Raw genomic sequence first — 72089 nt, 5'->3', positions numbered from 1 at the left:
TTTGTTTAATAGTATGACATACATATTTTCCTGTATTATTAAAATTTATGTTATATATGAACATTAAAATTTATAGTTATTTTGTATTATAGGATTAATATTGATAATTAATATTTCTGTGTGATTTTGTATAATATATGCAATAATATTTTACAGTTTATGCACTTAACATTTATTGAGAGCCTATTATGTGCTCGACTCTTGGCATACATATGTGAACCCACCAGATGGTACAAATTATGAATGATAGTACATATTCTTTCATAATATTTTTGTTTCCATTACTAATATATCTTTACATGTGAACTAATATTTTGATCCTGTCATTGTGAGTAGCTGCATTGTAATCCAATTGTATCATTATTTGGATTGTTGTCAATTTTTCCCTAAGAGTTTTGTGATGAATGTCTTTATAGTCAGTTATTTTCCACATTCTTATTTACCCATGACAATTTTCTAGAGTGTAACATTTTTATTAAAAGGCATACATATTTTTAAGACTTTTGGTATTTCCTGCCAAAATGTTATTCAGGAAGGTTGTACCAATTTTCATTCCTAACAACAATGTATATTCCCAGGCAAAAAATGATATATTATTGGTGTTTTAATTTTAATATCTTTAATTACTAGTATGTGATTTTTTTCCTAAATATTTATTGACCACTTATATTTCTTCTTTTGTAAATTATTTTATTTGTATTTATATGAATTGTTAGAATGTTAAAATTGTTAATCATTTTTCTATTGTATATATATTTCCAGTCTGCTGTTTGATATAATTTTTTATTGTGTTTTTGAAATTCAGAACTTGTATGTTTTAATGTAGTCAAATTTATCATTTTTTTTTCATTTTTATTGCTGCCTTTGGTTTTATGCCAGAAAGCCCCCTTCTTCCCATCACTTCAGGATTATAGACATTTAAAATTTACATGATTTCATTTTAAAATTTAACTTCCTAATCTAAGTGAAAATTATTTATTTTGGTGAATAACAATGTAAAGACAAACTTTTTATTCCTCCTAAGTAGCTGACCAGCGATCTTCTAAAACTTAAAAGTTTTTAAAAGGGTGTTTTAAAATTGCCAATCAGATAATCTTTTCTCCCCATTTCCTCTTCTTACTTTTTTACTTTGGGTCATGTGTTAGCGATTTTGGTCTTTATATTTTAAATTTTATGAACATTTCTTTGAGGCCTTACTATATGGGTATGGTCAACTTTTGTGATGTTTCATTCGTTTTTGGAAGGAATGTATTCTCTGTTGGTACAAAATTCTCATGTAAAATAATTAAATCACACTTTTAAAAATGTAGTATTCAAACATCCCCTTTTAAAAATTTATTTTTATTCCACTTAATCTGTCAGTTTCTGAGAGAGGTATGTTAAAGCCTCCTTCTATGATTGAGAATTTATCAAATTACCCTTTCTTCTTTGATAATTTTATTATGTTGTTAGGTACATAATGGTTCACAACAATTCATATTCTTGATAATTAGTGATGATATTCTTTAACGATTTTGAATTTTGAGTTTTGAGTTTGAATTCTGTATTGTCAGATATGCCTGCACCTACTTTGTTTTTGGATTTTTCTGGTTTATCCCTGTTGTTTCAGAATTATTTTTAATTTTAATAAAAAACTGCAAATAGTTTTAATAGTCAAATACTATTAAAAAGATTATACTAAAAACCTTTAGTACCTATTTTTTTCCTTGCTACCACTCCCCAAAGATACCCACTTTTAATTTTTTGAGTTGTTTTTTTCTGGTATTTACCCCCAAGTTTCTAAATAATGTGCTTACATTTTTGTTGACTTGTTATTATCCAAAAAAAAAGAACTTCTCTGTATTCTCCCAGTACAGTTATATCATAATTTTTGGTTAAATAAATATTCAGTATTTACTTTACATGTAGCTAACCAATACAGCTAAATTGTTGAGTACTTAGTATGTACCAGGCATATCTTTAAACACTTACATTCATTAATTAATTTCATGATCACAATAATTCTAATAAGTGCTATTATGACTCATTTATCCATTTTATAAACGGGAGAGTTACCGCTCCGAGCTAAGGCTCCTTATGACTATGTAAGTATTTTCACTATTGAGCCAAAGCAAGAACTAGGATTATGTCCTCTTTCTTATTCCATGTTTTGATTTTCTTGCCATTTGTAATTGCCTTATTTTAAAATATGCTTTATTTGCTTCATCACTAATTCTTCCCTCAAAGCGGATATAGGACCCCACTGAATATTATTTTCTTCATGGTCAAAACATAGTAATTATTCAATCAGGCCCCCTTCCTCCTATGCATTCCTTCTGGCATCTTACATCCTCTTGCTCCAATGGAGAAAGATTGTTTCCTAAGCCTGCACTCTTTTGTTAGATTTCTTATATCCTAATTCATGTATTTTTTTCCTTTCTTGCTCCTGCGTTTTGATGGAGTTCTTTCTCCAGTAGTTTTCTGATAAATGGTGCAGAAGAGATACATTTTTTAAGATTGTCCAAAATATATAAGGAACTCATAAAACTCAACAACAACAACAGCAAAACAAACAATACAATTAAAAAATGGGCAGAGGACCTGAATAGACATTTCTCCATAGAGGACATACAGATGGCCAATAGGCACACGAAAAGATGCTCAACATCACTAATCATCAGAGAAATGCAAATGAAAACCACAATGAGATACCACCTCACACCAGTTAGAATGGCTATCATCAACATGACAAATAATAATAAATGTTGGAGAGGCTGTGGAGAAAAAGGAACCCTCATACACTGCTGGTGGGAATGTAGATTGGTGCAGCCACTATGGAAGGCAGTGTGGAGATTCCTCAAAAAATTAAGAATAGAATTACCATACGACCCGGCAATCTCTCTCCTGGGTATCTACCCCAAAAATCTGAAAACATTTATCTGTAAAGATGTATGTGCTCCAATGTCCATTGCAGCTTTATTTACGGTGGCCAAGACATGGAAACAACCAAAGTGTCTTTCAATAGATGATTGGATAAAGAAGTTGTGGTATATATACATAATGGAATACTATTCTGCCATAAGAAAAGATGAAATAGTACCATTTGTGACAACATGGATGGATTTTGAAATTATTATGCTAAGGGAAATAAGTCACACAGAAAAAGTTGAGAACCATATGATTTCATTGATATGTGGTATATAAAACTGAAAGCAACAAAGGAACAAGATAAACAAAGAAAGAAAACTCATAGACATAGACAATAGTTTAGTGGTTACCAGAAGGTAAGGGGGGAGGGAGGTGGTAGATGAGGGTAAACAGGATCAAGTATATGGTGATGGAAGGAGAACTGACTCTGGGTGTTGAATATATAATGTGATATATAGAAGATGTATTACAGAATTGTATACTTGAAACCTATACAACTTTACTAACCCTTGTCACCCCAATAAACTTTAATTAAAAAAAAGATTGTCCATAAATACATATTTATTTTACCTTACACCCATTTTGCTTGGATGTAGAATTCCAAATTGGAAATAATTTTCTAACAGAATTTTGAAAGCATTGATTCATTTCTTTCTAGGTTTTTATATCATTCTTAAGAAGCCTGATACCAGTTGATTTTCTTACCTTTGTATTTAACTGTTTTCCTCTCTGGAAGCTTTTATGACTGTTTTTATTCCAATACAGTATTACTTTCATGATGTTGTATCTTTGTGCTCATCTTTAATCATTTAATAAGCTGGCCAATTTTTTTTTTTACTTACTTTTCTGGAACTTTTTAATATAGAATTTTATATCCTCATGTTCTGATTTCTTACATTATTTCTTCAATAATTTACTCTCCACCCTCTCCTCTACATTTTTTGTCTTGAACTCTTCGGTAGATATTCACCTGTTATCCATCATTTTACTGTTTTGTTCACGGATATTTCATCAACTTTATCTTTCGTTCCTTTTATTGATAAAAAAATTTCTGCTGTCAAATTTTTAATTTGAAGAGCTCTTTTGTGATGTTGTAATGCTTCTTATAAAATATTATTCTGGTTTTGTTTCAGTGATGCAACATCTCTTATCTCTCAGGCTTAATATTGACTTAAGAAAATAATTTCTTTTGCTTCTTACATTGTTCATATTTCATTTAAGTTGCCCTCTTCCACCCCTATTGTTAGATTTTATTCTCTTAGCTTTTCCCAAATATCTGTTGATTTTTGGTTATGCATTCTCCTTAAAGGGTGAGGGTAACTAGAAACTTCCTTCTTGGATATTAATATGATTGGGACTTATAGCATGGTGATTTCACCATAGAGTAAGATTAATTTGATGACATTGGTTTTTCACTGGGGATACAAAAGTTTCAGAATCTTTGGGGTTTTTTTAGGCTAGTCAATACTTCAAGAAAGGAATTCTCCCATCCTCTTTTTTGTAGTTATAAATTTGGCTGCCAAAGTTCTGGGGTTGTGGGTCTTAACCATGTTGGCAAGTAGACCTTCGCTTTGTTTTCCTGTTTTCACTGGAATGACTCTCCCACCCTTGTGAATACATCGGACCACCCAGAAAATCCAGGGTAATCTTCCCATCTCAACCCTTAACTATCACCTCTGTGACCTCCCTTTTTCCATATGATGTAACATAGTTAGAGGTCCTGGGGATTAGGATATGGACACCTGTGGAGGCCATTACTTTGCCTAGCACTTCCTGGCTAGGATGGTTGTACAGTATTCCTTGTTCCTTTTGTGGCATTGAAATTAACTGGAGACTCTCCCATTTCTCTGCCCTGCACCCAACTCAGGAATCTCCCTTGTCAGAATTCCAATTTTAGAAATCAGTTCTCATGGCTCCATTCTAGAGACAAATTTTGGAGTCAGAAAGACCCAAGAAAATGTTGTTTTGTTTTTTTTCTTTGGGTGAGTTATTTTGCCTACATCTCATACCCTTGTCTTTATGCTGCTTTCTGTGCTCCTCTTCTTTACAGGTCCTCTGTTGGATCAGAGAGACTGGATGTGAGGGTCAGCACTTCGTGCTTGATAATATACTTTTAAGCCAACTCCTCGCTGCCGACCTGTTATTCCAACATGCTCCTCCTGATCAGATAGAGAGAGTAGGAGGATGCAAAAACAACTTTGTCCTAACCTTTTTGGGTTACTGAGTGTAGAAGAGGAAGCAATGCAACTCAAGTTTTATGAGAACCTTTTAGTGCTCAGGCCGTACTCTGTCAGGACATCTCCTGCTTGGTCGGAGGGAACCATGGGGTTTGAGACTGTCAACTGCATTCAAAGGGTATATGAGTATTAACATTACTTTTGGAAATATGTGTTCTGAGAGCTGCAAATTCTCAATGCCTGTTAAACCCTTGTCATTACGACATAGAATTAAACCCATTTTCAAAGTAACTGCAGCTAAAAGACTTCTGTGTCTCATTGCTTGGGATTCAAGTGTTACATATACTTTTGCAGTTCCTGCATCACAGGTGATTGTGTTTGTAACTGGTTTTGTGGCAGTGAAAACAAGGTCACATAGCAAAGAAGCCTAACTCTGGTTTGTCTGCCTTTTCTCATTGGTTTTATATTCTCCAGAAATTTCTCTTTGTTTTGATCTGCAGGTGGCACCTCTCCTCTGCTTCTGGCACTGCAGTGGATTAAAAAAATATATTTTTTTTTCCTGTAATTTTAGACTTTGGGGAAGAAAATTTATTGTTTTATCATTTATTAGCCATACCAAATAGGAACATTCAGCCTAGTTTTTTAAAGAAAGTGAGCCCAGTTATAAGAGCTATTAAGAGTAGCAAAGGTACAGAAGTCACTATCATGCCAGTTCAGCACCTCAGGCCTGTCAAAGAAATACACACAAGTTTGTTCCCAGCACTTGGATCACTGAAGAAATGCCACAAGATTTAAACATGTAATTGTTACTGCCATCTACGAGAAGGAAGACAAGAAGAAAAATTATGACAATTGTAGCATGTTTGTTCTTTCAGCAGCAGTAAATTGGCAAAATTTTTCTGGATGACGTATATAGAAAATGCCTCTGGTGCCTCATTTCATATCTCCTCAGCCCACCTCAGGCAGCGGCAGCTGCATGAGACAGTTTCATGCAAGTTCATACTCACCTTGTGCTGACAATGCCGTGCTTCCTGTGTGCGCTGTGTGTCTTTCTGCTCTCTCCTCTCGGGCATTCTCTGATGCCACAGGAGCCTGCTCATTCCCCATGCAAGTGTAACCTATACGTGCATGGCTGTTAATGCCCCCAAGGTCAACCCTCAACCAGTGTGGGACAGAACCCAGTGGATAAATGCTCCAGCCTGCTGTCCTTTGGGTGGACAATTCTGGGGCATTGTGCATACGTCTCAAGTGGTCCCGAATGGATCAAGTCCTTATTGCCTGAAGCTGGGGAGCTTGGTAATGCCATCTTACTTTGGTTTTTCCTTCTTTTTTTTAATTCTCCTGGTTCCTTTACCCATGCTTCCTGGAAGCACCTCTCAAGAAATTACCTGTACCCAAGGCCTTGTCTCAGGCTCTGCTTTTGATGGAACCTAAACTAAGACAATATCATTAAGTGTCTACTCTAGAATTTTAATGAAGCTTTAAATAAGATTGAGGTGCTTCCCAGCTGGCTATGACTCTATGGGGAATGTAGAAAAAGAAGAGAGAACACCACTGGGGTTCTCAATAAGTTTTATTGGCGTTCAGAAACATTATCACAAATAAGAGCATAACTGCTCAGAAATTCTTCTGGTTTATCAGTGTCCCAGGGCCACAATAGCGTGGGTAACGAGTGTGGATGAGGAAAATAGCTGCTATTTGTTGCATGTTTTCTACGGGGCTCGTTTTATGCATTGCATTGAATCCACTGAACAACCCTTAAAGATGGACATTGGAATCCTCACTTTACAAAAATCTGAGTATAAAACAATTAAATAACTTGCCCAAGGCCATAATAACCAGTAAATGGCAGATTCCAGTTTAAGTGATTTTACTTCAAAACATATCTTGTTTATATCGCTTCACTGGTAGTGATTTAAAATGGATAATGGTATATAATACATAGTCACATGTTCAATTTTTAAAAAAAACTTTCTTTTCTTTTTTTTTAAAATTAAAGTTTATTGGGGTGACAATTGTTAGTAAAATTACATAGAGTTCAGGTGTACAATTCTGTATTACATCATCTATAAATCCCATTGTGTGTTCACCACCCTGAGTCATTTTAAGTGAAAATAGCAAGGCAAGGAAAAGAGCAGTGTGTATGGCATATGTAAGAATAAATAATAAATAATACATAGAGCATATCTTTGGAAGAATATACGAGAAAATGATTTACAGTAAATACTTCCTAAACCGGCTTAGAGCAGAGCTGAGAGAGAGATATCATTTTCCCTGTATACCTAAAGTTTTTTTCTAAAACTGTATTTTAAAATTTTTATTCAAGGTAATATGTACACATGATACAAACTCAAGGATCCAAACAGGTATACAGTGAAAATGATATCTCTCTCTCTCTCTGCTCTGCTGGATATTCTTCCAGAGATATGCTCTGTGTATTATTTATTATTTATTCTTACATATGCCATACACACTGCTCTTTTCCTTGCCTTGTTATTTTCACTTAAAATGTCTTAGAGATCCTTTCAATTAATTTACAGAAATCTGATGCATTATTCTTCACTGTTGCAGAGTATTCCATTGTATACATGTATCCTAATCTATATTACCTGTTAAATTTATTATGTAAAAAAATGAATGCTTTTTTGATACTGCTTGAACCAACTATTTAAAAATTCTTCTAAAACAGATTAGTGGTATGAATTATCTACAACTTACAAAACATAGGGAACTCTTTTCTAAAAATTTTAAATGGTTCTTTTATCTGTTAATATACAGGAAACTTTGAACTGAGTAAAATTTACATTCCTTTTAATTAGATATCTCTCTGTTTCTCTGTCTCTCTATCTCTTCTCTGTCTTTCTCTCCCCCACGCTTGATAACCATCTTTTAAATTATGCTCACTCTCAGAAGTCTAAGGATTGAGTTTGGAACTTGTGGTGCCAATTTAATACCATTTCGGTTGGCTTATAAGTCTTTTGAGAAGCAGGCACCAATTTCAGAAACTTTTTTTTTTCCCATTAACATTTATAAAGTAACCATATTGGTTATAGATTTTTTATTTCAAGTGGCGTAAGAAAATTCAAAATGTGTACATTGAAGGACTCCAAATAGTTATTCTTACTTTTCTTAGATTCATAAAGCCATACTGAAATTTGGGTTCGAGAGTATACCTACTTTTATGACTGAGGGAAGATTTCATGAGCTTCCTAATGACACTAGTAAACTGTAATTTGCCAAAGGTCTGATCTTTCATATTATCTTTTATTTTATCCTGTGTATTGGAACTAGAATAACCTACTCAAGCTCAGTTTTTGAAAAACTGCCCATTAATGTACGTATTTTTTCTTTTCCTTTTTTTTCCCCTTTTTTAATTAAACATTTTATTTTGAGATAATTGTAGGTTCCCAAACAATTGTAAGAAACAATACAAAAAGATCCCATGTTCCCTTTACCCAGTTTTCCCCAATGATAATATCTTGCAAAATTAGTACAATAATCACAACTTGGATATTGATGTTGATACAGTCAAGATGCTAAACATTTCCATCACCACAAGGACACCTTATGTTGCCCTTTTTTGGTCACATCTACTTCCCTCCCACTCCTACCCTCTCTTTAACCCCTGGCAACCACTTATCTGTGTTCCATTTCTATAATTTCTGTCATTTCAAGAATGTTACATAAATGTAATCATGTAGCTTCTTAAGGAATTAGAGCTAAATTCATAGATAATATTCCTAAACATTTTCTGTGTCACATAGGTCTGATTTTTAAAAAATCAGATCACCTCTGACATATTCAACATTTTAATGTATAGAAATTCATTCAAACCTACTGAATTAGACTGGATTCCCTGGAAACTGAGGTGGAGACTTGTGTATAGAAGGTCTACTGGGGTTTGGTCTCATTAGACACCCCTGAAAGGAAGTGAGGAAGGCAGGGTTGGGCAGAAGGGGAAGCTGGCCCACCAAGCAGTTGCCACTGTCTCACATCATGTTACAGGGAGCTGTAAAACCAGGTGGTTCTTTAGACTTGTTCCAAGTTGGGAGAAAGGGGCTGGACCTATATGTCTCTATTCAGTTCATTTGATTCTTCATATACATTTTAGAATCAGCTTAGAGATTTCTACAAAGGATCCTGCTGGGATTTTAATTTGAATTGTGTTGAATCTATAAATTTATTTGGTAGGAATCAATGCATTAAGAATATTTATTCTTCCAATTGTTAAATATGTGTATCTGTATTTATTTAGGTCTTTGATTCATCAGTGTTTTGTAGTTTTCAGTATATATACAGATCTTGTATATATTTTGTGAGATTTATACCTAAGTATTTCTTGTTTTTGGTGATACTATAAATGGCATTTAAAAAAAATTCAATTTCCAGTTACGCGTTGCTAGTATATATTGTCCTGTGATCTTGCTAAACTAACCTATTGAGTAATACTTGCTTTAGAATTTTTTTTCTTAAATAAAGAATCATATCAATAGTGTGTTTTTACTTCTTCCTTTCTAATAGGTATGGCTTTTATTTCTTTTTCTTGCTTTTTCTCATTGGCTATGTCCTTCATTCAGTGTTAAAATGGAAATGGTGAGAGCAAACATCCCTGCCTCATTTCTGATCTTGGGGCAAAACATTTAGTCTTGAAGTATGTATGACGTTAGCTATAGGTTTTCTGTAGCTGCTCTTTATTAGAGTGATGAATTTCTCTTCTATTTCTAGTTTGCTGAGGGGTTTTATGGTGAATGGATGTTGAATTTTATAAAAAAAAATTTCTGCATCTATTTAGATGATAACAGTTTCTTCTTTAGTCTTTTGATATGGTGAATTGCATTGTCTGATTCTTTAAATGTTAAACGACCCTTGCGTTCCTGGGATAAATTCTGTTTGTTCATGCCATATTAATTTTATAAATATACTGCTGGATTTTATTTGCTAATATTTTGTGAGGGTTTTTGTATCTATGTTCATGAAAGATAAAGATTTGTTGGAGTGTCTGTCTGGTTTTGGTATCAGGGCTAGCTTATAAAATGAGCCAGGAAGTATTCATTTCTCTTCTATTTTTTAGAAGAGTTTGTATAGACTTGACTTTTTTGATAATTTTTTCTTCCTTAAAAGTTTGAGAGACTTTGACAGTAGAGCCATTGAGCCTGTAATTTTCTTTGTATGAAGTTTTTAACTACAAATTCATCTTCTTTAGTAGTTATTAGAAAATTCAAATTATCTATTTCTTCTTGAGTAAGCTTTGGTAGTTTGTGTCTTTTAAGGAATCTGTCTACTTCATCTATTTTGTCAAATACATGGCCATAAGATTGTTAGTAATACTCAGTAATACTTAGTAATCCTTGTAGGATTGTATGATCTGTAGTGATATCCCTCTTTCATTTGTGATATTGGTAATTTGCATCTTCTCTCATTTTTTCATAATTAATCTGGCTGGAGGGTTTTCAACTTTGTTGATATTTTCAGAGAACCAGCTTTTTGTTTCATTTTTTATTTCTATTTTTAAATTAATTGATTTCTGCTCCTATCTTTATCATTTCATTTTTCCTGCTTGTTTTGGGTTTAATTTGTACTTCTTTTTCTTGTTTCTTAAGATGGAAGCTTAGATCATTGATTTGAGAGCTTCCCCCCCCCAATAAAAGCATTTAATGCTATAAATTTTGCATTGTTTTAGCTTCATCACAAATTTTACTATGTTGTGTTTTTATTTTAATTTAATTAAAAATATTTTCTTAAAATTTTTTTAAATTTAAATATAGTAGGCGAATAGTCTTACATTGATTATATTAGTTTCAGGTGTACAATATACTGATGTGACATTTTTATACCTTACAATGTCATTTTATACCTTACAATGTCATTCTGGTTATCGTCTGTCACTGAGTAAACTTATCACAATATTTATTATTTGTGCTTTTGTTTCCATAGAAAGGCCTGTCTTTCCTTATATTTCAAGCTACTTGGTTTCCCTATGATCTTAGCTCTATGATAGGTTCAAGAAAAGTCATGATTTTATACTCTATATGGGTTTTTATTTTTGTTCTGGTAGGAGTGATGCTATTTTCAGCTTACTACATGTGAGGTGGAAGTGGAATTCCTCCAGCTGCATCTTTCAGAGGCCATTCTTCTGCTCTGAAAGGCCAGTGCTTCTGGATAGTGTAGTATATGATAGGTACAGTGGATCCCACAGTTATACACACACTGCCTTATACAACTTTGCTGTAGACTAGGTCCCTTGATTTGATGGAGTGTTTTGTGAGATCTCATGTTGTTGAATCCAGCACTCTTTAAGTCCTTGAGTAGTAGTGCTGGCTTTGGTAATGAGAGCAGGAAAGTTAACCTCATAGCCTGATCACAGGTTGAATCCAGTGTTGATCCCATGTAAGATGAATCTGTGTTCCTTTGAGAGTGGAAGACTTCTAAGCTGGTCATCTTGCCACTAACGGGATATTTGGTCTCAAGGAATAGTCCCATATTGGGGGCTTAGCATCGATCTCTGTTGCTTCCAGTTTGGACATTACTAAATGTTCCCTTTGGAGTAAAATTTCCTTTTTTTGTTTTGGACAACCCAGGTCCCTTTGGACTATATTATTACATGGGGAAGGAGAGTTAACTTAGCCCCAGGGCAAGACTGTAAGTATATATTGTTGTCAGTCCCACATGAACATGAACTTCTTCTGATCATTCTTTTATAGGAATGGAAAGGAATACATTCCCCAGATCAGTAGCCTCACACCAAGTGCCTGAGGCTGTGCTTCTCTGTGCTAGCAAAGATGCCATTTCCGACAGAGCAGCTGCAAGTGTGGCTACTGCTTGATTAGGTTTGCAGAACTTTGCTCTCACCTACCATGTTTCATTTTGGTTTTTGTAGTAGCCAGATGCTATTCTTTCCAGAATATGATATTATTTTTTACTTACTATCTTGGCTTGGGGGGTGGGAGACTGAGGCTTTTGCATGACTTTCTGCCTTATAATAGCTCTTACCCCACAGGTCAAGGAATCAATGGGAGAGTTATGCCAACTACCAGGTGTATGTTGTTCAATTATCTATGGGGAGACCAGGAAATGATTACCAGCTGGGTCAAAGTCCCTAGTGGATTGAGTGGACCCCACATGAGCTAGAACTTGGCTCCAATCCCATGTATTAACTTGACCCCTTTGTTTCTACTCTAAAAGGGAAGCCATGATGGAGCTTTGCGTCCCTGGATATCAGTGTCATTTCAGACCACGATGTCAACAATCCTAAAAAGGTCTGACCAGTCCTCTTTTTCCAGTTCTTAGTTACCCAAGTAGATAGCCATACACTTATTTAGGGAAGAACTGAGAGAATTACTACTGAATACATTTGATGTAGTTTTGCAGCGTTCATCCTCATAGGGATCCAGCCTCTACTTCAGTCAATAGCTTCTGGAGAACTGGCTCAAGTCTAGGTAGATAATAAATTGTGACTTTACTAGCTGCCCAATCAAATCAGCTATCCTTGATTTTTAAAACTGCATAAACTGCATAAATTCACCTTGTTGCCTGCTCATTTTTTTATTTTTATTTTTTATTTTTTTTGCCCCTGTGAACACTGTGTTCCAATAACCATCTCCATATCTCTCTCGGGGTTGAGGTGCCCAGGTTGCCACTTCAATCTTGCCATTCACCACGATAATTATGCTCACTTTGCTTTTGAGGGTTAAGTGTTATCACTTGACCTCTTTTATTTTCAGAATGCATGTTCTATAACAGTATCTCTTTCCATCAACCCTGGCCCACATTGTATACCACTGAGCTTTTCAATGATGCTGGTATCTCTTTCCTTAGCATGTTGCCTGTCAGCAACTTAGGTAAATGGCATGTACTCTGGGCCTTTACATGAGGATAGTTGGCTATTTGTTTTCTGGATTTAACTAGTATGTCCATTCTAGCATACCTCTTTCTGTGATCTTTTTAATTCCCTTTTTCTAATATTATAGCAATTCTGTAATTTCCAGTTCATTTCTTGTGGGCCTTTGATTTTCCAAACTTCTGGGAGCTCTCCTAGCAGTGTGTTAGCATTGTTTACTAGGGTCCTTGCCACAGTGTTAACCCCCAACCCCTCCTTCACCCCGCCCCACCCCCACCATAGCTAGGGGAATGGGTAAATCAGCCCTGAAGAGGAGACTTGCAGGGAACACCACAGTATCCACTCACCAACTTACTCTGAATCACATTATACTTGCAATCATCTCCCGTATTGTTTTTGCAAAAAGCAATAAAATATGACCTGGTGGCATGGCCTCCAAATAAGTCACTCAAGCTACCTAGTAAACAGAATTTAAAGACTACAAGCTAGGGGTATCAAAGAAACACAAGCTTTAAATGATATGACAAAGCTATGGAGAATGGCAACTACAATCAACAAACTAACCAGTAAACAGGTAGGAGGATTGCCTCCAGCCAAAGAGAAAAGTCAGTTTCTTTATTTAAATAACTGAAACAAAAATACCCAGAAACTGTTTTCATATGTGGAGAGTGTGCTGAGGTCTATTTATTATTATTTATCCTTTTCAATCCAGTAGAGAGATTATAGTCACCATTGCTAAAACTATACTTTATTGTACAATATAGTGATCATAGCAAGGTTTCCTGAGTGTTTATGGTGCTAAGTGCTTTATAAAACATTGGCTCCCTAAATACCCATGTATTCACGCGAAAGGGTAGTCATAAGGAAATGTGACCCTTGTCAAAGCCGGCACCTTCACCGTTACATACTTATTCCAATGAAGTCAATTACCATAATTCAAACAATTTCATTACTCTTTTTTGGGAACTGCTGTCAGAAACTGTGGAACATTACTGTGAAATCCTCCAACATGGCCCGTCATCATTCTCTACAAGAGGATTTAGCTTTTTGGAAACAGTCAAGAGTCATTCAGGGCCAAATTTAGTGAATAATTTGGAAAGGTATTCAAAGTAGGTAACACAATTTTAGTTCTTTAAAATGAAAGATGTTACTTCTTCACTGTTAAGCATCAGTAATCTCAGTTTTCTTAGGTGTTTGTAAACCAACTTGAAAGCATTTCTCAAAAGTAGTTCCAGAATGAGCCCTGAAAGGTAGTTCCAGAATGCACGTAGAGCAATGACAGCATTGTTGGAATGAAGGTGACTTCCTAAGGTGACTACCTGAAAAGCAATACTTATTTGCATTAAATTTATTAAATAAATTTATTTTACTTTGCACATAGGCAAAAAATGGAAGGAAAGTATTATATTGATTGAAAAATAGAAAGGTGTGTTTCCTTAAAAAACAAAAACTCAACTTTTTCCATTTTCTACTCTTCAGTCATAATTGCTTTGCTCAGCCTATTTTATGACACCAGGTTTTGATAGACTTGTTCTCATATACTCTATCTTTGGAATTTTGAATTATGTTATCAGAACTTAGCAAATGGAAACTATATTTAGTGTTGTCTCTCTAGTTCTTCATTTTAAGTACATGTTCTATCAAGATATTGATAAACAGTAGAAAACAATCTTCATATTAAATTATCTTAAATTTATAATATTAAATTACATATTCAAAAATTTTTGTAAGTGGGCCATCACACTTTGATGACTTCTAACATTTCCCATAAATATGTCTTGTCACCTTTATTTTATCTCTAATAGTCCGTGGATAAGTTTGTCACCAAATGTTACCAAATTGTAACATTTGGAGACAAAGTCTCTGCATGTTATAATCAAAAGGATATAGGAAAATGTATAAGTTATAATGTACCTATATGCTAACATGGAAAAATTTGGAGCATTTTGTGAACAGGTAAAAAAAGACAATTAGGGAATAAACCATATCTACATTCTTTCACAACGAATTCTCCTCTCATGGATTGTCTATCACAGGTAGACTGCTGTGCATATAAGATGCTGTATGTTAAGTTGCAAGGAGAATTTACAACAATTTTCATAGGTGTGAAGGTGTGCAGGTAACTTCAAACTTGATTGTGTCAAATGTCATGCTTAATTAAAAGGTGTTCCTTGCAAATTCAGATCTAAATTTAGATATAAGACTTTATCCTCCTTCCCCTATCATTCTTGGAAAATCATACTCTGTAATTTTGGGTCTTGCTGAACAACCTGAACAGAAAAGGTATGCTTCTTTTGTTTGAAGATGAGAAGAATGCCATTTTTCTTAGCAATTTGTGCAGAGAGCCTACTATAGCAAATGTGAGTCCCAGGTTTGATTTGGGCATTTATACGTTGGCTGAAATTCTCATTGAAAATTGTGATTTTTCCCCATTTCAATTTCACTGCTTAAAATTTGTGGGATTGCACTGGTAAAACAGATCTTATAGCCACAGTCCCCCCTGGCTAAGAGATTAACATTTTCTTATTATTCTAGAAATGGGTTATTGCTTTAAACCACAGGCACAGTTAGGTTCATAAAACAGCATAGCAAATTTGTTTAGAAATATTATTTTGCCCATAGTTTCATCAGCATGGTTTATTACATTGTGATTATAATAAACTCAATTATCATTTAACATGCTGAAAAATACATGTTGTCTTAAAAGACTGTCAAAAACAGTACTGATAATTGATAATATATTCCCCTGCACTGTACCATGCTACTGGAATTTAATTGTTAGATACTGAAAAACAGTCATCATATATGAATAGCGGATTTTTGTGGTAAATATCAACATGAAGAATTTCTGCACATTTTCTGGTTAAACATAAAATTTCAATGTGGGAAGAGAAAAATCATAAAAATGAGTTAAACTTCCTGAAAATAATTAAAATATCTTTTTCCAAGCCCCACTCCCCAAAATGTTATCTTTTCAAGCAAGCATTCTCTTGTAAAATCCTTTGTTGCTTCTACTTGAATCATAGAGCAAGATGGCCTCATTCACTAGACTTTGGAAATAAATCAAGAACCATTGTATATGCAACTAAATCGTGTCTGCGATATCGCACACCCAGCAAAGATGCCTTCTTTTTTTCAGTTGCTTTGCTGTCTCACTTACTCCACATACTAACGTGGTTCTGTGATGATTGAGAGAGATGTTGATATTTGGGAATGCTGCGGCTCGGCTTTCTGGTTTCAAAAATTGCACCAAAGACTTGAGGTTTTAGCGGAATTGATAAGAGGAAAGCCAACATAAGAGCCCTTGCTTTGATGCACGTTATAATAGCCAGCAAAACCCACCGTGGGCAGCCTTGAGAGCAGACGACTACTCTGAGTAGTACTCAGTTCTTTGGGGCTGATTATGGCTTATTGAGGCAGAAAACTTGTCCGAGTTCAAACTCTTTGAATTCCTTGTTCACTCAATAGTGTGTCAAAAAAGAGCATTCAATGTTTCATGTCACAAAATCACCGCCGGCCTAAATTGTTCCTATTTCTCTTTTGCATATGGTGTGCAAGAAAATTTTCAACCCTCTTCCGTAGCACCGTAATGCTTTGATATGGGTAACATTGCCATAACAGCCTGCATTGAGGAACTTATATTTTATTCTTCTTTTCAGTGTACATAAAAATCCCAGCTTAGTCCTTTTTTGTCTTTTAGATCCTTTGAACTCTTTCAAGCTATGTTTCAAGACTTTCTGGGCTTTGACGGGGCTGGGCATTCACTGTAAAAGCAGTCAATGCCTCAGTGAGACCACAAGCAAAACTGTGAGTGTCTTAAGCAGGGACCACACAACTCTTGTGAGTATTTGCATATTTTAGCAACTCCGTTGAGTGTGAATCTCCAAGCAAAGAATGCTGTTCATTAATTTCCTTCATTAAATATCTTGGGCCATACACTTTTCTGAACAGAGCATTACCTGCGTTGGATTCTTCGGAGCTGGTTTGTGTCTGTGTGTGTAACTATGCACTGGACTATAAGTGTGTGTTTGTGAGAACGTGCTTGTATGTGAGAGTCCTGGCTCGACTTTATCATGAGAGAATATGTTTACACTGCAGTGTGAGATTCTAGAATAAAGTGCTGATTCAGACACAAAAGTATATACCCTGAAGTAGCCAACTGTGGGCTCAAAGAGAGCAAGGCCAAAGCTGGACTGCTCAGTTCATTTTCCAGTTCAGTAGCTGTAGTAATCCAGCTTCGCCAGCTGCTAACAAGATTGGGTCTGAAGTTTACCTCCACAATGAGATAATCAGATTACCAGCCACAAAGATCAAATAATGACCCAGCTTTCGAGCAAGTTCAGCAGGCCCTTGATAACACTGTGTGGTCCTTGAGGCTTGATTAAAAAATTAAATGGCTAAACTTTGCCTCAATATTTTGCATTGGGATTTTGAGTGACTTGATGATTCTTTTCATGGTGCACTTTCCTATTCTTCTGTTGGTTTGAAATTAAGAGGTAGGAGAAAAGGAGGATGCTCCCGCTGTGCAGTTGTTCTTGAGCTGGGCTTTAAATGAAGCATGCAGAATTTTTAATTTGGTGGCATAGGGAAGGCAAGGCAGACGCAAAATCGTTCTCGAGCAAGGACTTGGGCTGTAACAAAAACAACCTTTGCCTCTGCTCAATGTCTGTCTCCCGGCACTGCGCCTCTGGACCAGAATGGATTTGGTCTTTCTCTCCCAGGCCAAAAATGTTTGAAAGTTTTGGTTTTGGCGACTATATGATAGCTGTGTTCAGTAGTAAAGGGATTATTCTGAGAGGCATACAAATGTGATTGTCTCACAGCAGATGGTGCGCACTGCTTCACCTTTGAGAAAAGTTAATTAAGCCAAGCATATTGTGCCCATAGAGAGGAAAATGTAGATGAATATTGAGCAATCAAACTCAGTGTCTCCTTTTTTCATGCCTTTGCAATGGGACACAGAATCCCATTGAAAAAGAATTATGTACAGAATCAAATTAATTCACACCCAACTTTACTCTCTTCCCACGTTTTAACAGGGGTGCACACCAGGCCCTTCAGAAGTTTTGTCCACAATCAATGGGCCACACTGCGGTGTCCACTAAATTAAATGAACCAGTGCAGAAGAATCTCTTGTGAGATATTAAAAGGGTGAAAGGCTGTTTAATTCAAATCCTTCCGTAGAGTCTTTTCACAGCCCCCTTTCCATAGTACAGTATAAATTATTAACTAACTCCTTTCATCTCGGATCAATTTACAAAACAGAAACAATTACCCCTTGTTAATGAGAGTGAACACTTCTAATAATTATAAAAGTTGCGTTTGATTCTGTTTCCTCACAGGTCCTTGTTTACAATCTAATTTAGAGTTGCATGCAAAGTGAAATAAAACAGGAATTCTCAATTTGAGAAATGGCTGGTCGTAAAACAAATGGGCTTCGCATGTTAATGAGTGTTGTTTGAAGAGTACATTCAAATATGATTCACGGATACCAGCTTCCATTCAATTAATTCTCCTCTTTGATGGTGTTTGCAAATATCCATGTTTTCGAAGGGGCTCCTTTTCGGTACAGGGGTTTGGGAAGGTGTTCACACCACCCTCTCCACATATGGTGGGTAATTGTTGATGTACAGGTTTACCTCAAGGAGAAGAAGGAGATAGGGTTTTACTGTGGCCTCCTGCCATGCTGAGGGGTTTGAGGCCTTAGGCAGGCTTCATGAGCTTAACCTTATCTTTCCCTTTAGAATCAGTGATGAATCGAAAAGGATAAAGGTAGACTCTAGACACCAAAGGAACACTGAGATTCAGATAGAAAGGCAAATTTTCATCTCAATTGGATAAAAAGGGGCCAGCGGAAATGACTCAGATCATTGAAAGAAAAGGCCAAATCTGAGGTAGTCCTAGCAGCTGGGTTTCTGCACCTGTCCAGCCCTCCTTCCCACGACTAGCCAACCCCCAGGCTTAGCTATTATTTTGGTTTCTCAGGGTGTATTCAGAGTATGTAGCAGTGATTGTGGAGCTTGGAGGGCCGAAGGAGGCAGTCATTGGGAAGAGGAGGGGAATGATAGGCCTGCAGTGGCCAGAGTGTTACTAGGTCTGCCTAGGCTGTGGAGAAAAAAAAAAAAAAAAAAAAAAAAGGAAAGGAAAAATCCAAAGCAGGAAGAATTTCAGTAACTGCATCAATCATGGAGCAGTAACTTTATAGAAGAGGCCATCCAAATCATACTTTGTGGTAGGATAAGATAGCTGACTATTGGAAAAAAAACAACAAAATTATTTGAGGACCTAGAAATAATCAACATAGTAGGCAGTAGCGGCTGTCTAATTGCTCTGATAAGAAAACTTTATTTTAGAAGTATTGTTGAAAAAATGAAGTCCTTAGTAACTCATTTTTTGGAGATGGAATTCCCCAAAAGTTCTTGTGAAGAAGCACCAGAATATCATTTTAAGCATGCCATATCTTTTTCTTCTATACTTAAAAAAATGAACAGTTTTTGTTGTGAAGAGTGTACAGAAAATTCCCACATATGCTGTACCCAGTTTCTCCTACCTGACTGATGGAGTTTGTCCTCTTTCTCCACTATAAAGTTACTTTTCCCACCCCCTCCCTTTTCCATACAATACTTTTTGGAAAGAAGTAACTGCCCAGCCCACACTTAAAGTACAGGGAGTTATGCTCCACCACCTTGAGAGTGGAGATCTATATAAATTGTTTAGAAGTTTTATGCATGGAATATTTGAAAATAATTTTTATATATTTTTCATTTCATTTATTCAGTCATTTATTTTTATCAGTGTGGACTCATGAATATTTATTTTATACGTTGGGTTATAAAGCAAAGCTTCTTTTTTGTGTTGCTTAATTTGGTCATTGGGGGTTTTTTCAGTTGGCTCCTGTGTCCCTTTGACAAATCTTCATCATTGTTTTTGAGTACTTCCTTACTTTCCCACACTATAAGATGTTCCAGGCTCATCTTGTGTGTTCCCTGTCCCAGCCCTGGAATTAGCCCAGAATAATTTCTCTAAGAATCTCTGGCTCCTTTTATTGCATAGTGGTATTAGAAACCAAGACCTGCGTGCTACATGTGTTATATCTTTTTAAAATGTTGCAAACTATTAAGAAGAATTGTGGTAAGAAATCCTAAATCCAGTAACATTCATCCATCCACCCATTTATCTACCCATTCATCCATCCAAACTTTCATTGCAAAATTTGTTTTGAAAGTGTACAATGTACTAGGCTCAGTGCTAGATGCTGGGGATACGAAATAAAGAGTAACCTGTGTGTTTTTTGGAAGTTCACAGTTGGCTAATATCAAGAGCTTAGACATCTACACAAATGACATGATAAAATTTTGTTTGTCTCATTTTATTTGACAAATACTTATTATATGTGTGGTTGGTGTTGTGCTAGGTACTTGAGATACAAAGAAAAATAGGCCAATCACTGCTTTTAAGGAACTTTACATATTAGTGAGGTGGGTGTGGGGTGATCAGAGAACACAGGTAAATAGGCAATCAAACAGGCAGTCTGGGTTGTGGGTTCTTTTCCTGATTTATAATTTGAGACTTGAATAATGCACCTTCCCACAAGTAGCTTTCCAAAGGACAATATCTAAGAATAATACCCAACTTCCCAAAGGCCTGTAGTAGCGGAAGTCCAGCCTCCGTCACTCTTAGGTCCACCTTCTCTAATGTGCTCAGAAATCCGTCAGGGTTTTACTCATGTACCAAATGTTTGTCCTATCTCACTATTAGAGCTTGGCTTGTATAGATCATTCCATAACTGCTCCCAGAAACTGCTCCAGGAGTGCCTATGTCCAACTTTGAAGAGATTGGTATTTTTCTCACTGATGCCACCCTCTCGAGCTGCAGTGCATTACCCACCACCTTCTGTGAAGCATTGTGTTAGGTCTAGGTCCCCTGCCCTGGTCCTATTTACTCAAATATGGAACTGTATGGTCACTTAGAGATTTTCTGAGACTGAAGCAACAGCTCAGATGTAAATATGTATATTGCAATAGAAAAAATTAATATCTATGAAAACTCCCATTAATTTATCCTGAGTCTGTACAGTATTGATAGACTTAGAGCCATTTCACTTGGCTGGAACAAATGCATGCCTTTGCCCAAAGCTGTTATAGTAGGAGTGAGCTTTTGTAGTGCTTCCCTGGTCTGTTTTCTAGTTATGGGACCTTGGACAAGTTGTGGAATCTCTGAGACTCTGTTTTATCATATGAAAGGGCTGGGGGTAGGGCGGTGCTAACGCATTTGCTTATTCCCTCTTGGGGCTGTTGTGAGAATCTAATGAGTTAATAGATGGGAAATCATTTTTTCTTTTTCCAAGTGAAAAGTGTGATGGTAACAATAGTACGATTAATAATTATTTTTATAAACAAAATATTCATTGAGTTTATAAGCACATAATTTGGAGCCAGACTGACCTGGGTTTAATGCCTAATTCTGTGACCTTGAGAAAGTTATTGGCCTTTCTAAGCCTCAATTGCCTCATGTACAAAATGGTCGATAGTACCAATCTTAGAAAGAGAGCCAACAAGTGTGACTGAATACTTGTTATTATGGACTGCATCTTTGAGCCCCACCAAATCTGTACATTGAAACCCTAACCTCCAATAGGATGGTGTTAGAAAATGGGGCTTCTAAGAGGAAATCAGGTGATGAGGGCGGAGCTCCCATGATGGGATTAGTTTCCTTATAATAAGAGGATGAGAGGCAACCCTCTCTGCACCACGTGAAGACACACCAAGAGGGCTTTCACTGGAAAAATGATCTTGTTGACACTCTGATCTTGGACTTCTAGCCTCTAGAACAATGAAAAATAAAATTCTGTTGTTTAAACCACCCAGTTCATGGTATTTTGTTACAGCAGCCTAAACTGACTAAGACACTTGGAGTAAGGTTATTTGTAATTATCAACAACACGGATGGCATGATTCACAGCTAAAGAGAAGCATTCAAGATGTCATCTTTGTGAGAATTAAGTGATGTAATTGATTCATCTTCCACAAAGAATGTGCTCATCGTACTAGGTGCCAGAGAATATCAGGAGGGAACAAAGCAGACAACAATTACTACCTTCATGGAGCTAACATTTTAGTGGTGGAAGATAGGCAATAAAAAAAAAATTACCAAGCACAATGTGTGGCCTGTTAGATGGTAGTAAGTGTTATGGGCAAAGATTAAACACAGGGGAGGAATTTCTAATTTTAAATAGGGTGGTCAGAGAAGTCCTCACTGAGAAGGTGGGCTTTGTGTAGCGACGTGAAGGAGGTGAGGGAGAGAGTCAGAAGGTGAACTGGGAGAAGAGCTCTGGGGCAGAGGGAAGAATAAATACAAAGGCTGAGGTGAGAGGTGATAATAGGCATGGTGGATCTTGAGATTCTTAATTAAGAAAGGCTCTGATGGAGAAGTCTTTGTTCAAAACTTGGTTCTGATTTCTTCTTAGAATGCTCGTCCCAAGCAGCCAGCTCCAGGCCGATGTAGGCAGATGACCTATCAAGTTGGCACCATAAATTGGCCACAGAAACTGCCGCGTAGCTTTACCCTAAGCCTGGTCTTGATGGCACAGTCCACCTCGGTTAGCTTGCTTTTAGACCAGAAATATGACAATGGCACACCTCTTTTAAGTTCCGGTTTCTAACAAACATACGTAACTGTCCAAAAATGCTTACGATACTCTAGGATGGGATTCTCAATGTCTTTCTTTCATGGGTTCTGAATGAAGAGAGTGCATGCATGCTCCCAGAGGCCTGGGGCACAGTCTGCAGTCACATTGCAAACTTGAAGTTCTCTGAAAGCTTTGAGCTTAACAACGAATGTAAAATTTACAACATACCTGGTCTATTTTTGTAAAATAGTAAGTCTTCAAAAACTGAACTCTCCAAAATAAGCTATGTTTATCCTAAAGCTTCGTATGTCCCTTAGTATACCCACCTTGTACCCTGTAAGCACCCCATCTGAAGAAGTATAGAAAATTGGGCTGTCCCAAGTAGAATTTGTTTGGTTTTCAGGTTAAATACTCTATTCAAACTGTATTATAGCTGTAAACCTTTCAAGTGCAAATTTGCGTGCAAATTATAACCCATGCCCAATTTCGCTTTAGTGATTTTGTCTCTAACATACAATTTCCTCTTTTTGACACCTTTCTCTTTTGCCTTATGCCTTTTCTTTCTTTTTTTTTTAAATGGAAACATATTTGACTATAATATTGTGTGAGCTTAAGGTGTATGACATGTTGCTGTGGTACATTTATATGTTACAGTATGATTGCCCTTATAGCATAGCTAGCACCTCTATTGTGTCACATGATTCTCATTTCTTTTCTTGTGGTGGGAATAATTAAGATGTAGTCTCTTAGCAAGTTTGATGTTTATAACCAACGTGCTCTCTTTTTCCTGTATCTTCTCACTACTGATGGTGCTCATCCTTTTTTTGAGTTCAAGTCTCTTTGTCCTTTTACCTATAGTGTTCAAAAATAATGTTTGCCGAAGCCAGACTGCCCCCCCCTCCACTGCCCCACTTTTATCAGCTTTATTAAAGATAAACTGTCTGGATTTTGAATCTTGGCTGCACCATTTTTTGGCTCTATGACCTGGGCAGCTTACTTAACCTCTCTATGCCTGTTGCTTTATTTTCAAATGAGGATAATGATAGAATCAAAGTCATAGGGCTGTTGTGAGGATTAAATGAGTTAATGTCTGTGAAATGTTTAGCACCGTGCATGACACAGAGAAAGTGCTCAGTAAGTGTCATCTATCGTCTATTATTATTATTGTCTGCTTTTTTTACGTACTTGATCATTGGAGGGTACTTAACACAAATAGAGGCGTTCATCTTTCTCCTCCTTCACTCCAAGCTCTCTAGCTGCTCTCTTCTGAGTGCTGCCACAGTACCTCCCAAAGCTCTGCCCTTCTCATTGCATTGTGATTATTTGCTTATAAAACCTTGTCTCTCCCGTTAGAGCGGTGGTACTCACACGGCTGTGAAATTTTGTCCATTCTCCTCCAAGGGACATTTGACAATGTCTGGAGATGTTTTCGGTTGGCATAACACTTTGACGGCACAACTGAGGCAGAGTGCTGCTGGCAGCTAGTGGGTCGAGGCCAGGGATGCTGCTTCACTGCTAAACATCCTGCAATGTAGAGGATGGCGCCACAACAAAGAAATATTCTGCCGCAAATGTCAATAGCATCACGGTTGGGAAACCCTGCCCTGAACTGGATTCCAAAGGGCAACTCTCACCCAATTCAGATAGAATGCCTGATCCATAGCAGGCACTCAAACTATTTGTTAAATCAGTTGTTGCATGAATACTATTGATGCAGAAAGCATGATATTTCCAATGGAAGTTCTGCCTGCAAAATACTTATAGGACTGACATTTGCATGTTTAGCAAATGTTTATTCATAAGATTAAAAAAGACAGCACCAATAACTTTGTAAAACAGGTTACGTCTAATGCTGTATGTTTAAGCATATTTAATTTCCATCTTTCTTGTAGCATCTGGATATCAGTGAGGGCCTAATCCATATAGATCCTCTGATGCAGAATCTCTGAGTATGGTGTTGACTTATTTCAGATCACCACCTAAGAAGAGTCTTGAGATGATTTCTGACCTTTTCTGTTTTCTCCTTTTCTCTTTCAGCTTCCCTCCCTGTGACTAGAAATGGCTGGAAGGGACAAGATACCCTTCCCTTTCTAATCTCTCCCTGAATTGCTAAGTGGATCAGCACAGAGGTGTAGCCTCTCCTTTTCCCTCCGCCTCTCCAGTTGCTAACCAGTCTGGAGACAGAGAGGAAATGACTAAAAATTGAACGGAGGCCTCCAGCAGGGCTGTGAGAAGATCTAGCCCATTTTTAGCACCTTTTAATGTGAAAATGTTTCTCAGCAGGACTTTCCCCCTCATTGTTTGTTTAGTTATGTGATCAGGAAGTGGACAGAATTTTGTTGAATTATTTCTGCCAGACACTAAATTATATCTCAAAGAGCAAATCTTTTGATTTTTTTTTTCACCGTTCATCTTCATTTTTGTTGTCACACCAAGGCTGATTGATCCTGTTGAAGCCTTTTTCTCTCTAAATTCCAGTGGAAGTGAAAAAAAAAAAAAGAAAAAAAAAAAAGAGAAATAAAAAGCTGGTTCAGAGAATAAGCAAGAGGATTGAGCAGTTTACTACTACAATAATGAGATTGAAGATTGAATTCAATTAACTTTCCTTAACATTCTGACGTGTTCATATGAATCCAAAAGAGGGATCCCCAGATCCTCTTAAACCATCTCAGCATAAGGGGACCGTGAAAGGTGTTGGCTCAGATTGGCCAAGTATAGGGATGGAAGTATAGGATTGGTTCACTATTTATTTGCAGTTGTCACTGACTGGGAAAAAGAAAAGGATTGGGATCAGAAAAGAAACAGAGAAATTATAGCCCTGCTATTATACAAGCTGTTAAAGTTGACGTTGATTAGAAACTGAAACCCTTATATTAAGGAGAGGAAAAAAATGACAAAATATGTGTTAGCTATGCAAAAGGGATTCTGTTGCTAACTTTTTAAAGTTGTTTCTGAGCGATTTCTGTTATTTACAAGAACTACCTATGTGTCCCGTTTGAACTCTGTTTATATACAATTGTTAGTTACTTCTTTTAATAAATAGACATCAGATGGCTTCGGGCACCGGTGATGTGCTGGGACACATAAATGAAAGACACGTTGCGTTTAAAGTCATCCTCTTACCTATAGAATAATCAAATTATATAATCTGATTGTAACTAAGGTTCTTTGTCTGTAATCATGTTTCTTATAATAACTCCAGTTCTTATTTCCTGTGAGAGTTAGGTGAGGTAATATGTGCATATATATGAAAGCCTGTTCATTGGGAACTATAAAGCATTATACATGTCAATTTTAATTTTATTTGCAGGGGCTCAGTATGGAAACTGGCTTACATCCCTTGTACCCACATCATACTGGCTACAAATCGAGGGCAAGTTGTTGACTACAAGGGCACCTGGGAATATAAAGGAGCACATGGATATTTGGTGAGCCCTAATAAACCCTGTTGTAGAGGGATGGAAGGAGGGGAAGTCCTAACTACTTACACGCTCCAGAGAAAGATGGTACAGGACTTCCCAGAATGAAGTTGTGGTTGTCCTTCCTATGTGATGAGCATTTGTATCACATGATTGCCTGTAATGCAGAAACCCATTCTAAATTTGAAACTTATTTTGCTACTTTACTTGCCATGTCCTATCAGACAATTTACTAATCCTTTCTGAGTTTCAGTTTCTTCATCTGTGGAATGGTCCTGGCAACACCTGTCTTGGAGCTTTTTGTGAGGATTGGAGAAAATATGTGAAATGCCTTTGCTCAGTGCCTGATAGCAGGTAGGTACTCAAAAATAGTACATACTTTGTTTCCCAGAAAATAAGACTGGGTCTTATATTAATTTTTGCTTCAAAAGATGTATTAGGGCTTATTTTCAGGGGATATCTTATTTTTTCATGTAACAATCTACATTTATTTAAATACAGTCATGTCATCTTCTTCTGGAACATTGTTATAACGTACTAAATGCATCCGTCTGGCTGATGATCTTAACTGGGGCTTATTTTTGGGGTAGGTCTTATTTTCACGGAAACATGGTATTAATGTTTCTACTAACTTCCTGGTCTTATTAGTGAGTAAACGGGGACCCATAAAGTGTTTGCTAAAGATACAGCTGGTAAATGGCAGAGCTGAAACTAGAACCCAATTCTGTTATTCCTAGTCTGATGTTCTTTCCCTTATATTATCTCTCCCACATTAATTTGTTACCAGGACTTGAGTCATCTTTTGAGATGTTTCTCTGAATTGTCATTTCATGTCCATATCTGTATGAAGACCCCTGCTTGAATTTATGCAGTATTTTAACTGGTGCCTCTCCTTCAGGTTTTCCTTCTGCTCTCATTCTTGATTCATTTTCCAGATTGATCATTTTTCTATCTTCAAATTTCCACTTTTTATTACATCGACTCTAAATCCCTCTGCCTATTTTTCAAGGTCTTCTATACTCTGTCCTTTGTTAGAAGACCTATGGAGCCTGGGGTATGAGACCTGGGGTATGTGTGTGCTTGGGGCAATGTAAGGAAATACAACATACCTGTTGGAAGTTTGGCACCCCATATTTGTTCCCTCACTTCCTCCCAAATACTTACATGTTGTACACCAACGATTGGCAAACTCTTCTTGTAAAGGGCCAGATGATAAGTATTTTCGTCTATGTGAGTCTTAGGATCTCTACCACAACTTCTCAACTCTACTGTTGTGCAAAAGCAGCCATAGACTATCCATAAACTAATGAACGTGGCTTTGTTCCAGTAACACTTTAGTTACAAAAATAGGCTGCTGGCTATAGACTGACAACTCCTGTTCTACACTGTAGTTTCCCTCTGCCTGTCCGTTACTCTCTTTTCCTGGCACACAACCCCTCTCCCACATAGGCTGGTCTCCTTGCTATCGTATACACATGATATAAACATTCCTTTTTGCTGTATCTTTGCTTCCACAAACACCAGAACCTACAAGGCCCTTCTTTCTAACTATTCTGACACTCTCATCATTACCCCTGCTGTGTGACTGCGTTTCTAGTCTGAACCACACCAACTGTGGCATTTAATTATGTAAATACAGTTTATTGCTCTCTAATTGTCTCATGTATTATTGTCTTCTCCCACTTAAGCACTTTTCCTATATTCCCAAATTGTGCCTAATACAATATAATTAGATACTACAAAATAAATAAAACTTGATTAATTTTTTGACCTATATGCTTAATCAATTTGAACTAAGAACTTGAGAGAGTATATAGCTTCATTCAGAAAGAGTCTGCAGAAAATAGATCACAGAGTCAAAGCAAATGGTGCCTAGTAAAACCTGACACAACAAATGTGTCTAGGATGCTATTTCTATATTTTTATTTTGGGTACATAAATTTTCTATGGATTTATGGATTCATCTAAGGAATTATCTGCTTTGGTGCTAATCTCTTCAAATATCCCCATTCCACCATCTTTGGTAAATAAATTTGCCAATGCTCCAGGCCTCGGAAAAAAAATATTTTTTAGCTGTGGCAGTCTGGCTGAAGTATGAAGGCACTTATACAATGTGAATGCTTCGGACTGTAGTATGATTTTGGCAGCAGCTAATTGGTTCAGATTTCCCAGTTTTTTCACCTTTTCTTTCAGCAAGTTAACATAGATCAACAAATGCTAGATATTTAGGGACTTAGGGATGTGGGAGAGCTTCAAAAAGGAAGCTATGCTCAGGTGCTGAGCACAAAATTTCTGATACACGGCATTCTTTCTTGCTTGGACTTTTACTAGTAAATATTTTGGTTTAATAAATTTATTTTGATGCTTTGTATATGATCCAGTAAAGTGGAATAGTGATGAACATTTTATTGTGTCTTTTAAATGGCTCACAGACATTCTTTGAGCCTTTACTCACAAAGATTTCTGTGTCAGATAAGTTCTTCCATCTCTTTTTAGCTTTTCCAAATTCTTTTATCCTTCTGACTGGGTCAGATTTCCTTCACTGGGAAATTCCCATGACCAGCTTGTCTCCCAGCAACTTCATCCTTCTCTAAACTTACAGGCAAATGAATGCTCGTGTCATTCATTTTTCTATCCTATAATTTTGGCCCTTACCATTTATTTTCTTATATCACTCAGTTACCATATTGTTTTGTTATGAAATTATAAGTGTTCGATCTCTAGTGTCTCCAATTGACTGTAAGCTCTCCAAGGGAAAAACACCTAATTTTATATTTCTTTGAAATTTCTTCACTGTGATTACACTGATTTTGATTGATTGAATGAATGAGTGGCTGAAGAATCTAGGAGCATAAAAATATATTAAATGGCTGTATTTTATGGAGGAATAAGTTTGTACATAGTATATCAAAAGGCTCAGATCAAGTTGTCAGGGTAGGAAAGCACAAAAAGATTTCTAACATCTTCAATATTCTACTCAATTGGCCAATTTAAGTTAGACAATTCTCTTCAGTAGGCTATGCTCCTCTATTATCAGGGAACTATCAACAGGAGACTAAAATTTCCCAAGAGACTGGAATGCTTGGATTACTTAGGTCATGAATGTCATCTATTAGTGTTAAAAGTTCATCCTGTAACAGCACTAGGAAAAGGGCTTTTCCCTACATCTGCTGACATGACATTTTTCAGGTAACAGCATGCAGTTAAATGAGGGCTAGTCACTCTGGAGAAGTGTATGTTTTTGGTTAGTTGGGGAGCTGGTGTTGTGTACCTGCTTGAATTATTTTTCTTGTTTCAGAAATGAGGCAAAGTCCCATGTTCTAAAGGCAAATTTTATAAAAATCTTATTTTTACACTTGTTGCTTATAGAATAAATTCTTAAATCTGTCCTTTAATTTTGGCAGTAAGTTCTTGCAAATAAGAGACTAAATATTTCCAAAAACCTCCCAAATCCTCTTTGGAGTTGGTAAACTCTGGCATTTTAATGGAAATTTTAATTTAAAAAAATAAATAATATTCTAAGAGAGGTGGGTAATTAAAACAAATAGCTAGGATGGAAACTTGACCTGTACTTCATTAAAATGTTGTGTGGATATTCCCATTCTCCCCCACTTTGCTAGACCATTCCAGTGCTGCTAATCTCTGTTTCTGTCTCAGTTGTGTCCTGGCCTCTAAATATGTTTGTTCCATACAGTTTGTGTTGTTTTAATTCATTAATTCAACAAATATTTTTTAAGTGTCTACTTATCATCTTTAGCACTTATAGGTGTAGATGCTCTCCTACCACTAAGCATGCCATCAAAGATCAACTTGAAAATTTTTTGGGACTTTCTACATGAAGAAATATCAAACTTACTCTAGTTCAGTATATGCTTGAAGAATTTGCTTCATTTTGTCAACAACATGCTTGCCTTTTAAAAAAAATGCAAGCGAATTCTTTTTGAACTCCTTGAAGGTAAAGTGTGGGCATCATACATCCTTGCATTTAAAATCCCTCCTATAGGTTAAGCAGTCACTCACTATCCGTGTATTGAACAAATAAGTAGATAACTAACCTACAAGGTGTAAGGGTCTTTTTCTTGACTAAAAAAAAAAGTAGAACATTTAACATGAGATCTACTCTCTTAACAAAAATTTTAAGTGTGCAATACAGTAGTCTCCCTTACAGTTTCATGTTCCATGGTTTCAGTTTCCTGTGGTCAATCGTGGTCCAAAAATATTAAATGAAAAATTCCAGAAATAAATAATTCACAAGTTTTAAGTTGCCTGCTGTTCTGAGTAGCATGATGAAATCTCACACTGTCCTACCCTGGCCGTGAATCACCCCTTCATCTGGTGCGTCCATGCTGTGTATACCCTCTGCCTGTTAGTTGCTTAGTAGTCCACTCGGTTATCAGATTGACTGTCATGGTATCACAGTGCTTGTGTTCAAGTAATCCTTGTTTTATTTAACAATGGCTTCAACGTGGAGGAAGAGTGATGTTGGCAATTTGGATATGCCAAAGAGAAGCCATAAAGCGCTTTCTTTAAGTGAAAAGATGAAAGTTCTTGACTTAATAAGGAAAGAAAAAAAATTGTATGCTGAGGTTGTTGAGATTGATGGTAAGAACAAATCTTCTATCCATGAAATTGTGAAGAAGGAAAAAGAAATTTATGCTAGATTGCTGAGAAAGAGAAACAGAGAGAGAGAGAGAGAGAGAGAGAGAGAGAGACCACATTCACATAATTTTCATTACAATATTATTGCTATAATTGTTCTATTTTATAATTAGTTATTGTCATTAATCTCTCACTGTACCTAATTTGTAAATTAAACTTTATCATAGGTATGTATGCAAAGGAAAAATCATGGTATAAATACGGTTCGGTAGTATCTGCAGTTTCAGGCATACATTGGGGGTCTTGGAATGTATCCTCTGAAGATAAGGGGGGACTACTATACGGTATCATTAACTATAGGCACAATGTTATATAGCAGATCTCTAGAACTTATTCATCTTGTGTAACTGACACTTTATGCCCATTGAACAGCAACTCCCCATTTCCTCTTCCACTCAGTCCCTGGCAACCAGCATTCTACTCTGTTTCTGTAAGTTTCTGTAGATATTTCATATAATTGAAATTATGCAGTATTTGTCCTGTGACTGGCTTATTTCATTTAGCATAATGTCCTTCAGGTTTATTGATTGTTATTGGCAGTCTTCCCTTCTTTTTTAAGGTTAGAATAGTATTCCGTCGTATTTTGATACCACATTTTCTTTATCCATTCGTCCATCAGTGGGCATTTAAGTTACTTCCATATCTTGGTTATTTTGAATAATGCTGCAATGAACATGTAAATGCAGCTATCTCTTTGAAATCCTGATTTCGACTCTTGGATATATACAACTACCCGGAAGTGGGATTGCTGGATCATGTGATATTTCTATTTTTAATTTCTTTGAGGAGCCTCCATACTGTTTGCCACAGCAGCTGTACCATTTTACATTTTCACTAACTGTGTACAAGGGTTCCAATTTTTCCACATCTTTGCCAACACGATTTATTAATTTATTAATTTATTAATTTTTAAATAATAGTCATCCTAATAGGTGTGAGGTCATATCTCCCTGTGGTTTTGTTTTGCATTTCCTTTATGATTAGTGATGTTGGGCATTTTTTCAGTTATCTGTTGACCATTTGTGAGTCTTTTTTTGAGAAATGTCTATTCAAGTCCTTTAGCCATTTTGTAATTGGGTTATTTAGAGAATGTCTTTTCCACATTGTGTAGTTTTGTCAGCCTTGTGAAAAATCACTTGACTGAATATGTGGGTTTATTTTGGGGTTCTCTATTCTGTTCCATTGGTCCATAAGTCTGTTTTTATGCCAGTACATATTGTTTTAATTACTGTAGCTTTGTAATATATTTTGAAATCAAAACGTGTGATGCACAAATAGGAAAAGTAAAAGTAAAATTATCTCTCTAGATGACATAATCTTATAGTAGAAGACCCTGAACACTCCACACACAAAAAGACTATTAAAACTTATAAGCAAATTCAGTCAAGTTTCAAAATACAGAATCAACATGGAAAAATCAGTTGCAATTCTATATACTAACAATGAACTCTCCAAAAAGGAAATTGAGAATAAAAAAGAATAAAGTACTTAGGAATAGGCTAAACTAAGAAGGTGAAGACTTGCATACTGAAAACTGTGAAAGACTGATGATGGAAATTAAAGAAGATACAAATAAATGGAAAGACATCCCATGATTATGGTATGGAAGATGTAATATTTTAAAAGTGTCCATAGTACCAAGGTAATCTATAGAGTTAATACAATTTCTATCAAAATTCCAATGGCATTTTTTTTTTACAGAAATCAAAACAACAATCCTAAAATTAATATGGTACCACCAAAAAATCTCCAAGTAGCCAAAACAATCTTGAGAAAAAAGAACAAAGCTGGAGACATAGAAATATATATGTTTTTAATAGAGAAAGTACTGAAGAATGTAGTAGAGAAATACATTTGAAAAAAATAAGCATTTGGGTAATGTAAAGACATTGTTAGAAACTATAAGTTTATTATATTGAAAATGAACCAAATATTGGAATATCTTTTTGGAAAGCTACATTTGTTTTATGGCTTAAACCAACTGTTTCTAAAAGAGAACTTAGTGTTCCATGGGCTAATAATAAAGATCTTTTGTGAGGAAAAGTGTTCTGTGGTACCTAAGCTTGAGAAATGCTGGGTTAAACAAAGTTAACTAATTTTCTTTGTGAAGGGCTTCTTGGAGCCTTTAATATGCATTGTTAACATCCAAGGAGATATATATGACCGTACAATTCCACTAATATAGAACATTTCTCAAATTCTCAGTACTGGTGTTCTGCAAAACATACTTCAGAAAGTGCTGTTTTAGAGCAGTTATATTCCTATTGTGTTCTGTTAAGACCTAGGACCCTGCAGAGGTACTCGGAGACTGCCCCACAGAAGGGAAATATGGAAGGAGTACAGGCTCTCATCATAGCTTAAACCAGAGAAAATGCAGTTCTATCAGTTTATATATTTGAATTCTACATGAGATTTTTATATGGACTCCTATAAAATGTGTATAAATCAATGCTCTATGGCTAGGGGGAAATTAGTGTATTTAAAAAAAAAAGAAATTTCCAAACATAACTGTAAAGTAGCTGTAACATCCCCTATGCAATAATAGATTTCATAAAAGTGTGCTCTCCCAGCATTATTTAGAATGTGACTTAGGCAAGGTTGTATACAGCTCACATGCATCTCTGTAGACATCACAGAGGTGTGGACTTGATTGGCTAAACTTCTGACTTAGTTTTCTTTTTCAAATCCTTTCCTCTCAACTCTCCATTCTGCCTCTTAGGATTCTTCATGTAGTTTCTTAAATATTAAATTATTATGAAATACTTTGGTCATGCAAACATATAAAAGTTAACAATGAATAGTTTTTGTTGAGAAATACTTGATTTATATAAAAAGCATAAAGATAAAAATGCATAAAGTTTAATATAATGAGCCCATGTCTATCTACCACTACATTGAAACCTTCTGTGTACTTTTCCTAAATCCCAGAGGCTCTCCACCACCCTCTTTCCTAAATTTGGAGTTTATCATTCCTATGCACTTTCTTAAAGATTTATTTCATAAGAATGTATACCTAAAAATCATGGTATTCTTTTGTGTGTTTTAAGCCTCACAAAGTATCATCTATATTGATCTAATGCAGCTGTCCTTTTTCGCTCAACATTGTGTTTGTGAAATTTATCCATGTTGATACAATAACTCCAGTTCATTTTTCTTCGCTGCTATTATTATCCTAACTTGATTATACTGTACCTTATTTTTCAGTCTACTGTTGATGAATAGATTGTTTCCCATTTTTTGCAAAAAAAAAAAAAAAAAAAATGAGGCTGCTGTTAATAATATTTTAAACAGTTTTCTATGTTCAACTTTGCCAGATTGCTTCTCAAGTGGTTGTGTCAATGTATATTCCCACCAACAGTTTATAAGATTTCTTGCAAGGACCTACAACCAAGATTACTCTACCCAGCAAAGACATCATTTAGAATCAAAGGACAGATAAAAATCCTCCCAGGCAAGAACAAACTAAAGGAGTTCATTACCACCAAACTAGTATTACAAGAAATGTTAAACGGAACTCTTTAAGAAGAAGAAAAAGACAAAAAAATATGAATAATAAAATGGCAATAGCTACATATCTATTAACAATTACTTTCAATGTAAATAGATTAAATGCTCCAATCAAAAGACTTAGGCTGTCTGAATGGATAAGAAAACACAACCCTTACATATGCTGCCTATAAGAGACTCACTTTAGATTGAAAGACACACAGACTGAAAGTAAAGGGATGAAAAAAGATATTTCATGAAAATTAAAAAAAAAAAAGGCTAGCTTATCAATACTTAGACCAGACAAATAGACTTTTTAAAAAAGGCTATAACAAGAGACAAATAAGGACCCAGTAATCCCACTTTGGGGTATTTATCCAAAGAAACCCAAATGCTACTTTGAAGGGACAAGTGCATCCATATACTCATTGCAGCATTATTTATAATAGCCAAGATATGGAAGTAACCTGGGTGTCCGTCATTGGATGAATGGATAAAGAAGAGGTGGTATTTACATGAGTATACAAAAGAATATTATTCAGCCATAAAAAAAGAATGAAATCTTGTCATCTGTAACAACATGGATGGACCTAGAGTGTATTGTGCTGAGTGAAGTAAGTCCGACAGAGAAAGACACATGTCATGATTTCACTTATTTGTGGAATCTAGAGAACAAGATAAATAAACGAATAAAACAGAAACAAGCTCGTGGGTACAGAGAGTATTTTAATGGTTGCTGGATTGGGGTGGGGATTTGGTTGCAGGGTTCGCTGAAAAACGTGAAGGCATCAAGAAGTACAAATTGGTAGTTACAAAATAGTCGTGGGGATGTATAGCATAGGAAACACAGACAATAATATTGTAATAACTATGTATGATGTCAAATGGGTACAAGATATATTTGTAAGTTATATAAATGCCTAATCACATTTTTTACACCTGGAACTAATAATGTATGTCAACTCTAGTTGAAAAAAAAATTTAAAAAAGGATTTCTCTTGACGCTATATCCTTACCAATGCTCAGAATGTTAAGGTTTTGGCCAATAGGTCAAGTGGGAAACAGTTTCTTAACATTATTTTAATTTACATTTCACTGTTTACTAGTGATGTTGGATAGTTTTTATATGATTTTTGGCTGTTTGGGTTTCCTATTCTTTGAAATGCCTCTTCATCTCTTCACTCATCTGAAATCCTTCATGTTTTTCATAGCCCTTACATATGCTGCTACAAGAGACTCACTTTAGGTTGAAAGACACACACAGACTGAAAGTAAAGGGATGAAAAAAGATATTTCATGAAAATGAAAAAAAAAAAAAAAAAAAGCTAGGTTATCAATACTTAGACCAGACAAAATAGACTTTTTAAAAAAGGCTATAACAAGAGACAAATAAGGACCCAGTACATAAAAAAAGGAATCTTTAGTTTCATTCTAGAATCTGGTAGGGTTATGTTGTGGTTTACTCTGAGAAATTCATCCTGTCTTAATCACATTCCAACTGGTTGAAGGAATAGAATGTGGTCTTGGACAGTAGCCCTGTGTGACATTTTGAATATCCTGTCACCTCTCAGAAGGCTTTGTTGAGGTGATGGCTAGAGCAAAATTTCACCATGATCTAAGGAACTTGAACAGAGCCCTGGGGACTGGAACATACCCTGTCTGTCAGGAGTGAAGCCCAGGTGAGATGCTTCAATCGCCAGGATAAAAATGGAGATTAAATAAGACTCTACACATCAACCTAGCACTTTTTATCTGAAAACCTCAAGGCATTCAGGAAACATTAATTAATTAAGCTTTACAACAACCCTGTGAAATAGGTAAGGATATTCAGGAACGCATCTCGAGGGAAACAACATGGCAGCTGTTTTAGCAATGTGCAGGAACAGTAAATTGCAGGCGGTAAAGGACTGCAGACATATGCAATTAAAAACTGATGAGAGCACTTGGAGATGGGGTTCTGTTTTGGAATTTGGCCTGGATCCTGGCACTGACAGCTCTAGTGTTACGAGGAGGACTGGTCCAGGCAATGAGTACTGCTGAAAGCCCAGATGGCCTGGACCATTTGAATTTAAGTGATGTTTCCTTAGATACGAGGATATTTGTCTGTCTGTTTAGCTGTCCCTGTCTGTCTATCTAATAACATTAGCTACTGCTGCTCACATCTCAAATCTTCTCTTTTGAGGAGTGAACAGAACTAATGTAGAAAAATCAGTAAAATATGAACTCTTCAGAGTGAAAATTTCTATTTTTGATAATCTAAAGATTTCTCCTGAGTTTTCTTTTTGGAATTAAGACAATCTGGGGGTGGATGGAAGCCAATTAGAAACAGAAATCACATTAAAAAATACCAATATTTAGGGTTTAGGAAGAAAAAATTTAAATGTTTAAGAGTTTAACGTTTAAATAAATTAGTCCAATTTAATAAAGAAAAAAATAACGTTAGGAGAATGATCTAATTGTCTTTTCTTCTCTCTAGGAATTTTTCATTTTAAGATGCTGAGTTAGTCTTTATGAGCATAAAGAACCAAAGTTATGAGGATCAATTAAAAAGAGTTGTGGTAGGTTCTAGAGAAGAATTATAAGCTCTCAGTGTTAACGGAGAATAAAATTAACATTTATTGGGTATTTCTACTTTGTGCCAAGTACTTACATATATTAATCTCATTGAAACTTTATACACACACACACATACACACACACACCAGGGGTGACAAAAAAATGTATACACATGATTTGTATTCATCTTTTGTTATCAGTATATATTGAGTATTACAATTTTAATACAGTTTTTTCTGTTCTTAAAATATGTATACAGTTTTTGGCACCCTGTGTGTGTGTGTGTGTGTGTGTGTGTGTGTGTGTGTGTCTGTGCATATACTATATATATTCACACAACTAATACATTAACTCCACTGAAAGGTATAGCATCTCTTTCCTTTGTATATATTTCCATAAAAAGCTTTTATGCATGTATCTGTATGTGTAGAAATATATATATGGTAAATGTACGTGTGTGTGTATATATATATATATATATATACTTTTAAATATATAATTTTAATTTACACAAATAGAATTGTACTATGCACAGCACAGTCTGTATAACTTTTAAAATGTAAAATATATAGGAGGCTTTTCTCCTTAAGCACATACAGACTAACCTCATTATTTTTATTGATTTCATGGCATTTCATTGTATGAATATATCAGAGTATATTACCTGGTTCCTGTTGATGGACATTTATATTGTTTCCTGTCTTTGTAATTACAAACAGTTACAAAATGTATCTGAATCTTGGCATATATTTTTGAATACTTATGTCCATAGAAAAATTTCCAACAATGGAATGGTTGGGTTAAAGTATGTGGGTATTTAGAAATTTGGTCATAGCCAAATTGCCACTCAAAAATATCATGTAAATTTAGACTTTTCCACCAATAGTGGAAATTCTAACAGGAACTTCATTAAGTTTCTGTTTCCAAACACTACTGCCAACATTGCATATTACAGCTTTTCAATTTTTGCCAGACAGGTGAAATATGGCATCTCATTATTTTGATCTATGTTTCTTTAAATTTACAAAATTGAGCATATTTTTATATGTGTATCTGACCTTTGTATTAGTTTTCCTATGAGTTTTCCATTCATAGTTTTTGACTATTTTTATTGTCTTTTTAAACTAGGAAATTAGCTTTTTGCTTTCATATTGCATATATGTTTTCCAAGTATTTTGACTGTTGACTTCATGCATTTTTTTCTGTACAGAAATTTTATATTTCTTTGTAGTCAATTTATCATTCCTTTTTTTATTGTTCCTGGGTTTTGTCTCTTGTTTACAAAGATATTTCCAATTCCATGTTTATAGATAAATTTGCCTGTGCTTTCACAGTGTTTATTTTTACAATTTTATGATTCATCTGGATTAAGAAAACAAAGAATCAATATAGAGTTAGGTTGCACTTGGGAGCAGACTGAACAAGTAGAGGCTGTGGGAGGAAAGGCTTTGTACTAACAAGAGAATGATGTGACCCCTGGTTCCTGTGAGACGATATGATTGGCCTGTTTGAATAATTTTTCAAGCTGACAGGGAAGTGAAAGCAGTTAGGTTGAGGACCAGGTGGAGTGCAGCTGGTCCAGCTGATAGGGAAACTAGCCAGGTGGGGAGCCTTTCCACTGAGTCAGGGACATATCTGGTGAGCACAGGGAACATTTGTAAGCCCTTATGGCCCTTTTGAGGCTCAAAGATATCAAGGCAGCACATAAAATTTTAGGCCTTACACTACAATCTTCTGGTTTCAATTTGTTAATTCATTAAAACATCTTCATTTTGTCTATTGATTAACTTTATGATAGGAAAATGTTAAAAATGTAAGATTTTTGCAGTACTCTTTGAAAAAATACTGCTTTTATTTGTTAAACCCAAGCGTGTAAACCAAAGGACCAAAGGACTACATTTGGCTGTTTCCCTATGATATCACTAAACTTGCTCCATTCTGAAAGACAAGAAGGAATAAACAAGGAACAATGAAGGACGTATACAAGATTCAGTCCCATGGTGTATCCCAGCCTTCCTCACTATAAAGTTTCTCTTTCTCCCTTTGTGCTTACAAGTATTTGGGGGAAGAGATACTTTGAAACTAAGTCAATACTTCATTTCTCATCAAACTTTCAGTTTATTCACTTATTTACTTATATTTAAATGGACTCATGGCTTCCTATATTTTTCAATGGGGTATAGTCCATTCATATCTTTATTTTAGTGCCTAAATTATCTCCATTTTGGTCAGTGAGAACTGTTTCAAGCTGATTCTATAATTGAGGATATAGTTGGGTTAAAATCTACCATCTTGCTTATTCCTTGTTACATTTTTCCTCTTTTCTGCATTCATATGGATTGATTGTTTTTGAAATAATTTTATTCTGTTCTGTTTACTGCTTTTTGAGCTATAAATCTTCATTGTTTTATTTCAGTGGTTATTTAGGGCGTATAGTGTCCTTTTTTAACTTATCACAGTCTACTTCCAATTAATAGTATACTACTGCATGTATTTTATAAGATCCAGAAAGCAATATATTTCCATTTCAACTCCTGGTATTTGGGCTATTACTGTTATACGTCTTACTACTGTATTTGTTACAAATTTCACAATACATTGTTATTATTTTTGCTTTAAAATTTCATTTATATTTTGTGATTAAAAATATAAGAAAATATTATTTTATATTGACCCACATATTTACCATTTCTGGTGTTCTTCATTTTTTTTGTGTAGATCTAGATTTCGATGGTATCTTTTTCCTTCTGCCTGAATGGCTTTCTTTAATCTTACAGTGTAGTTCTGCTGCTGATGAGTTATTTCAGATTTTATATATCTGAAAAAGTCATTTCATGTTCATTTTTATGTTCATATTCAAATATATTTTCTCTTGGTATAGAATTCTAACTGTAAAGATATTTTTACTCTTAGGACTTCAAAGGTGTGACTCCATTGTCCTTTGGCTTGCATTGTCTTCATTGAGAAGTCTGCTGTAATTCTTATGATTATTTCCATAATATGTGTATTTTTCTGACTACTTTTCAGATTTTCTTTTTGTTGATTTTAAAGTTTGGTTTTCATATATCTTAGTATAATTTTATTTAAGTTTCTTAAAGTCCATTGTGCTTATTTGATCCTTGCACTTACAGTTTTCATCAATTTAGAAAATGTTCAGTCATTATTTCTTCAAATATTTTTCTGTCCCTAACCCCCATTCACTCTAGGTACTCCAATTACACATAAATGAGTTAACTTAGACTTGTCTCTTTTTTTCTATTTGTGTTTTATTTTGGGTAATTTCTATTTTATGTCTTAAAATTCACTAATATTTTTTCCTGCACTATATAATTTAGTCTTATCCCATCTATGTATTTTTTCATTGTAGAGATTATAGTTTTTATTTCTAGATGTTTGATATGGGTTTTTTTAAAAAAAATATCTTTAATATCACTAGTTAATATAATCTTCTAGTCTCCTGAACACATGGAATGCAGTTATAATAACTGTTTTAATGTCCTTGTCATTTCTGATATATGTCATTTTTTTGGCTGGTTTTAGTCGTTTCTGCTCATTCTGGGCCACATAATTTTTCCTCTTTGAATGCTTAGTAATTTTTTATTTGAGGCCAGATCTTGTGATTTTACCTTTTTGTGTGCTGTATATTTTTGGATTCCTACAGTATACAATGTGTCCTGCTTTTAATCTTTGTTAAGTATGACCCGAGCGATGTTTATTCAGGATATGTTTTTGATTCCTGAGTCAAAAACCTTCTGCATATACTACTGATGGTCTGTGAGTTATTTTTGTTTTTCACTTTGGCTTATGGAAATAAAAGCTATATCTTCCCCTGTATTAGCCCCAGATGTTTTTCCCTCTAATCTCTTTGAGTAGTTCTTTCCTCTGCTTTGAGTTGTATTGATCAGTGTCTAGCTTATAATCAAGTGGGACCATTTTCAGAGTTCCAGAGTGCTCTCTCTTCCTCTTCCTCTTCCTCTTCCTCTGAAATTCTGTCCTCTCTGCTATTCTGTTTTGTGAATTCTAGCTTAATCTCCCTGAACTCCCAATTTTTATTCCTCAATTCAGAAATACTGTTGGATTCTGCCTGGTTCCATTTTTATGTGCTTATAGTCTGGAAACTTTCTTTAGACATTTTTTTGTTTGTTTGTTTGTTTAGACAGCTCTTTTGTTGCTTGATGTCCAATGTCTTGAAAATCAATTTCATAAATTTTGTCCAGTTTTTTGGTTGCTTCTGGTGGGACGACAAATTAAGTCCCTATTTCTCTATCTTGATGAGAAGTAAGACTACTCACCTTCTGTTCATTCATTCATTTATTTGTTTACCCTAAAATTACTCCCATATAAAAGGTATCATTTCTTTCATATCTTTTTAATTTTATTGCTTCTTCTTACTGAATTTTTATTGTTTGTATAGTTTTTCAGTTGATCCCATTTGCATTAGATATGATGCTTAAGTAAAAAGTAAAGTTTGTTGTGTGAAGCCACTGAAGTTTTGGACCTGTTAATAAAGCATTATGTAGCTATCCTAGCTGTTATAAGATTCAACAAAGTCTATTACAGTAAAATTCTTTGGGGCTGTGGATGGAGATAAAGTGTCAAAGAGGAAAAAAAGGAACAATGAAATGTATACTGTTATAGAGCTTCTTTATGCATTATTTTGTGTGTGTGTGTGGCAGGATTCTCTCTGCCTGTTGGGGACAGGGGATGCTTTCAGGGTGGGATCCTCCTTGCTGCTGCCAGGATACCTGGTGTCTCAGTGTAGGGTATGGCAGTCTTCAGCCCCCAGGGACTTTCTGGGCCCATCTCTTGTGGCGGATGCCTCTTGCCAGCGCCGCCCGGCAGCCTGGTGTGTCCAGGTGATGGTGGGTCTCAGTCTTGGTGGGAAGGAAGCACTTCCTCCTGCCACTTATTGTTTGTGAGGCTTCTGATGGATGTGATTCCCCTTCCCTTCACTGTGGTGTTGCCAGGAGGACTCACATTTGATCTGGAGGAGGAATGAATCTACCTGAGCCACTCTCTGCTGCTAAGGTGGAAGCTGGAAAACACCAGGCTTAGGTTTTTATTAGGGTGAAATTTGGGGGGGACATAAGATGCCCTGCACCCATTTTGTTCCTCCACTCCTGGTGTGCCCTAAGCAGTTCACCTTTATTTTTCTAGGTTTTAAAGTTCTTTGGTTGCCTCTTGCATTGCTACCAGGGTTTTACATAGTGGGATAGGAAATTATTACTTTTTTGACTGGGGTAAAATTGCACATAATGTAAAAATTTCCATTTTAGCCACTTTAAACTGTCCAGTTCACTGGAATTCATATTATTGTGCAGCCATCACCCTCTCCAGAATGTTTTCATCTTTCCAAACTGAAACTCTGTACCCATTAAATAACTCAGTCTCCTCCCTCTGTCCCCCATCCCTGGTAACCACCATTCTACTTTCTGTCTCTATGGCTTTGACTTTAGGTGCCTCATATAAGTGGAATCATATAGGATGTGTCCTTTTGTGACTGGCTTATTTCACTTAGCATTATGTCCTCGAGGTTCATCCATGTTGTACCATATAGTCTTTTTTAAATTATATGTTTTTGCACATAGAATTCTAGGTTGATATTTTTTCCTGAGGACCTTCCAAATGTAGTCTGTTGTCTCCTGACCTTCAGAGGCAATTCTGTCATGACCAGAGCCACAACCTGCCATTTAATGGCTTCTTAAAACTTAGCCAATTTTCTTGCTTCCCATCATTGAATTGGGATATCTGTGGTACTTTCGATTCCTAAACCTTGCCAGGATTGAGCCAGCTTGCTTCTTTTTGATGTCCTCTATGACAGGTGTTTAGATTTTAGTTTTTCTCTGTTCTGATAAACTAGTTACCACTCACCCATCCTCTTTGCATCTTTTGAAAAGCAATACATTGTCTTAGTGGTCATTTCTTCTCCTGTTCTTTGTGGTGGAACAGATTCCAGTCTGAGATGTTTAACCAGGATCTATCTGTTCAGTACTGTGGTGCTGGCATACCCATAGCATTATTATGCACGTAGGGGTAAAAATCCTGAAAACAATACAGCCAGTTTGATGCAGGAATGTTTCAAAAGGACACCAAGATCAAATAGTGTTTATTTCATGAATGCAGTTGAACAAAATGAAATTTATCAATGTAATCACAAATCATGAGAGTAAAATTAAATGATGAAATGAATAGATGCTGATGAGGCATCTGATAAAATTTAGTAGCCATTCTGCCCTCCACTTAATAAGAAAGGTAATCTTAAATCCAAATCGGATTAGGTAACTTTCCTGCTAAGATCCATCAATGTTTTTCCTATTGTACCTGGGGGGAAAAGTCCAAATTCCCTGATATGGCCTGCATGCAAGGTCATATATGGGCTGTCTCCTACAGGTCTTTTCAACCCACTGTCGACTTTTCCTCTCTTAATAAAAATTCTAAGCAAAATAGGAATAGATGGAAACTACTTAATTATTGTAAAGGTAACAACACTCGGCAGCGGGGGTCAGCAAACTATGGCTTGTGAATGAAATCCAGCTTGCCACCTATTTTTATAAATACTTTCATTAGGACACAGCTTTGCTTACTTATCTAGGTATTGTCTGCTTTCTTTCTGTCATTTTGTGATACCATGGCAGAGTTGAATCATTGTGATGGAGACCATATAGACAGATACAATAGGAAAAACATTGAAAGATCTTAGCAGGAAAGTTACCTCATCAGATTTGGATTTAAAAAGATCACCTTTCCTATTAAGTGGAGGGCAGAATGGGTAAGATTTGGGTTATTCCTACTTTTTGCTAGAAATAACTTAACTGAGTCGACCTAGTTCATGGCTCTAGCATGGTTCTATCTATTTGTTGAATAGATGAAGATACAGGTTTAGTAACTTTTCCAAACTATAACCAGTAAAATGTGGCTGGAATTTTAAACCCATGCCTGCATAATGATCTCGCCAGACACAGGTCTGTTTGTTGCTATGCACAGGTCTGTTTGTTGCTATGTAATTCATTCATTTATTTTTTGATTAATTTGGTAAGCATTTATCAAGCACATGCTAAGTGCCAGGCTTTAGGGATGGGAGTGGTGGGGTTGAAATGGACGACACTGTATCTGACTTTAATCACAGCCTGGCAGGAGACACAATCAATAAACAAGTGGTGATAGTGGAGCATGATAACCTCTGTAATAGAACAAAGTGCTAAAGAGGAGGGAAAGCCCGTTGCCTCCTGAAGAGTAAGGGCGAGGATGCTGTCTGAGCTGGAGTTCCAGGCACATCTTACTTGTATTTCTTCTATTACAACCTAATGCAATGCTGGGTACTTGAGACATCAATGAATTTTGGTTATTGAATTTAGGAATAGGAGTTAACCATAAAATTGGGGGTGGGGGTGTGTGGAAACATGTTCTAAGAAGAAAAAAATAACATAGAAAAAAGGAAAATGGCCCATTTGAGGAAATGCAGAGATCAATTTGGCAGAAGAAGATGGGAAATGGTGGGGAGTGGCTTGAGATGAAACTAGTCAAGGAGCAGGGGCAGACCATGAAGTATATTATATACTCTACATGAAAGGGGAGCCAGGGAAGGACAATGGTAACAATGTAACTGAAATTATTTGGAAGCAGCAGCTAGAGAAAACAGGCTCTGTTTCTGATGTCGAATTTGGGTAAGAGTTTCACCAAAAGATTTGATGCATCATTAGACCAAACTTCTACTGATCTAGCTTCTATAATGCTGTTTTTACAATTAGCCTTTGTTGTTGTTCTTGTTGAGAGAAATCTATTTCAGTGCATGGCAATGTGGTGCTGTCTACATATTTAACCCCTTTTAGAATATCTTAGGTACTGCCTGCTGCTCTCTTCTCTGCAGGCCTAGGAAGAATGAATGGCCCTGGAACTTGCTCAGTGAAACCTTCCCTGTGCCTGATTTCCCCAGGTAGAGGACTGAGGCATGCAGGATAAGCTTTGCAGGCCTTGAAGTATCTTTGCCTCCTACTGTGGAGCTAGGGACAATCTGGAAATAAATAACTTTTTTTATGTTGAGTCAAGTTCAAAACAACAGGCAAGACACCCAATTTACACCTGTGGGGAAAGGAGAAACTTCAATGACAGCTAATTGCACAGCTTTGCCCTTGTAGCAAGCACTGGTGTTTTTGCTTGAGGAAGGAAGGCCCCTGGAGAACCAAGAATCAGGTGGCCTAATTTCCCTGGGAATCCTTGCATTCTGGAGAGGTAAAGGATTTCAGAGGAAATTTTTCTGTTTTCTGAGTATGTGGAGAGCACACAGGGTAAAAGCAATCGCTGACAGCTGCAGCAGTCCCCTCTGAGGCCTCTGTAAGCTGTCCACAGAGAGCAGTCACTGGGTACACCCTGGGTTCCTGAGAGGGGATCCAGAAGTAGAACACAGGGTCCTACTCAGAAAGAACCCATCATCTGGTGGCTTCACAAGCATTTGCCTCTGGAGGTTTGGAGGACGGTTCAAGGTGGTAACTAATGAGTCATGATAGAGCTGGTCAGACTTGCTGAGGAAATGCAGAGAAGAGGAAAGAAAGAGCATCATGGGATGGGAGAACCAGACAAGGCTTTCCAGTGGTGAGAAATTATGAGCAGGACCTTGAAATTAATTTCGGATTACACTTGAAGGAGAGGAGATGCAAGGCCTTTCTAGGCAGGTGGAAAGCAAGAGAAGCTGGGGAGAGATCATCAGAACTCTCCGAAAGACCTGTGTGACCCTGTCTCTGCCATGCTTGCAACATGTCACTGGTTCCCCATCACCGATAGGATAAAGTGCAAGGCTTGACATATGAGTGACCTCTGCTTACCCCTCCAGCCTCCTCATTCTCCCACCCTGTACCTTGGTCCTTATGCTCTAGCAATACCTGTCTAAGTACTTCATGCTATTTCATGCCTCCATTATTATGCCTTTCATGTTTCCTCTGCCTAGAATGCCCTTTCTGCCCTGTCAACCTGGTGGAGTCTTGTTCATCCTTCAAAGCTCCTCTGAGACCTCCCTAGCTGCCCAAGGTCATATAGTGATGGAAGTGGAAGTACGTCCATTTTGCCTGATTCCAGAGTCTCTGCTGTTCATCACTGTTCTGTGCCCAAATCTTAATTTATAAAGGTGACTGAGTGATGATATGGAGAGGTCAATTCCATTGAAAGAAAAGTTTAATATTACTCACAGTTCCCCTAGAAATGAGAGGCAGGGCTTGCCACACAGGCCACAGGAAAAACACCGGGTCGGGAAGCAGAAGCAGGAGCATGCGCCAGGTTTAGACCAGAGCCTTCACTGGGGTTTCTGAGGGAAAGACAAGGTAGGGCAGGTAAGATGTTCAGGATTGGCTAGTTTTCTGTGGGGGTGGTCTCCAGTTGCCTGGTACCCGGCCCTGGGGTGACTGCCTTCTGAGGTATACGTTTAGGCCAGATAGAGGAGCTTTGGTTCTGGATTGTGTAGTTTGCATATCAAAGGCAAGCTCCTGGCTGAGTCCTCTGCTATCTCTAAGAATTAGCTCGCCCTGGGAAGGGCTGTCTCTCCCCAGTTAGAAAGGCTTTTCAAGATATCAAAACATAATAATAGATAGGGAAAGAAAATGAGTAGTATAACCACTGTGCTATGCTATCTGTAAGGAAGAACGCATTATTCACAACAATTTTATGCTGCTCCGAGTTAATCTCAGTAAGGGAGCTGAGCAGTCTGGGAAGAGAAGTACCGTGGGTTCTAGTTCCTTTCCTACTACATCACTGAACAAGACAAATTTACCTGTGGGCTTTATTTTTCTCATCTGTGAAATGACAACCTTGGTCTTATTTATTAACTGATTATTTTTTATTCTATCAATATATTCACTTTTTTCATGGTCTAGAAATATTGGCAAAGTTCAGCTCATAGATATAGAATTGTACCCAAGCACCTAAATTAATGACTTCTCCTTAACTATCAGGGAATAATTTATTGATAGGATATGGTCTAATATCAAGGCAGAGATTTAGAAACAGACATTGAAAACAACAAAGGACACATCTTTGTAGAAAGTTGGAGGAAAGGAGGATAAAATAAGTCAGAACAGTTCTTCTCCTGTTGGCTGTGTGATCTGAGGAAAGATTATCCTTTCTGATTCTCAGTTTCCTTTTCTGGAAATGGGGATACAATATAATGCATTCCATAGGGTTGTTGTGAAGATTAGATGAGGTCACGTGTGTAAAGGTCTTAGCATAGTGCGTGGTATATCATAAATAACCCCCTAAGTATTAGCTGTGGGCTGTGGGATGGTGCCACAGGGACTGCAAGGGGTGTGGGTAGTAAGCTGATAGCTTGGAAGACCTCAGGCTGTCTTCACTAGCAACTATTCCAGACCCAGAACTCAGAGTCAGCTTTTGGGAGGTGGTGATGATACCCAATGACATCTTGGATATAGGTATTGGTATAGCCCAGGAAAATCCTGAATACCAAAAGTACTGTCATGCGGAAGACCCTGTTTGCTGCACCATTTGCGGTGCGGAGCGGCCTGCAGGGCCTCTGGTCCCGCTCCCCACAAAAAAACGCAGGATATGGCTAGGCCGAAAAGGAACACCCATGGAGCCATAGATAGGGGAGTCATACCAATCGGCTAACCGGTTACAGCTGAAGGCCAACCAATCACAGTTGATGGTCATTCACTATCCGAGCCAGCACTTCCCCACGCGAGGCCCGGAGCCTGGAAACTGCTCTCTGGGACTCTGTCCCCACAAGTACTAAAAATAACAATGGTAGTAACAATAGCACCAACAACAATAATAACCATTACCAGATCTTTCTGACTCCAGAGCCTGTGCTCTTGACCAGTTTTGTTTCTCTGAGATGCCTGACAGTCATCCTTTAAGGGAAGGGGGACGTCAGTATCATTATTTCATGGCTGGAGACACTGATGGGTGCTGTAGTACCAGGGTTGTCCCTGCCCATGAGAAGATGAAAACTTGTGTGATGTCATCACATAGGCAAAGACTAGCCCTCATGAGCCAGCTGTTAGGGTCCTTGGAAGTTCCAGTATGCAGTACTCTTGGAGACAGAGGTAGTAACATCTTCTATTAAAATGCAAATGTAATATGGAAGGCATCATGCGTCAATCTTTTATCATCTTTTCAGAAATTATCAATCACATTAGTCTCTTGTATGGGCAGGAAGCCAGGGAAGGTTTGGAGCATAGGATATTTTCTCATCTCTAAAAATAGTTCAATACTAAATTGTCTTAGTATCTCTTCTATGCCCAAATCTGTACCTTTTCATTTTCCTTTCACTGGTTTTATAGTTGAGTGAATGAAATTCATGTTCTACTCCTCATAGTATTATACATTTAATAATGCAAGAAAATAAGTATTTATTTTCTAAATGAAAGATACCTTTGGAAAGTTTGTAAGTATAGGTTAGTTCAAGCTCAATCTTTCACTTTTACTTAAATTTTCTTCATATTTATTATAGTTTCTCTGTTTGAATCTATGTATGTGTCCCATCTTATTTATGGCTTTATTGAAATCGTTTAACTTATATTCTCAAGGAAATGAATTAATAGAGCACCCTTTTTGTGAAAAGCCCTAAAGAAATTATGAAAATCATTAAATAAATATCCTCATCCTCGAAAATCTCACAATATAGTGGAGAGACAGGTTATAAAGTAAGAGAGCAGGAGGCTCTGAATAAGGCTCGTGGCCATGGAGACACAAAGGAAGAGATGGATAAAACAAGGATGGGAGGAAGGGGAAAGGGACCCAGAGTACTCTAAGGTTTTGCGCTTGGATGACTAGAGGAGCCATAGCGTCATCAATAGAAAGGAGAAAGGCAAGCGGAGGAGCAAACTTGGGGAGATGAGGATAGAAGGAGGATAGGATGAGTTGGGATAGAAATGTGTCGGGTTTAGATGGCACAGACTTGGCTGCTGGTTAAGATGTTCAGCTACCTTGTCACCTCTAATAAAGATGAGTTTATGGCTGAGTTCTAGCTCAAACTTAGGCTACTTTATCCTCCTTCTGATATTTATTCAACAGGGCTTTGTGCTAGATAATGAAAATGGATTACAGAGCTACAGAGGCAAGATCTTTTCTCCCCCAGAGTTCCAGTTGAGTGGGTGAGACAGTTTGTCTTCAGCAGTGCCAGGCACTGAATAGCGATGTGAGCAATTATGTACAGAAGAACAGAAGAAAGAGGCATCTGGGGCACAGGCGACAAGCTGGAACCTGCAGCCACCTACTTGTAAAGGGCATTCTGAGTCCAAAGACCAGCATAACCCCTATGACCTCCTTAATTTAGGAAGCTATTAAAAATGGAAAGATACTATTTCCCAGTATCAGGCTTATTTAGAAATGAATGAAACCAGTTTAGCAAGTATATATTTGTATAGTAGTAACTTTTTTATATATGGATAAGGTTAACCTATTTGTATATGGATAAGGCAGTATCACTAATGGATTTAGTTTTGTCTTTTCATGAGGAAAATGACTTTTTTGAGCCTGAATGAAGGGGACTTAACGGCCTGACCCCTAGGAGTGACCATCACTTTTGGTGGTAGAGGAGTCCAGGGAAATTGCCCTCCTTTTTACCTGCCACTTTTCCATCCCACTTTTGTCAGGGATGCCTTCTGTGTTCTCTCTCCCCGGGAGCTTGCTGGCAGTGAGTGGAGACCCTCCCAGTCTGACTACCTATTGCTGCTACTGAGCCTTGTTCTGATCGGCAGAAATAACAATAGCTTTGGAGCCTAAACTTTGGGAGACTTCACAAAGACCGTGGGGCAAGTAGCTACTGATGTGGTTATTGTCTAGGGCTAACTCCGTCCCCAGGGATGTGGTTTCAAAGCCCCTGTGTATGAGGTCAAAAATACCTATAACAATAACAAATCCCAACAAGGGAGGTTACCCAGGCTAATAGCGGAGGTATTAAAAGGATTCATCTTTCTAATGGTGATTTATGTGGTTGTAACAATGGGATTGGGGAAAATGATAATTTATTAGAAAGTATTTTCCTTTTGACAAGTCAAACAGAGTATTATGTAAATTTAGGAGAAATTCCAGGGTTAGAAAATTCCACTTTTAGAATAATGGTTTTTATTCTTTAATTAAAGCGTATACTGTACGTCTATCAGATAGTAAGGATGTCAAGGTCTGGGCTTACTACCTCTTTAAAATAGTGCCATCTAGTGGTGAATATTTCAAATTGTAGCGAGGTGCCCACAGAGTTGTCACAAATCCTCAGGGGGCTTGGCTTCAAGATCCAGCAGAGTTTATAATTTGCTCATTCATTTATTGATCTAGTATTTCACTTAACTTCATTACCACTTACTACACGATGGGCATCTTGATGGGTGCTGTGTGGGAAGAGGCAAGGAAGACACAAGCCCTGACTTCGGGCTTTGCAGTTTAGTAGGGAGAACCATTGTAAACCACTGATTGCGGTCCAGAGATAATAGCTATGAGAGAAGGTCAGTGGGGGTCCAGATGACTCATCTATCACAAGGGGTTTCAGTGACGTTGCTGGGAAGCCCTCCCATGAGCATTGAGGACTTAACTTACAGGAAGTATGGCGGCAAGGAAAGACAGGCTGTTGGAAGTATCATCCACTGGCACCGGGGGCAGATTCCTGACCTGCCAGACCTCTCTTTTGGCTTTTCCTCCAATCTCTGGCTTTACCTCTAAATCAGGGAACTGAGGGCGCTTGCAGTTTGCTGCCAAGTGGAGTTCTTTGTCTTTAAAGGTAATGTCTTTGACTCTTGGTCATCCTAGGGTATAACTTGTTGGACACAGGGTGGTACGTTTAAAGCCCTGGGAATTTTTTGGGAAATGATAAATTTTTACTTGCTGTATCTGCCCTTTTCTCCTGCCCTGAGAAGTTTCTTGTAAGTCTTCCTATTCTTTACATAGCTCTGTCTCTGTGCAAAACAACGTATACATTTTTTTTTTTTTTTTTTTTGCAAAAAACACTCATTGTTCGATCCTGCTGAGGTATCTAATCTTTCTAGCTCCAAGGTTTGTTCTCTTTTCAAAACCAGGCCAATAATATTGACCTTCCTACCTTAATTAGTGTTGGTAAAGTGCTTTAATTATGATTTGGTGTTTTATACCACCTAAACACAAGCAAAAGACCTGTTATACCTTTTATTAGCTTGTTTTAAGTTTCACTGTGTGAAAATTTCCCCTCATATTGTTTTTGGGCAGATTTTAATACTTGAAAAATTTCCATTTCATTTACTTTTTAATACCATACTCCTTGCAAAAGTCTTTACTTCTAATTGGCTCTCATTGGTTTAGTTTTCTCCTTCCTTCCCCTCTATTGTTTTGGTGAACGGCACTTTTCCATCTCTCTCCTTTTCAGGGTGTAGCTCTTCTTTATTGTCATAACTCTTATCTTACTTGATTTTTCTTCCTCCTATTCAAACTCCTTTCAACCTTTCATTTCTCTCATTTTTTCTAGTTCTTCTCATTTGACCTTTATCTCTCTCTCTCTTTTACTTTTCCATGTCCATGCTCATTATGTTTCTTTTGCTGTCTTGATTTTTAGGTTCTATCTCTCAGAAGTTTGTAGTAGTTACTGTTGATTGAGGGTTCCATGTTTAGTTTGTCCCAGTGACCACCAGGGAAACTCCACTTTGCTGATGTGAGGAGGAAAAAGACCTATAAGGAAGAAGCAATAGATGATAGATAGATGGATGGATGGATGGATGGATGGATGGATGGATGGATGGATGGATGGATAGATAATCAGACATGTATTGAGTGCCTGCTAGGTTCCAGGCATTGTGCTAAGGGCTGAATAACGACAGACACAAAGAAGAATGAGATGGTCCCTGCTTTCAAGGAGCTTATAGTCTAATCAGAAACACATGGTCAACAAACTATTATGATACAGTTATGGTAGGGGCTGCGATAGAGATAGATATAAAGTGTTATGAGCATGAAGAGGCCTGAAATAATTAATTGGTCTGAAAGAGGTGGGAAAGAAGTCACAGTGCATGAGGCATTTGGACTGGGCCATGGTTAATGATTTGGAGGCTCATCAAGAAGTAGTTTGAGACACTGAAGGGCATTCCACAGTGAGAGATGGTTTACTGAAGCATGGAATCTTAAATGAACGTGATGGGTCCAGGGAAATTCAGGTGGGAGATGCGGGTATATATTGGCAAGTGATGAAACTGGAGAGATAGGCAAGAGACAGTTTTGTGGAAAGTTTTACAAACCATATAATGAAGTTAGGGAATCATTCTGTAAATATTGGGGAGCCACAGATAGATGGTACTTAAGTATCTGGGTTATGTGCAGGTTAAAGGGATGGATAAAATTGAGTGAAACATCAGACATTTCAGGAGTCAAATGATCACGGCTGGTGATTGATTTGATGTGGGAGGTAAAAGGGAGTGAGCGTTTAGAAGAGATTTGCTTTTAATGGCATATTTGCTCCCTAGGATTTTAAATTCTCATAAGTTATTATTCTTTTTTATCTTGCAGTGTTATTATCCATTGCTAGTAGGATCTTTCTTAAGGAATCTAAAATTTGAAGTTTCTATTCAGCTATCTGGAGAAGTTGTTCTAAATGGCGATAAATTTCTCTTTTCTTATCTTTCCTGGATTGGGCTGACTTGTGTGCCTAGCACTGCTGGTTCTCAGGATAATGACTGGCTCCTCTCAAGGTTTTTCTGAAGGAGGCGGATGGTGGGGACAGCGTGCTATGATGTGTGTATGTGGGGGGGCTGGTGTTGTTGAGGGGAAAGCTAAAGAGCACTCTATCTACTCATTGTACAGACCGGGAGCTCTACAGATGTTTAGTGGGTAGAGGGAGAAATAAATCGAATGGTGGATAATATAAAAAGCATTTATATTATCTTTATATTAAATTGTTATAAGTGGGGGGAAGGGGACTTGGAGGGAAGGCTGAAGGTCAGCAGGCTTCCCCTTCTTGCTTCTATTTTACTTAAATCAATATTGAAATTGTTGTATATTTCTCACATTCAAATAATGGGGTAGCAAAAGGAAGTCACACTGTGATAAATTTTGGGGAGACTGATGCCCGTGTTAGGATTCTTCTTCCTCAGGAAGATTCACTAAGACATAATCATTACACTGAGTTAGCATAGGCCCTAATGTCACGACTTAAGAAATGAGAGACATCAAATATGGATCCAGCAGCACTCCTCACCCACCCCCACAATCCCCTATCTGTCAGATTCAGTTGAAGTTTTTTAGACTCCTTTTTGGATCGTCATATAAAATGCATTACCTCTTTGGATTCATCATTTCCCTTACACTTCTCTAATGTCTTGAGCACATAACCCATTGTTTCCTCACATGCGTCCAAAACGTTTTTCTGGAGGCAACAGTGCCCTAGTCCTGAGTCTCCATATTTACCAGGTGTGTTAGACTGATCGCATTAGTAGTCTCAATTCTGTATCATTTCTATATCCATGCACCTTTGGCATGTGGCTTTGTGATTGCTCTCTCCAGAGTTGATTTCTCTCTTTGATTCTGAGTTTGGCAACATGACTTTCTTTGGCCAGTGGGTGGTAGGATTAGTCTGACTCCAATTTTGATAGTTGACCATTGACAGCATTTAGACTTCCACTCTTCCCTTCTCTATCACCATACATGTGGCTTTAGACAAGGGAATACACATGCACTCCCTGAACTCTTGGCATCAATGGGAAATTTGAACACCCTTACCCATATAAGAATCCCTTCTCTACCCCTAGCCCCATCCCCAGCCACTATAAAGGCCCAACCCACTTTCTGCTCTCTTGCCATTCCAGATTTGTCTTGTGTCTACCCTGTTCCTCCAAGAAGTTCCTTGTATGAGTGATAAACTTTCTTTCAAATTCCTTCAGTATGTGAAGTGTCATCAGTCTCGACATCCAACCTAATAACTGGTGGGTTGTCCATTCCACCTCCACAGGGTGACTACAAAACTTCTGTAATTTATGTGATACTTTCACATGGTTAAAAAATGCTTGCATATTTCTGCTTTGACTGTTGCTCCTCTGTCATGACCATGAGAACATGCCTGGGCTACCCTGTTGGAGGGTGAAATACAGGGGCAGAGACTAGTTGTCTCATCACCCCAGTCAATAGATCAGTCAATAGAGAGCTGACCTAAGATATGTGAGCAAGCTCAGCGAAGATCAGTAGAGCCTCCAAGTCAACCCACAGCTAACTGCAGACGTATGAGTGAGACCAGGCAAGACCAGCCAAGGCCAGTTGAGTTCAGCTGAACCCCAAATTTGTGAGGTAATATATATTTTTATTGAACACCACTGAAGTTTTGTGTTTGTTATGCAGCACTGTTGTGGAAATAGATAATGGATATATCAAGTGTGGGGACTTCTAGACTAATCATGGGATAAAAAAAATAATAGTTTCCAAACTTTAACAACTCTTATTGAAACCAGCAAGTCCGAAAATGAAGCAAAGGATTATAGTGCAGCTCATGGTTAGCCCTTTTCCCCTCTATTTTTAAGTGTTTACTTTGTTTAATTTTTTGTGTGCTAGGACTCTTAATAAGTAATTCAAAAAAAAGAGCCTTAAGTAAGATTAGCAATTTGCACCTTTTTAAAAATTAACAGCGCTCTGTTGTTTTGATATTGAGCTCCATTATCAATTTGCATCTTTAAAGAGGTGTAACCTTTCTCAGATATTTTGCTCCATGTTCTTATATTTAACTAGCAAGACTTGATTTTTACATTGCTTATGTTGCATTTATTTCTGCACAATTAAAACAAGGGGAAAAGGAGAAGAAAAAAACAACAACCAGGGCTCAAGAATTAGGGGTGTGGTGTAGATTTCTGTAACCTAGGCTAATCAGGGCTGATGGTGGATTTTGTCAAGTAGCCCCGCATATCGATAAAGGAAAAATGTCCTAGAGTATCAGAAAACATGACCAGAAGTTTCTGCATGCTTGAATGCTTGCATATCATACCTTCTTATTTATTAAACCAGCTCTAGGGCATAGCACAACCTTCAGCACCACGGAGTCCTAAGCTCTGGTCACAGGACAGGTTCCATTTTAACCGTCTCCCATTTTCCTCGCCTGTTCTGTCCAAAGTTCCACTTTCCTCAGCCAGATCATCCAACAATGAATGTGTGGATTTGCCTCACAGGCAAGAGGGATCCATTCATCTTAGAGTCATCCTTTGCCTCCCACTGTTATCTTTTCTAGATAGAAGATTTAGGTTGGTAGCAGTGAAGTCCCTCTTTATGAGGGAAAAGTACACCAAGTATACATCATTTGTTTAGAAAAAAAATCCTAACCATGTTACCAGTAGAAGAAAAATTCTTTAAAAAGTTAGAATGTTAGTAATAACCGGTATTGTTTTCAGGTACTTACACCAAATTACGAAACACTCTCTCTCTTCTGGATATCAGTTTGAACCCAGTCTGTGAATTTTACCAAACCGTGAACCAAACCAATGTGTTTTATTTTATTTTTTTTCAATAATGACCCAGTTAAAACTGGAGGCTAACCTATATATTTTCTCAATCTCATGAGCTGGAACCAGGCATCAAAATTTTCTTGAACTGAGTTGATATTCTGCAGAGTTAAATTCCTGTTGAGATCCTCTGGTGGTGGGAGGGGGAGTGAAGTGTGGGGAGGGGAAGTAATTCTTGGCTACTTTTTAGAGTTGTGTGTGGAATCTAAAAGCTTTGCTTTTACCCTTGATTAAAGCCAATTTCACCTGGAATGAATCATTCTTTCTAATGGAATAAGTGAAAAACATGATGTCACTCATTGCAGAGGAGGGAAAAAAAAGTCATGCATTCCGGCAGATTATATGTTTGTCTCCACCATGTAATTTCAATCATTTGTTAAATCTTGCTTTTGACTTTAGTCCAGGCAGGTTGTCATAGGATATATGGGTGTGTCATCTCTTGTGGCAGTGTTCTCTAGCTATTTGCATAGTGTTTTCTTTGGGGAACCTGATCTCAAATTCTCTAAGGAATAGTCTTTAATTTCTGATATAAGTTATCAAAGTACAGTCAAGCTGTCCCCAAATTTTTAGCCCATGCATTTCTGTAATCCAAATTAGAGATTTGAAAGAACGTCATCATTTATATATAAAATATTTGTAACATATAAACATAATATTTAAAAATAATCATATCACTTAGGATTTAAAGACATTTCAGCTACAGTAGGTAATTTTGGGAAATAATGAACTCATTCATTTTTTGAAAGATAACGCAGAGAGGCCTTTCTCATATGAATTGAAAAATTCAAAGAGTGAATAGTTAAGATGCCAAAAGTGTGTAAGAGTTGTTAAGCGAAATGGACTGCATTGAAAATATAGGAAGAAAAAAGACTCATGAACTTATAAGGTATAAAAGGAGGCAGGGTGATGGTGAGTAGGATTTCTAAAAATAGTAGCCTGAGGAACCATTAACAAATTTAGCCTCTGGCTCAGCAGTGAATAACAGGACATTCAAAGGAAAAGATGTGGTTCTCTCTCTAATGAGGCGCTGGCTACTGCCGCTGAATTTAAATTTCAGGAGACCACTGCTCTGATTTTTAAATTATTTATTTGATGTTTTTCTAAACTACAAAAGAATCTGTTCTTGTTGTTATAAGTCAAACAATGTAAAGACTTATAAAGAGAAGCTAATTATTCCTGCCCCTTTCATTTCTAGTCCCACGTTCCTGAAGGATTCAGTGGTAGCCAACTGGTGTGGGCCTTCCACACTTTGTTCCTTTTTTTTTGGACATACAAAACACATTCTCATGCATATTTTTTTTAAATTATGGTAATAGGGCCTTACTATGCCCATTATTCTGTATTTTGCTTTTTCACTTGAAGTATGTCCTCAAAAATCCTGACAGAAAGCAGAAAGTAGACACAGATCTAACTCTATCTTTTTTCATTTTTTATTATTTTCTTTACACACACACACACACACACACACACACACACACAGATTTTTACATAAATGGAATCATTTAATTAAAATTATTCTTACATGTTGATTTTTTACTTTCTTTGCTGCCCCTTTCCTTTCCCTCTTTCTCCTATTCCTCTTTTCTCTCTCAATTCTCTACCTACATGTACTATCTGGTGTATATCCTTCATTACTTTTCTCCATTCTCTTATAAGCCTTATGCATAGGTGCACATGCACACACATACCAACAGGCAGATATATTTCACTTTGTATCTTAATCCTACAATGTGCTTTATGTTGTGGTTGGAAAAGTGACCCTTTTTAATCTCTTTTCTGGATATGTCTTCCTTTGATCTCATCTTAAGAAGATTCTTAATGGTTTTGGCTTTAGTTCACTGCTCCTATTTTTCTACATAAGCCACCTAGGTAATTTCATACTTTCTTAGGAATTTAATTGCCACCTTTTTGCTGTAGATACCCAAATCTACATTTCCAAATTTGGCACCTATATTGAACTTGCTGCTGGATATTTCTATCTAATTTCTCCAGAGGTACCTCAAACTGAACATGCCCCACCTTCTCTCTTCTCTTCTCCCCTTTGCTTCCTTATTATTTACAGCAATTGATTCTATCATTGTTCATCTGGATGTCAAGCTAGAAATCTGCCATGTATAAGCAGTCACCAAATTCTGCCAAATTTATCACTTAAACAGTTCTTAAGTTTATTCTCTCCTTTCCATTTCTCCGATTCATACACTAGTAAGATGCTCATTAAGCCTTATATAAATTATTGCAAAAGTCTTTCAACATTTTTTTCATCTGGACCCCATAACATAGTGCGTCCCTGGGGATATACGACTGCCCCATCTATCAAAGAAAACACTTACTGTTTTTGGTAAGGTTGGAAGCATGATAGAACTGTTCAGATCCAGTCTCCATGTGTTCTTTCTAGTATAGACAGCACAAAATATTTATCAAGATTTAAAACAAAGACAAGAAAAAAACATGAGTGGAAGGAGAAGCCGGGTAGTACTAACATTCCAACGATAAAAAAGCAACCAGATCCAAGCACTCATTGGTACTCCAGCAACATGAGGAGTGAACCTCACACCTCCACACCTCGATGCCCTCCCATGCTAGTGCTTTCCATTTTAGACTAATGATTTCCATGTTAGTGCTTTCATGTCTGTTCTCCCGCAGTCAGAGTTATCTATATAAAACACAGATTTGATCTTTGCATTACTTAGCATTGTGGTACATGGATGACTGTGACTGATTTTACGGGCTAGGGCAAGTTCAAATCTAGCCAGCAGAAGAACCACCAAGGAAGCAAGGACCATGAGTGATGGAGAAGGCTGCTATCAGAAGGCCACTGGGTTCCTCAAGTGGGCAATGAGGAATACACATAAACTGACACAACTGTCTGTCCTTGGCTCCTCTGAGGCGTCATACCAAATCACCCACATGCATGGACTCTTTCCACACTGGGTTGCTGGTCAGCATACTTTGTCTGTATTCTCTCTTAGATACTAAGAGTTAGAATAAATGTCATTTGTAGCTCCTGAGGCCCCAGTAGATAGTCATCTTCTGGGGTAGAGTAGGAGCGAGGAAATGCTGGGGTAGATAATTGTAGATAGAATGGAACTAAGAGTTTGGAAGAAGGTGTAGGTGGAAGTGTTTTAATAAAATTGGTAATAGGAAGGAGGAGGAACCTAAAATTTTGATGATGGGTGTTGTTTCAGTTAAAATCCTATTTTGTCATTGTTGAATGTTTTTATGCCTTTGAAGAACATTTTAGGAATAGGGTGCTGAAGTAAAATCCCCGGTTCACATTTGTCATAGATGTCTTGGTAGTTCAGGCAATTGGTATGGATGTGACTCTTGTGTCATCGGGATTGTTGTATTACAATATGGCGATAGGGCCATAAGATGAGGTGAGGTGAGTATGAAGTTCTGTAACATCAGTAAATCAGACCAAGGGTGTTGCGGGATTAATAGACACCGTAGGTTCTTTTTGGGTTCCCAAGTCATCACCTTGGGTGGAGGTTCATGCTTCAGAGGTAGTTAGGAATAGACTATCATACTTTATTCTGGACACCGACTACCAAAGTCCCTTGTTACTTTGGGAAAAGCTTGAACATTTCATTGGTCCGAAGTCAGGGTCATAGCACTGAAGTTTTTTATCTGGTTTAGACCTACACAGTGCAGATCTCATAGGTGTAGGAGACTCTTTGAATATGGGCAGTGTCAGACAAAGCCTGAATTGCTAGGTAGTATAAGGGTTGCTTGTTGATAAGGGAAACTGGATTCAGTTTTCAATGAGAAGTAGTTTGACTTTCAGTGTCTCAGGGAGGGACAAGCACCAAGCAAGTTCTAGAAGTTATAGGAGAGAGCTGTTGATTCCAAATATTTGTAGAATTCAGATGATTTGGAAATTAAAATGGAAAACGAATCAGACATTCTTCTTTCTGCTGAAGCAGAAGGCTAGTTATTTTGGTCAGTTATATACCTGTGCATCATAATTTTGTAAGGCTTGCCCGTAAGGATGTCCAATAAAACAAATGAGTCATATCCCCCAAAAGTTTGCAATCTTCACATTTATGGTGCCAGGAAAAGTGGAAGTTAATAGTGGAATCTAGTTTTCTGGCTTACCTGGGCTAATGCCTAAATGTGGAAGCATAGAATAGCTGAAGATAACAAGATGACGGTAGTCACAGAGTAGTTTCCTGTACAAAATATTTATCTTATTCTTTCAAGCCAGCTAATCATAATCATGCACCATATTTCCACTGACCAATACAATACAGCTACCAGATATAATGATGTTGTTGTATGGAGATTTGTGCTGCCCCCTTAGGAAAATGTGCACTTTTCTGTCTCCTCTGCAAGAAATGTGTTGAGATGACCAGCCATCAGCGGTAACCCCATTTTAATCAATGCCAGTGAATTAGTATTAGCTAACTTGGGGAATGGGTTTGCTATTTATTCTAGACTGGAAAGGAGAGAGATAAAGGGCCAAGAATGCTTTGAACTTCAGAAGCCCAAAAACTGATCTCAGAGAGAAGAGTGGGTGGTTGGTGACTGATTCCCACAGAATTGCATTTTCCCAGATGGAGTATAGGTTTTAAGAGCAACACCAGCCGCCGGGTAAGCTTAGGGCAGGAGAGCAGAGAGGCTCCAGCCACATCTCTTGGGGTGGTGGGAAGTGGAGCACTTAGCTGCTTTGAAGCCATGGTTTTTTTTTTTTGTTTTTTTTTTGAACAAGGTAAGAAAATAACTAGGCAAAATATATCCATATCAAGGTCATATGGAAGGCACAATTTTACCCAATATTCTTTGCACTTCTACCCCATCTAGGGAAATTTCTCTTGACTCCCCTTCATTCTCAAGCCCTTCTTTGAGTGTCCTCATTGTTTTGGGTTTCTGCACGACAGGTGGCATCTGATGGACAATAAATACACTGCTGTGGAGATGCATTTCAAATGTTGAGTCTTCCAACAAATTTGAAATTTAGCCAAGTATCTTATCTCATTCCTACTTTTTATTTCTTCTAATTTCTGAGAAACTTTCCTGCTAGCAGCCTTCTCAGACAGTGACAAACTGAATCCTCATTAAAACAAAGAAAGGTTAAGGGGAAAAAATAACCTATTTAAAATGAGGTAACTCACCAGTCCTTTAGCTGTAAATTGACAATAGGATTTATATAAATCCATAATTGTATCTCTTTTACCTGCAGTTAGGCTGGTTAATGATGGAAAAAAGTCTATAACTGATCGTGTGGCTTTAATGAGGATTCTTTTTACAGAGTTAAAAAAATCCACCAAATTAAATTCTGCCAATTTACTTCGTTGCAAATTGAGTACCACCCTGTGAGGGGAAAAAAAGAAGAAAGAAAGAGGAAAAAAAAAAAAGAAAAGAGAAGGAAAAAAATCATCAAGTAGCTTAAATCAGTTACAGCTAAATGTGTAAGTCAGCATGTGCTTTAGCCTTTAGTCATGAAGAATATATTAGATTTTAAAAATAAATGGCTTTCTGCTGAGTCTTCATTGCAATGGCTTTCTGACTTTTAATTAAATTTTCAGTACTTGTGGATGCTTCCTCATGTACTCTGGCCACAGAGCTCGAATTGCCTCCATCATTAAGTGGAGTGGAAAACCAAATTGGAGATTATTAAGCTTGTTCATTTATTCGTTATCAGTAGCTGGTGACTCTCTCCTTTTTACTTGTTAAATAAGAATGGGGCTTTCTACCAGGATATTTTCCAAGAATGAAATAAACTCTCGTAAACAGAGCATGATTAGCCCTAATGCGGGAGCTTGTTAAATGTTCCTCATTATGCATTTCTGGTCTGTTTTATCAGTGTTAAATGAACTTAATGTAAATTAATAAAAACAGGTTTGCATTATTTGTAACAGGATTTAGAGTAAAGAAGAAAACTGTAAGCAACACTAAACTTGGCAACTAACATTGAAGTTTGCACTTTTTCTCTGCTGCCCTTTCTGTTCTATGGAATTGAATAAATTGTTCCAATGGTTTAATATTTAATCTTTCGGAATGGAGTGTTACAGTTTAGGTCTTACAGTAGAGACTTTAATTGCTAATTTGGTGCTTTTCTGCAAATTTTGTTTTTGCCCCTTTTGAACTTCCCAGAAATAGATTTGTGAGAATCAAGTATTATTGTAGGAAACCATCGTCAACAAAGGAATTTGAGGTTTTATACCAACAGGGTCAAGAACAACATAATTTGGGGTATAGAACCTAATGGCTGGTTGGTTTTAAATTCCTATTTGTTTTGATTTATAAAGATGAGTTCATTGCCGATGCTTCCAGGCAAATGTGTGATGTAAAATTCACATTGTTTTACACAGTGACATTCTTAAAACACAAGGCTTTTCCTTCTAATTAAAGAGAAGCCAAACCGAAAAGACTCTTAAACATGCACAGAAGGTCAAAAAGCTAAGGGCCACTAATCTAAATAATAAAATGGTTTGTCTCTGAGATGTGGAATTAGATGCCCATGAGCAAGTAAGAATAATTGGGGGGCCCAGCATTTGAAATTTCAGGACCTTCACCAACTAAAGTAGGATGTACCTAAGTTGCAAACTCCTTTAGATTTTAGTGTCAGGAACGTGAGGCTACAGCGACTTGACTTTATGGTTGTTGATGGGGCCGGTGGAGCATCTGGACGTGATGGCCGTGTTTATCTGGTACCTCGCAAAACATTGTAATGCTCACCAGAGCATTACAGAGCTAGAGTTTAAAATTCTGGGAAGCCAAGATCAAAGTTCCTAAATTAGGAAAAAAGTGCATCATGCGACTGAAGATGCTGTCTCATTTTAAGTAGGAGTTTTCTGAAACTTAACTTTTTACTGAAAAGTGTGTAAAAAGCTCCTCAGACTAATAGTATTAGGTTGGTGCAAAAGTAATCGCGGTTTAAAAGGTTAAAAATAATTGCAAAAACCACAATTGCTTTTGCACTAACCTAATAGACATTAACTATTTGTTTAACATTAATGGTGACATATAGAGCAAAAACTAGATTTCTCAGAGAATGTCACATTCACAGCCCAGAACAGTGAAAACACAGAAGGTATTCCACAAATACCACCCTTGGTGGATATAACTAACTGTTCACAGTGCTCTTTCCTTCTCAACCTGGATTGGCCTCAGAAGCCTTCTCAAAACAGTGTTTCAGGCAGCCTCTACCAATCAATTGCAGTTGTTATGTGAGATGAAGCCTTTTTGCTATCCCCATTCTAATTACTGAAATCTTGGATTACTTAGATTTAGTTAGAAAATCCTTTTTTAACATTTGTGGCTAAAACATTTTAGATCACTTCCTGCACATTTTAATTGTCATATCATGATTTATTTTAATCTTCACCCCCTGAATATCTTGTGACTCAGTGCCATCATTATGAAAATTCATTTTATTTTCATAATGAATTATATATGCAGAAAGTACAGCAGATTAGGCTGAAATTCTACTGAATTCAGGATATGTACTGGACAGTTTATCTTCCTCTCTCCCTTCTTCCTCCCTTTTTTCATTCCTTCTCTCCTTCTTTTCTTTTTAACAATTACTTGATTCCTTGGGATTTGTCCAAATAACCAAGAAATAATTTAAGTTTTCCAAAACATGGCTTAGAGGAAAGGCAGAACACAGGCCTTCTGAAGTGACCAGTCGATGTTAGAATGTCGTCCATCTGGCTTTGTCACAGGACCCTCCACTTTGAACTTCAACCTCATTCTGCTTTTCCCTGTTTATCTTCTGCCCTGGTTCAGCTTTACTCTTATCCTCCGATGTTTCCATGTTGGCTTCCTGGTTACTGGCTGGCTCCTGTCCTGGGTCCTTCCACTGGATTAAGGTATGTATAGCTCTTTCCTCCCCTACTCCCCAAGTAAGGCATTAAAAATAGATTCTGATTAATTGACAGCTTTAATCACAGAGCTCTATTTAGCTATTTACTAAATAACAGCAAAATAAACTCATCCTTGCTGGTATATAATAAGGACCGATAATAATTCTATGTGTGTATGAGTGTGAAGGTCACAGGGAGACATTTAGGTATTTCAGAACAACTTCAGAGAATCCAGATGTCACCTTGGTATAAGGAAAACAATTTTAAAGATTTGACCTACTTGTTGAGTAAATGTGGTAACAATAAATGGCTCTAGATTATCACAAAATAAATTTAAGTGATGCACAAAAGAGTGACAAGAAAATATTCCTAATATATGAAGGAAAAGAAATGAATCGTATATATCTGTAAAATAAAAATAATAATAATAAATAATAATACTGATGATAATGATAGAAATTACTAATTGAACACTTACTATGTGCTAGGCATTATTCCAAGAACTTTATATGTATTAACACATTTCATAACCCCAACAACTCTATGGGCAGCTACTACTATTATCCCCGTTTTATCAAAAAGCCACTGAGTTGTAAAGACAACAAATGACTTGTTTATTTAAACAGCTTGTAGATTCTAGAGCTGGGAATTGAATCCGGGGAGTCTGACTTTAGAGTCCACATTTGGTTTGGTTCTGCTTTCTGAAGCCGAGTGCTATGTTTTTCTCTTAGCATTCTTGAACATAATTTAAGAAAGAAGCGATGTAGGTACAGTTACTTCCACTTGACCCAAAGTAAGCTCTTTGGCAGAAATAATGATGCTAGAGAGTAGGTTAAAAATAGCGGCTTCCGGAGAGAATAGAGTATGGAAATATTACCCACAGGGCATTCATTTGTATCGCTACAAAGGTGCTGACCTCCCGGAAATCAGAATGAAACCAGAATCTGAAAAGGATTGCCAAATCTCTGACTTTGGGATAAATTTGGACCTAAATGTAGCATTATTCTTCGTTACCAACTTCCCTTATTTCTCTGGTGATTGGGTATTGGGAGAAGAAATGCAATTACTGATTAGTTTTGTGGGTGGTTTGAAAATGTTCCCAGGCACCAAAGGAGGTGAGTGACTAAAGCTTAGAGTTGGTATAAGGAAAGTAAAGGCTGGGAGAAACCCAGATGAATAAGAAGTTACCTTTTAGAGATAAATTACTGCCCCTTTCATAATTATTGAACATCTAATATGGATGTGGTCTTGTGCAGAATACTAAGATGAACGCAAGGATCCTTGTAGGTAGACTTTAAAAATTACAGGCAGTCATGTTTTCCTTTGGCCCTACTCTTCCTTCCTAATATTAGCAATGCTGATTTACTTGAGGGTCACCTAGAGAAGTGCCATCAGCCATCTATTTAATTTTCATTAAAATTCTTTCTTCTCTGCCGCCTTTCAGGCAGGTACTGAAAGGGCCCAGGTTGGTGCTAATTTACACAGTTGGAAAATCATCTCCACCATTCATCATTCTGCCTATTGGCTCTTTATCAAATAAATGTACACAATGTGTTAGACCCTAAAAATATGACACAAAAACTTGAAAAACAAAAAACCACCGACGAGGGAAATGAGAATCTGTAATGCTTCTGACTTCTGCAGTCCCCAGTTTATTTCAGGGGAATACAGAAAGCAAAGGTAAGAACATTTCTTATTCATGTAATTGTAGGGAAATCTTAACAGGTGCTGATATTTCTATCTAGTATGCTATGTAATCTCATCAGTTGAAAGTAATTCTTGTGATAGTTAGCAGAAATGAGGATTGTCACCAAGGCTGCTATTTTGGATTTCCTTTAGAGGGGTCTGAGAATTTTGAGTGGTTTTCATTCATGTTTGGCAATTTCATAGATTTCCCAACATAAGATTTAAAAGGCAGATGGAAACCCTAAATCTATTTAAAAATGACAGAGTACCTTTTCTTCACAGAATTTTCAGACAGGAGTTTTCTCAGAACCAGTTTGGTTCGTGTGTCACTCTAACGGCAAAATTCCCCAGACACAGCCATTCACCTTCCCCCATCCTGCACTTCTTTCATCTGTTTCTCAGAACAGTCTATGAATGAATCAACTGGCAAAATCAGCAAGCTATGCATTAGGAATAAAATTATGTAATAATCATAGCTACGATTTATTAAATACCCAATCCATGGCAGGTGCCACCTACAAATTCTTTTAGTTCTCATGACCCTGCAAAGCAGGTACTATCCCTGTTAGTTAGATGAGAAAACCAAGTCTCAGAAAAGTTAAGTGATTTGTTAAGGTCAACTAACTAGTGCGAGATGGAGCTGGGGTTCAAAAAAAGCCCTGCCAGAGTATAGAGCTAATTAACGCTTTCAACACTACACTATCCTGCTTCCCTATATTACCTGCTTTTAACAATTTTTGTGTCACCTAATTCGTACCACAAACAAAGGAACAGACATATTATAAAGTTGAATATTGTGAGGAGCCAGTCAGCCCCACCTGGATATTTCTGATCACAGTTTGGGAACTGGTGCTTTGGGTACAAGCTTAAAAAGAGTAGGTTTCCCTGACCAGGCAGGTGGGTTGGCTGGGTGGGATTGAGGCACAGGAACGCTGCTGCGAAGGTGCGCCTTCCTGTCAGAACACATTTCCGTAGGGCCCTGCAGCCTGCAAGCGGGTAGCACCTCCTCCCGCTTCTGCCTCCTAGTGGGCTGGCTGACGGAGGCTATACATATGTATTAAGTTATTAAGCGGTGGTATGGGTTCTCACAAGTTCAAACACAAAGCATGCTGTGTCTCTGCTCGAGCATCTCCAGGAGGGCCTGGATTAATAGAAATGCAAATGGAGCATCTGCACAAGGCCATATGATTAGAGCCTCCCCCTCACACCTCAAAGTCAAGAGCAGAAAAACACTGCATGTGAAATACAACAAAAAATGGTGATATAATATGCAAAGTCTGTTACCCATTTCAACAGCAGTCAGCAAAACATTTCTACTCACACCACTCAGAACAATTCTGCCCCAACTTTATTATGTAAGCTAGTGTTCTTCATTGGGATAAACTTGCTGTTGGTATGTTAGAGTTCCTACTGACTCCTTTATTGCTTAAGACTGCACACCCCTATTTGACACATTCTAGAAAGATGCTATTAGAAGGAGACGTGGGGCTTTCATTTTTTTTACCTCTGCTCTCTTTATCAATCTGGGGTAGAAACACAACGGTCAAAGAAGCTCTCAGGATAGAGTTTACTTTTTGGGTTCAGGAAAGGGCTGGTGATCTGAGCCTGCCATGGCCAGCCTTCCAGCCTGGTCCGGTGGGAGTCATGGGCTTCCCCAAATTTGGTTCAGGCTGGAAGGCCACGCCACAGGTTTCTTCTCTATTTGTATCAGGTAGACTCACTCTCTTTTTTGTAGCTGCCCTCTCAATTCTGTGTGTTGGCAGATTTCACTGACTTCTCAGAACAGGGACCAAATCCCAGCATCTAGCCACAGTGTTGTTCCATTTAGATTTGTGGGAAGCTTGAATGTGAAGGGGACCAAAGTTTTGCCACCCTAGGGCTGCCTTATGGGACATTGGTTTTAAGCTGGTTATTAAGAAACAAAAGACACAGAAAGAAATTTTGTCCCTCCTCCTTTCCTGCCTAAGAGATTCAGATAGAAAAACCTGCTTCAGGAAAGGAACCTTAGCACATTCACCTTGGCTTAATTTGAATTAAGTATGGTAGGTAGGAAGGCTGGTAGCTAGGTCACCTCAATGTCCCACCGAAGCAAGCATTTGCCTGCCATGTGTTCCACTCTGGCTCAACTATCTGTAAATTGCCCATTTTCATTTTTAAAATCTAAGACCCCATTTCCCCCTTTTCTCCTTTGTCCAAAATGACATATGTGTATATAACCAATTTTGCCCCACTATCTTTGGAATTTAAATGCCTATGTGGATTCCCCATGCACAAGTATTAAAATTTGATTTTCACCTGATAATCTGTCTCTGTTGATTATTGATTATTAGCCCAGCTAGAAGAACTTAGGAGGTGGGAGGAAAAGTATTTTTTAGGCCCCACAAAGACATGAATTAAAGAAAAACAGAAAAGCCTGCCTGCCTCTCAATGCATGCTGTGGGAAGGAGAGGTTCGATTGAGGGAGAGTGGATGATTTCGTGCAGCCATCTCCACTGGAGAAAGCTCGAAGCCCACACTATAACTGTCCATTTTTTGGTCTCTTTCCTTTCTGCTGGTGTTCTCCTTCCCTGAGCCCATCTTCCTCCTTGATTGGTTGGTTTAGCGTATGTATGCCTATATGGCTTTAAATAATAATCTTTCTCTAATCATGACCTTGTGGCATTATATATCTGAGTGAGGGAATCATTGCTCTTTCCTGTCTCAGAGCAAGCTGTGGCACCTATGTAACCAAGAGGGAGTCATGTCTAGGGACAAATTCTGGGGTGACACTGAGCCTGGGTATTTGGTATTTTCTATATTCAGGTAGCTGATTGCTTTGAGTGACTGCTGAGCTGGTGGAGATGTCATAGAGACTCATCAAAATGGATGCTTATATTTATACTTAATTGTATTTCTAGAGAATACTCTTTATTAGAGGTCATTGCTGACAAATTGTTGCAGTAGATTTTCTTACCTTATTCATATAAGGCATCCCATCTACCTCCTTTTCCCCCCCAGTTTACTGTCACTGTTCCAACACATTCTTATCTCTCATCTGGGCTTCAGCCATATTCTTTTGGCCTCTGGACTCTTTCCCACATTCAGACACACACACACACACACACACACACACACACACACACTTCTTCCAGATTCATTATTGTAAAGTACAGCTCTGCTTAAGTAACTCCTCAGCTAAACATCTTCAATAATTTCCTATTGCCTAACAAATAAAACGTAAATTTCTTATTCTGGCATTTAATGCTCTGTGGGATGTGGCTCCAGCCTACATTTTTCAACATTTTAAATCACCTACACTTCATTCACACCATACAATTTATAGTTCCCTCTCTCTCTAAACCCCTTAATGTAACTGCAGAGCCAGCTCAAAATGGCCCTATCCTGTTTAATGAGATACTAAGTTGCTTTTTGGAGAGAACAGACCAAAACTGCAAGTCATGCGGCCAAAGATGGGCAGAGGAGAGAACTTTGACCCCCAGCTGCACCCAGAACCAAAGTCTCCTGCCCCTCCCAATGGAACCAAATGACTGGGACGTAATCGGAACTTGAACACCAGAACACTTTCAGAAGCAAAGGTCCCATTGTCCTGGAAGATCCTGTATTGATGCCCTTTACCATAAATGGCCAAACTCCAAGGTCCTCCAATTACAACTTGTCCCATCAGTGCCTCTGCATACCTGGTTTTCCTATACCCTTGAAAACCCACCCTGAACCCTGGATGGTCTAAGTTCGGACCTTTGAGCATTAGCTTCCCATTCTCCTGGGTGGCGCCATCCATAAGAAAATAGCCAATCTTTCTCCCCTGCAATTCTCGGTGTAATTTAGTGTTTGGCTCTGCTAGCGTGGGGTGGATGACCTTCTGTTGTTCTGTAACATTAACACAGTCACTTTTCTTAAAATGAAACTCCTCCCTGGCCCATCCCCACTTTTGCACCTATCCTTCCGGAAGTACCTTACCTGTCACCTTCAGTTTGAGGCCTACCAAATGCATCCCAGCGATTTCTTTGTGTGACTGCCTCTAGTACTTTGTCAATCTTTTGGGCCAACATCCCACTTTCCTTTCTATTCCAGGTAATGCTTGTCCCTTGGTTAGGTATATAGTAGATATTTGTTGAACAAATGGAAGACTGTTGAGTGACTGTGCCTCTCCATCTTACTATCTCCTCTTAGAATTTTGAGATTCCTGAGGGGGCAACAGTGTGAAGCAGTAAGAAGAATTGGGGCTTTGGGATCAGAGGTATCTGGGCTGGAGTCTCTACTGAGCCATTTGTCAACGCTAGGACCTTGGGTAAACTACCTCACTTCTTAGTATCTCACCTCTATCAGCGCACATTGAATACATGAACTTTCATTGTGGATTTTTTGGTTCATATGCGTACTCTTTTGCCCCTGGAAATGTTGAAAAGCAAAGTATTGCTTGTCTTACAGATATAGAACATTCTTTCGCATATAAAACATGACATGATGTGACATGATAATATACACTACAGACGTAGGAAGATTTTACTTGACAGGTAATGAGGCAGGTATTGCATGATCACATTAGCATCTACACTTTGACAACTAACTCTGAACGATAGTAACTATATGCTTACATTTAAAGACTATACCTTTTGATAGTTTAACTAATTTGGACATCCAGTAATAGAAATGACACAATGCTGCTAATCCAAATGTCTGTGATAAAGAATTTCTTGGAAAAAGAGAAGGAAAAGTTTCCACAGTGATTTCTTACATCTGCAATCCTAAATCTAATTTAGTATTAGTGCTCCTGACAGGAAAAGAAATTTCAGGGCAGTTACTCACACTTTTGAAGGTTTTATTTGGTTTAACCTCAGAAATAACTGTACTGATGGTGCTGAGTGCTCTCAGATGCGGGTTTTCTCTCTGAAATAATGGACTCTTGAGTTTCTTGTCTTCCTAAAATTAGGTCTGAGATGCTGTCAGGACTTTCTGATGAGTGGCTTTAACTACTGTGTAAAGTTAAAACATAAAAAAAAAAAATCCCCCACCCACTTAGTGGGGTCTTTTCTGGAGAACACATAAGAAACCAGGAAACCTCACTGACCATGACATAGATGTTCACGTGATGGACCGTGGGCCTCATTGGAGCCACACGTTCCCTTCATCACACACCTCCTGTGTCAGTCAGGACTGCTCTTTGTGCCACGGCCACTGAATTATGGTGCGAGTTCCATCTATGTCTCAGATACTCTCTGGGAGTCATTTCCATGTTATTTATGGTATCCTCTCCCTTTTCATGACATTAGTCATTTTCTTTCAAAACTATCCTCTGGCCTCTTGTCAAACTACAGTAGTAAGCATAAAACTCATTTTTCTGTTGAGCATGAGATAAATAACCAAACAAGAAATAGTCAATCTTAGAACAAACACTGCAGGTATATTATTACATTATGTCATAGCACTGGCAATAGAAGGAGTTCTAGTTTTGGTACGGGATGCAATTTAGCACAGGACAAAGTTTATTTATTTATTTATTTGTTATTTTTTCTCTTGTAAGATATAATCCCACAGGAACTCATTAAAAAAAATCACTAATGTGTGTACTTCCTTACAATTTGTAAAGCACTTCCTGCAAAGTGTTTAATTTTTTATAGACCATCCCTGTAAACTAGATGCTATTTTTAATATTTATAATTTTTGGATGATGAAACTGAGGCAAGGAGGTCTAACAAGTTAAGCAACGGAGACCATGGGGTACCTATTAATGGTTATAGTCCTGCCAACAGTCGTTCTCAGAAACACCATGACTTGTAACTCTACTCCCAGACAAATGAGAACCTGGGGCACTAGCCAGGGTCTGGTTTCCAGAGTCTAGAGTAGAACTGGCCTGGGGTTCCAGACCTTGACGTCTAAAGAGAGTTGAGGCAGGGAGGAAGCCCAAATAAAAGATCCAGGTAGTCTAGTCGGAATGTCATTCTGAGGGAGCTAGAAGAAGAGGCAGATCCAGGAGGAGGTAACAGACCAGAACCACGCCAGCACACCAGGCCCCGAGGGTTTAGATTAAAGATAGGAAGTTGGACTTCGGCAGGAATCCCTGGGTCATTAAAATAGAGCTGTAGCTGTTTTATATAGAACATCTGTAGCCATGACTATGAGCTGGGAGGAGCGAGCTCAGATGTCAGATCATGAATTTGGGAATGTTGAGTGAGGTCTTAAGAACGACAAAGTCCAGAAGATACAGCACATAAAGTGAAGAAACAGTTGAACACATATTATGGGTTGACAATAGACATAGCATTGTATCTAGAAATTCCCAGGCTATCTCTTTCTTCCTCCTTTCTTTCCTCTTCTCTTTCCTTGACTTTCCTCATCTCTCTATCCTCCTTCCCTCCCTCCCCATCTTCCTTCATTTCATTCCTCATAGTACAACTACTTGGCACTTTGGTAGAGGCTGTGTGAGGCTCTGGGGATGCAAATGTGACTAAAAAAAAATATTTACAGATCTTCTGTCAATGGGGAAAGCTATATGCCTATCTTTGAATTATTTTTGTCTAAAATGTTTACCTTTTCACTCAAGTAGGTGAATTCAGGGGTTGGAAATAAATGATTGTGGGTGCTCATACTGTCTATTGTGTGTGTGTGTACACACACAAAGAAACATATTGCTTACTGATTGGGGTATTTAAATATAATAAGGAATACCCATACTTTGAAGTTATACATGAACTTTTCTTTTGTATCTTTTACATAGCTCATCTAACTTATGTAAACACAGCAAACGGTCAATAAATATTTGCTGATTTCTTATTTTTTTCTACTAACTTCAAGCTTTCCATAAATCTCTGGAACTGAAAAATAATGATTTGTATTTCATTATTTTAAAACCTTCTTCATATATGATTTAAAATAAGCCTTAATTAGTTCACTTTGACTTCAGTTGTTGGATAGGTACTTAAAGCAGGTGTGAAAATAGAATGTAAGTGGGTGAAGGTATCTGTCTGGATAATTTATAGAATCCTAAACCCTTTGCTATGGAAGCAAAAGTGTTTAGAGCTTAAGTAATGGAGATTGTCTTTCTATGTGGACAAGTTAGCCTGGGTAGTAACATATATTTTTTAATTAGTATTTTTAATTAACAAACTTTTTCTTTTATAGAACACACAACTGTGCAAAAACTCGGCAATGTTCAGAAAGAGGGTAGAGGACTTAATCAAATTATATGAGCCTACGTAGAGCTCTAACCATTCCTGTCCCTTTCTTTTCAGAGAATCTGTGCATTAATGGTCCTGAAATAACTTTGAACAGGATATAGCACTAAATCAACAAGAGGTATTATTATCATTATTACCGGTTAGCATTTACAGTGCATCAGCACGCACTTTCCCTAGCCCAAGATACCAATATTCAAAGCACTGGATAGATTTAAGCTTTATCTCCATGAGTTTGTCACTGAGATTCAAGACTAGTTTATTCTCCTGGAAAATACTATCTAATGTTCTAATTATGTAGGTCTATTTTATTTGAATTCAGAATT

Source organism: Rhinolophus sinicus, linkage group LG06 (assembly GCF_036562045.2).
Source record: "Rhinolophus sinicus isolate RSC01 linkage group LG06, ASM3656204v1, whole genome shotgun sequence".
Lineage (NCBI taxonomy): Eukaryota > Metazoa > Chordata > Mammalia > Chiroptera > Rhinolophidae > Rhinolophus > Rhinolophus sinicus.
Note: the sequence above shows the minus strand (reverse complement) of the source record.